The following is a 72089-nucleotide window of genomic DNA, read 5'->3' on the forward strand; positions in this document are numbered from 1 at the left end:
TTTGTACACCTCAATCATGTCCCCCCTCAGCCTCCTCTGCTCCAAGGAAAACAAACCCAATCTTCCCAGTCTCTCTTCATAGCTGAAGCGCTCCAGCCCTGGTAACATCCTGGTGAATCGCCTCTGCACCCTCTCCAAAGCGATCACATCTTTCCTGTAGTGCGGCGACCAGAACTGCACACAGTACTCCAGCTGTGGCCTAACCAGTGTTTTATACAGCTCCATCATAACCTCCTTGCTCTTATATTCTATGCCTCGGCTAATAAAGGCAAGTATCCCATATGCCTTCTTTACCACCTTATCTACCTGTTCCGCTGCCTTCAGGGATCTGTGAACTTGCACACCAAGATCCCTCTGACCCTTTGTCTTGAAATGTACCTCATTGAGGTACTTAAGGCACTTTACCTGTGACGGATGAAGGGATTAGAAAGATTTTTTAACTTACCTGGACAGCTTGCCCACCGCTTCTGATTCACGCCTGGTGAAACCAGGGATCAGGGAAAAAGAAACTAAATAAATTAAATAAAAAACCATGGAAGGAAGTCAAAACACAAAATGTACCTACCTTCGAAACCTGCTCCGTTGTCCGATGTCTCCCACTCTGGTCTCCCCCTCTTCACCCTCCCGATGTCCTCCTGATCTTCCCCTCTCCGCCCCCGATCTTCCCTTCTTCCCCCCGATCTTCCCCTCTCCCCCCTCCAGTCTTCCCTTCTTCCCCCAGATCTTCCCCTCTCCCCCCTCCAGTCTTCCCTTCTTCCCCCAGATCTTCCCCTCTCACCCCTCCAGTCTTTCCTTCTTCCCCCAGATCTTCCCCTCTCCCCCCTCCAGTCTTCCCTTCTTCCCCCAGATCTTCCCCTCTCCCCCCTCCAGTCTTCCCTTCTTCCCCCAGATCTTCCCCTCTCCCCCCTCCAGTCTTCCCTTCTTCCCCCAGATCTTCCCCTCTCCCCCCTCCAGTCTTCCCTTCTTCCCTCCGATTTTCCCCTCTCCCCCACGATCTTCCCCTCTCCACCCCCGATCTTCCCCTCTCCCCCACCCCCCCCGGTCTTCCCCTCTCCACCCCCGATCTTCCCCTCTCCCCCCCCCCCGGTCTTCCCCTCTTCACCCCCGATCTTCCCCTCTCCCCCCCACCCCGGTCTTCCCTGTTGCCTTCCACTGCCTTGGAAGCATATGTCTGGAGGACCTCTTGCCTCCCTGCCGATATAGGATGTCCCTCCTTCTGTCCACCTCTTGCACCAAGGCCTCTAGTGCATCATCAGAGAACCTTGGTGCATGCTCTCTCGCAGATCGGCTGATTAGTGGGGTCTGGCGGCAGATTGGGGGATGTGGGATGTAGTTCTGAGCAACCTTTATGCAGTGTTTCAAAATAAATCAACAGTTTTTAAATATAAGGATGGGACCTGCATCTGTGTTTTACGTGTGCGATTTCTGATCGTCATTCAGTCTCTGTTCAGACCCGTATCTTATATTTTGAAAATATAAGAGTCCCACAAACTTTGAGCAACCAAGTTGTTGCTCATTAAACATTCCAGAGATCCCGTCATCACCATATGTTGCAGCAAAGATTCATTTCATAATTGATTCACTTCACCACTTCCTGCAGCCACAGTGCACCTTCCCTTTAAGAGGTGCAGTCTGCCTTTACGTGGTGCTAGCCACACGCGATATCTGGGTCCCCTGCTGGTGCATGCAGCCACTCAACAGCGCAGGTAGCACTGGCTGCACGCAGCAATCACTGAAATTACCAGGCAGCACGAATGTCACGTGCTGCCTGCATCTCAATGACCAGACGCGGGTTAATCGCGCACCACGATCCCAGCGCCCGTTTTCAGGGGTTATCCAATTTAACCCCCAAGTTGTTGTAAAGACCCTCTTAAAAAGAGCATCTCTCATGAATGTGCTCGCTGCTGCTATAGGCTCCAAACTCCATGTGCAGTCATGGCTGGCTTCAATTCACTTGGAGAACCATGAGACCATGAGAAAGTGATGCTGTGACCAGATTGATGTCCATTTATCTATGATCACAGAGATTAATTGGTATCATAATAAGATACCCTCCAGTGGCATGTGTGGAGTATCACTAGGGCAACTGTTTGGGACTCATGTCAGTGGCTGGTCTGTGCCATTGCATTTCAAAGCACAAGTGATAATAACCATCACCTCTGAAAGCAAGGAGTCCACAGTGACTGCTAAAGGAGACCCCTAATACTGATGCAATCCATGGCTTAACAGTTAGCTATGCAGCCAATTTCAACTAGGTGATTATTTAATAGCTGGGTATATGGACAATACATAAGGGCAAACACAAGGTGAAAATACATTAAACACCACATCACAAGCAGCACAGAATTTAATTCACTTTTTAATTTGTTTTTTTCAGTCTGTGGTGTTTTAATTGTGCAGAAAGGTAAACGTCTGTTTTCTAAAAGGCGAAGAAATAAAATGGTTGACTTCTGAAATGTTTGCTATGGGTGCCTGAAACTTCCCTGTGACGTAAAAAATGATTTGCTATCCTTCACCTCTGCTGGTGGCACAACACAGATGGTTGAATGTCTACAGGTCATCATAGACCACGTGTGTACACCTCTGTCACAAACTCCCCAGTGATCCCAAGCTTCCTCATGGATTGCCCCTCCACCATGCCCCCAGGTAGCTGACTCTCTTTCAGTATGCCTGTTACCTACGATAGTCCCTGCTGTGCACCAGTTATGCCCCCTGTGTGCCTGATGTCATCTCCTCTTCCTCCTGCTCCACCACAATATAACTATCATAGGCCTCTACAACCAAGCTCTCTGACAAAAAACTCCTCTATGCTACTTACCACTGCAGTGGTGATCCTGTTTACTAAAACAAAAAACTTCTCTATACTTTTATTTGTAACAACTTTGGTGATAGTTTAAAATCTTCTCCTTTGATAAACTCACTAAATTCACCAAGAGACAAAAGTGGGAAAAGCATGCTATGGTCATTTGTGCAAGAATGAACTAACATCTCTCCGTTTGATATTAATGTAAAAGAAAAATGAAAGAAGGAAAACGACAGTCAAAATATATTACTCTGCAAATAGCTCCATATGACTGAACTGTGACTAACAAGGTATCAAAAGCACTTATTCCAATCCATTTTTTATGAAAATGTAGCATATAAATGTATTAAATGTAGTAATAGCATTAAACAACCTGAAATGCTTGTATTTTATTAAATATTTCTGTAATTTATGGATGTAATTCATCCTTAGGGCAGCCAATTCCTTATAATAAATGTATCTATCTGTATCTAACTATTATCTGTGTGATCTCATTTTTCCAGTAATATTTTACCACTATGATTCTGCACATTAGGTTTTTTTACATAAAAAGCATATTTATGTTTCAGAAGTAAAAAACAAATACAATCCTCTGACCCTTAAAGGCTTTTATGTTGAATGCAGTTTTTAATCTTGCTAAATGTCATTTATTAAAGTGTCCTTTTTTTAAGTCACTTGGCTCTTTTATTGCTGATTTGTTTATGTTTACTGCCACAGAAATGGACAATGTTGATTAAAGTGCTCTTCTGTGCTTCGATCGGTGAAATTCCCCAGCATTCCCTTCCCAGCCCACTGTTTCATCCGTTCTGATCTGTATTTAGGGTCCTGATGTTGTTAGCAACCTTTGGTTTGCAAGCCAGAAGTATCCATTTGCATAAATTAATGAATTTTTATTTTTTAACAGCAGATTCCCCCAATTAAAATTGAGCCTGCTCAAAATCAAAATATGCTGAATATAAAACAAACTAAAACAGATCCAATAAATCCTCAGTCAGCCTTAATATTATTAAGATGGCTGCTCTTTCAGGAGCATAACTAATGTAATCAATAATTTTTTAAAAACAGAACTTGTTGGCTCACAAGGCTGAAATTCCTGCTGACGTATGATCCTAGATTGCAAACAGCTGACAGTGCATTCATTACAATTGACAGGAGACTTGAGGCTTGTCCCGATAAAATGCTGGACAGTAGTTTCCATCAAGAGAAATTCAGGAACAGGTGAATAGGCTGTTTGGCAGGATCACACATTCAATCCGTGGTCACTATTGAATTAAAATATTTAAGGTGAGGTAACAATAGGGACACTAAAATTGGCCCCGGTATCATGGGGGTAAGGTTGGAAAAAATGCTTGGTGTTTACACCCCTGATTACTACCTGGTGAAAAGTGGTGTCAGGCAAGGACAGGTCAAGCTCAGCAGTTGGGCTGTAATTTCCCAACCATCACCATTTCCATGGTCAAACGGCCTTCTGACACTCAGGCCCTGAAATTCCTGAGGCCTGAGAGGATGGAAGGCCTGATCTCCACCCATACGGAGCCAGGAATTTGGAGCAGGACTTGGTTACACTAGAATTCTGCCCTGCTTAAGGTGGCCCTTTATATTCTAGTAATGGGAGCTCCGGGTGGATCTTCTGCACACCCCATCCCCGAGGCAAGAGGGTGTGTCTGGGGCACTTCCGAAGTTATCTTGAGAATTCCATGCTTTACACTCACCACGGGCCTCAGTAGAACTCAAGCTGTTGTAAGTCCTGCTGAGGGCCTTTACTAGGGAAAGGTAATCAATCCCAGAGCGTATCAATTACCATCCCCTATGAACCCACATGCTCCATTGGGATCACAAGATGTGAGGAGAAGGATTTTCTTCAGTGCCTTGCCAGATCTCGCTCTGCCTTTTGACTAGTATGGTGATGCTCCTGCATTCTGGCCAGTGGTTTGGGAGAGGTGTCAATGAAATGCCCTTACAGGCATGATGCATCCTACCTGGCTATGCAAATGATCCTGCCCCTGCAATTTGGGCTTTGGCTCAGGCCTAAAAAAGAAACTCTTAGAACCCTTTTCAGGCTCTTCCACCCCCTTTATGTCCTCAACTGTTTCTTCTGGGGCTACATCGATGCTGGGACTTTGTGCTCTGACAGCAGTGGGCTCTCCCTTGGCCATGGTGATCCCACCAGGTGCCTGTCCTCACATAAATAAACAGCCCGACCGAGGAAAATGGATCAGGGTCATGGAGGCGACAGGAAAGCAAGCAGAAATCACAACCCCACTGCAAAAGAGGAGAATCCAGCCCACAGTTTCTCGACAATTGTGTTGACTGGTCACATTATGTTAGAGATAACACAACATGAATCCACAGACTGATGTTTTCCCTGGGCCTGGCTGGGAGTGGCATAGGGGCAATGATTTGCAATTCAGTAGTGTTATATAACAGATTATACCAATGCCAGTGTGAATTTGCTACCCAAATTTGAAGTATATGTATCACATGGGCATAACTGTACTAACCATCACCAGCTTTTGCAATTGTTATTTTTCCTTCAACACTTTTTTTTAAACTCAGGTGTTTGTCTTATTTCGCTGCACGCTATAATTACTCCAGACAGAATATCACTGTTGCATTTCAATAATTTTACCCAAGGCAATGCAATAAGGTAATGGTGGGAAGATAAACCAGCTCAAGGAACAGTGATTTAAAACTATATATTGTGATCTAATGAAGAAACAAAACCACATTAATCAACAGCTGTCAAGGTGCAGGTGTTTCTCAAATTACACTAAAAATACGCCAAATCTTTTCCCAGGCCTAAGGGTCTTTTCTGTTTACGGCTTACGGACTGCCTTCAGTAAAGATTTGCTGATGGTAGATTTTTTAAAATTGTCATTAATTAAAATTCAGTTTTAAAAAATGTGTGTGTTGTAATTATTTGGGTACTAAAAAGAAGTGAGGGACTTCAGTTATGTGGAGAGACTAGAAAAGCTGGGCTTGCCCTCCTTAGAACAGAGAAGGTTAAGGGGAAATTTGATAGAAGTGTTCAAAATCGTGAACAGTTTTGACAGAATAAATAAGGAGAAACTATTTCCAGTGGCAGAAGGGTCGGTAACCAAAGGACACAGATTTAAGGTGATCGGCAAAAGAGCCAGAGACGACATGAGGAAATGCTTTTTTACACAGTGAGTTGTTATGATCTGGAATGCGCTGCCTGAAAGGGTGGTGGAAGCAGATTCAATAGTAACTTTCAAAAGGTTAAATACTTGAAGGGAAAAAAATTACAGGGAAAGAGCAGGGGAATGGGACTAATTGTACAGCTCTTTCAAAGAGCTGGCAGAGGCACGATGGGCCGAATAGCCTCCTCCTGTGCTGTACGTACAATGATTCTATGAAGTGAAGATTCAGGTCCGTCCAATTTCTCTCATAGTTTGAAGAGCCACAGACCCCTCATTTTTGTTTGATACCTTTACTGGTGCATTCTTTTGCACAAACTATAACTTTCACCTTGGTTTTATTTGGGGGCCGGTGGGGAGAGCGTCAGGCTTGCCCGGCTCAACGGATTAAAGCTCAGGCCAATTTTAACTCTCGGGGTTCATTTAAATCAGATTTAAAACACATCTAGCAGCTCAAAACTGGGCATCCATGAGGCGCTGTGGGCCATCAACAGCAGCAGAATTGTATTCCAGCACAATCTGTAACCTCATGGCCTGGCATATTCCTCACTCTATCATTACCAACAAGCCAGGGGATCAACCCTGTGTAGAAGAGCATGCCAAGAGCAGCACCAGGCGTACCGAAAAATGAGGTGTCAACCTGGTGAAGCTACAACACAGGACTAAACAGCGGAAGCAACATGCTATCGACAGAGCTAAGCGATTCCACAACCAACGGATCAGATTAAAGCTCTGCAGTCCTGCCACATCCAGTCGTGAATGGTGGTGGACAATTAAACAACTAACAGGAGGAGGAGGCTCTGTAAACATCCCCATCCTCAATGATGGCAGAGTCCAGCACATGAGCGCAAAAGACAAGGCTGTAGTGCTTGCAACCATCTTCAGCCAGAAATGCCGAGTGGATGATCCATCTTGGCCTCCTCCCGATATCCCCACCATCACAGAAGCCAGTCTTCAGCCAATTCAATTTACTCCATATGATATCAAGAAACGGTTGAGTGCATTGGATACAGCAAAGGAAAAGGAACCCGACAACATCCCGGCTGTAGTGCGGAAGACTTGTGCTTCAGAACTAGCCGCGCCTCCAGCCAAGCTGTTCCACTACAGCTACAACACTGGCATCTACCCGACAATGTGGAAAATTGCCCAGGTATATCCTGTCCACAAAAAGCAGGACAAATCCATTCTGGACAATTACCGCCCCATCTGTCTACACTCAATCAACAGCAAAGTGATGGAAGGTGTCGTCGGCAGTGCGACCAAACGGCACTTACTCACCAATAACCTGCTCACCAATGCTCAGTTTGGGTTCCGCCAGGACCACTCAGCTCCAGACCGCATTACAGCCTTGGTCCAAACATGGACAAAAGAGCTGATATCCAGAGGTGAGGCGAGAGTGACTGCCCTTGACATCAAGGCAGCGTTTGACCAAGTGTGGCACCAAGGAGCCCTAGTAAAATTGAAGTCAATGGGAATCAGGGGGAAAACTCTCCAGTGGCTGGAGTCATACCTAGCACAAAGGAAGATGATGGTGGTTGTTGGAGGTCAATCATCTCAGCCCCAGGACATTGCTGCAGGAGTTACTCAGGGCAGTGTCCGAGGCCCAACCATCTTCAGCTGCTTCATCAATGATCTTCCCTCAATCATAAAGACAGAAATGGGGATGTTCGCTGATGGGTACGGTAACATAGTGGTTATGTTAGGCCTGGACTAATAATCCAGAGTCATGAGTTCAAATCCCGCCACGGCAGCTGGGGAATTTAAATTCAATTAATTAAATAAAATCTGGAATTAAAATACTAGTCTTAGTAATGGTGGCTGTGAAACTACCGGATTGTCATAAAAACCCATCTGTTAAACTAATGTCCTTTAGGGAAGGAAACCTGCCGTCCTTACTCGGTCTGGCCTATATGTGACTCCAGACCCACAGCAATGTGGTTGATTCTGAATTGCCTTCTGAAATGGCCTAGCAAGCCACTCAGTTGTACAATCTCGCTAAAAAAAGTCACAATAAGAATAAAACCGGACGGACCACCCAGCATCAGACCACTAGGCACCGGACATGACAGATGCAAACCAAGCCCAGTCGACCCTGCAAGGTCCTCCTCACTAACATCTTGGGACTTGTGCCAAAATCGGGAGAGCTGTCCCACAGACTAGTCAAGCAACAACCTGAGATAGCGATACCCACAGAATCATACCTTTCAGCCAACGTCCCAGACTCTTCCATCACCATCCCTGGGTATGTCCTGTCCCACCGGCAGGACAGACTGACCAGAGGTGGCAGTACAGTGATATATGGTCAGGAGGGAGTGGCCCTGGGAGTCCTCAACATTGACTCTGGACCCCATGAAATCTGAAGGCATCAGGTCAAACATGGGCAAGGAAACCTTCTGCTGATTACCACCGACCGCCCTCCCTCAGCTGATGAATCAGTCCTCCACCATGTTGAACACCACTTGGAGGAAGCACTGAGGGAGCAAGGGCACAAAATGTACTCTGGGTGGGGGACTTCAAAGTCCATCACCTAGAGTGGCTCGGTAGCACCACTACTGACCGAGCTGGCCGAGTCCTGAAGGACATAGCTGCCAGACTGGGCCTTCGGTAGGTGGTGAGCGAACCAACACGATGGAAAAACTTACTTGACCTCGTCCTCACCAATCTACCTGTCGCAAATGCATCTGTCCATGACAGTATTGGTAGGAGTGACCACCGCACTATCCTCATGGAGACGAAGTCCCGTCTTCGCACTGAGGACACCATCCAACGTGTTATGTGGCACTATCACGTGCTAAATGGCAAAGATTCAGAGCAGATCAAGCAGCTCAAAACTGGGCATCCATGAGGCGCTGTGGGCCACCAGCAGCAGGAGAATTGTATTCCAGCACAATCTGTAACCTCGTGGCCTGGCATATTCCCCACTCTACCATTACCAACAAGCCAGGGGATCAACCCTGGTTCAATGAGAAGTGTAGAAGAGCATGCCAGGAGCAGCACCAGGCGTACCTAAAAATGAGGTGCCAACCTGGTGAAGCTACAACTCAGGACTACATGCATGCTAAACAGCGGAAGCAACATGCTATAGACAGAGCAAAGCGATTCCACAACCAACGGATCAGATCAAAGCTCTGCAGTCCTGCCACATCCAGTCGTGAATGGTGATGGACAATTAAACAACTAACAGAAGGACGAGGCTCTGTAAATATCCCGATTCTCAATGATGGCGGAGTCCAGCACGTGAGTGCAAAAGATAAGGCGGAAGCATTCGCAACCATCTTCAGCCAGAAGTGCCGAGTGGATAATCCATCTTGGCCTCCTCCCGATATCCCCACCATCACTGAAGCCAGTCTTCAGCCAATTCGATTCACTCCACGTGATATCAAGAAACGGCTGAGTGCACTGGATACAGCAAAGGCTATGGGCCCCGACAACATCCCAGCTGTAATGCTGAAGACTTCTGCTCCAGAAATAGCTGCGCCTCTTGCCAAGCTGTTCCACTACACCTACAACACTGGCATCTACCCGACAATGTGGAAAATTGCCCAGGTATGTCCTGTCCACAAAAAGCAGGACAAATCCAATCCGGCCAATTACCGCCCCATCAGTCTACTCTCAATCATCAGAAAAGTGATGGAAGGTGTCGTTGACAGTGCTATCAAGCGGCACTTACTCACCAATAATCTGCTCACCGATGCTCAGTTTGGGTTCCGCCAGGACCACTCGGCTCCAGACCTCAGTACAGCCTTGGTCCAAACATGGACAAAAGAGCTGAATTCCAGAGGTGATGTGAGAGTGACTGCCCTTGACATCAAGGCAGCATTTGACCGAGTGTGGCACCAAGGAGCCCTAGTAAAATTGAAGTCAATGGGAATCAGGGGGAAAACTCTCCAGTGGCTGGAGTCATACCTAGCACAAAGGAAGATGGTAGTGGTTGTTGGAGGCCAATCATCTCAGCCCCAGGACATTGCTGCAGGAGTTCCTCAGGGCAGTGTCTTGGCCCAACCATTTTCAGCTGCTTCATCAATGACCTTCCCTCCATCATAAGGTCAGAAATGGGGATGTTCGCTGATGATTGCACAGTGTTCAGTTCCATTCGCAACCCCTCAGATAATGAAGCAGTCCGGGCCCGCATGCAGCAAGACCTGGACAACATCCAGGCTTGGGCTGATAAGTGGCAAGTAACATTCGCGCCAGACAAGTGCCAGGCACTGACCATATCCAACAAGAGAAAGTCTAACCACCTCCCCTTGACATTCAATGGCATTACCATCGCCGAATCCCCCACCATCAACATCCTGGGAGTCACCATTGACCAGAAACTTAACTGGACCAGCCATATAAATACTGTGGCTACAAGAACAGGTCAGAAACTGGGTATTCTGCGGTGAGTGACTCACCTCCTGACTCCCCAAAGCTTTTCCACCATCTACAAGGCACAAGTTAGGAGTGTGATGGAATACTCTCCACTTGCCTGGATGAGTGCAGCTCCAACAACATTCAAGAAGCTCGACACCATCCAAGACAAAGCAGCCCGCTTGATTGCTACCCCATCCACCAAAACATTCACTCCCTTCACCACTGGCGCACCGTGGCTGCAGTGTGTACCATCTACAGGATGCACTGCAGCAACTCGCCAAGGCTTTTTCGACAGCACCTCCCAAACTCGCGACCTCTACCACCTAGAAGGATAAGGACAGAAGGCACATGGGAACAACACCATCTTCATGTTCCCCTCCAAGTCACACACCATCCCGATTTGGAAATATATCGTCGTTCCTTCATCGTCGCTGGGTCAAAATCTTGGAACTCCTTACCTAACAGCACCGTGGGAGAACCTTCACCACACGGACTGCAGCGGTTCAAGAAGGCAGCTCACCACCACCTTCTCAAGGGCACTTAGGGATGGGCAATAAATGCTGGCCTTGCCAGCAACGCCCACATCCCATGAACGAATATTTTAAAAAATGTAAACATAGCAAGCCTGACTCCTGCCCGAACCTGGTTGTGGGCAAGGAGTCACAGCACGAGACCGCGGTCGTGGAAATGTGGAAATGGTCCCTAGCAGTCAGTTAAGTGGTGGTGGGGGGTTGGCGATTGCATTCTAGGCAGGTAAGGTCAGGGCCCCAGATTTCCTAGTGGGCCCTAGAGGGGCACTCCTGCTCCTCCTGACACACGAGGAAGCCTTTTGGGCCTGATACTCCTTCGGGCCCAGTGCTCCTGGCAAGGCCAGTACTGGGCACCGAACACAGCTGTCCAGTGTTAAAATATAGTTGGGGTCTGAATGACATCATCAGAACCTGACTTTTAAATTTGAATGAGGCCCTCGACCGGCAAAACGCTTCTGTTAAAGTGGCTCTCAGCACGAGTCCAGTGAGGATCGGATGGTTAGCTAATTGCAAGGCTTTTAATCTCCCACACACCCCGTTTTTGTCAGTGCAGGTGGTTAAAATTGGGACTTTACAGTTCTTTATCAGAATAAACAAGAAACAAATAAAGGACTTGAATTTATAGAGCAGTTTATCACATCATATAAATGCACGTTGTTGTTGTTACTGTTGTTGTTGTGTTATCTCTTGGTTGATAGCACTCTTGCCTCTGAGTCAGAAGGCAGTGGATTCAAGCCTCCATTTAGGACTAGTATATAATCTGGGCTGACACTTCCTGCAGTACCGAGGAAGGGCGGCATTGCTGGGAAGCACTTCACCTCCAATTAATTGCTTTTAATGACTGTTGTTCCACAGGCAAATGCAGCAGCCATTTTGCACACTTTGATCTTTCAAATAGCAATGATTTGAATGACGGGCTAATTTATTGTTACTCGGTGATGCTGGTTGGAGGAGGAATGTTGGCCAGGACACGGGAGAACTATGATTCCATGAGGAGGATACAGGAAAAAGGGGATTCGAGTAGCTAAGATCAGTTGAAGAGCTAGCATTGGCGCTTGCTAGCTGGCCTCCTTCCATGCTGTAAGTTCCATGATCTGCCTACTCTTCTTCATAGCTTTTATATCCACCTGAATCAGCAGATAGGCCCTCAGTTTAACATCTCATCAGATAGATGGTACTCCCAACAATCCAGTACTCATTCAATACAGCATTGAAGTGTTAGTCTGAGATTATGTGCTCAAATCTTGAAGTGGGTGTTTGAACCCACAACCTCCTGAATTAGAGACAAGAGCACTATCAACAGAGTAAAACTGGCAATCAGTATTCAATAAATTTTAAATCAATACTGAATCATTTCTGACATAAGACTGCCACACACTGAGAAACATTTTTTCTTGTTAAAGTTGTAAACAATACTTACTTGTTTTGACTCACTCAGAGGTCTGCAGTCAGTAAAAAAGTTAGTCCAATTAAAATGAAGCTGCAGCCAGTGGCCATTTGCAGATCCCATAAACTGCAAGGCTGCACTGTGGTCTATTGTAAAGCTGCTAAAGTCAGCTATTAATCCATTCATTTTAAAGTCCTGTATGACAGCTAATTACAAGGTTCATAATCGCTGGTTTGCTGCTTGTACTGGGTGTGTTCATTACTTCTGTGCGCTGTAATTATCTTGTTACTGTGTTTGGCACTCTGCTTTGTTGAATAGCTATGGCTCGCAAAAATACTAGGGAGTTCATTAAAACGAAAGCTGCAAACCACATTTTCTTCCACCTTGCACAAGGAGATCATTTCAGGTAATACAAATCAATTAATTTACTGGATGGCTGAATGACTGCTGTTTGCAGCTAAAATCGCAAAAGGAAAAGTATTTTTATTGTTATTTTAACGTGATGTAAATGCTGCCATTCGTATCCTCGGCCAATCAGTTCCCAGAACTGGGTCAGTTAAAGCTCCAAAAACTTATCTCTGTGTTAGTGTGAGTTACTATTTCTGTTACATCCTAGCAGTGGAAATAAAATGAAATGACTCAAGAACAGTTTTCCTGTCACCAGCAGTTGGTCATGAGGCCTTAAAATAAAATGTATTTATATTCTTGACATATCGCACACTCCAATCTTCTTCCCATAAGCCCCACAATTAAAGCGAATCTGGGACCAATTGATGAGCAAGAGACTCTCAGAATCCCACCTCCTTCCTAACTCCCACAGGAACTTCACATCATCCAAACTCAGTGTCCAATAAATTGACTATCCCAACCTCCTCCTTTGACCTATACACTCTACCCTGCCAGAGAATAATCTCTGCCCTGTCAAGGATTAATATCACCCAAGAATACAAAACTGACCCTTCCCTAAACTCCTCCACCTCCCTCTCTTCCTTTCAGACTTTCCTTAAAATCCATCTCTGGAGCAGCATATAATTATGGACAATTGGGTGGTAAGATTGATATATAAAAAATATATTTCTTTCTCTACAGTACTTTGATTTTCTCCTATTCCCCTCTCTTGTCTTCCTTAGCCATGCACTAACCATGGTCAAGAAGTTGGGGTTAGGGAACCAACTCTCAGACCTTCGCAATGAGTGCCTGTGCAAAGTGTGAGAGACATAACTCTCAATCTGAAAACTTAAAAGTCAGAGACACAGCTTGTAAAAATGAGGGTCAAATAGACAGAATTAGAAATAGTTTATGGGTTGCACTATGAACATTCAAATAATTCAGTTATAAGATAACACAATGTAGATATGGATGAGGAAGGCCATATGGCCTATTTTTCTAATAAAAACACCCTACATTCTCAACCTTCCATCACAGCATCCAAGCATATCTCAAACGATTCCAGGTTTTTGCCTCCCCCACTCTACCCGGAAGCTTTTTTCCATGTGTTGATCGCTCATTTTGTAAAAACTTCCTGACAGTCTTAAATTTTCTGCTTTTATACTATGCAAAACCAAGAAATAACACCAACAGCTCCTGTCACGCAAGTCTTCTTACATAGCCAACTACAATCTGAAGGTAAACCCACCAGTGGGCATCTGATGCCAGTGGGTTTAATGAATTTTGGCCCATTTTTTCAGTCAAGCCTTCCTGTCGGCTGGCCTGAGTGGATCCAGTAGGTTAACCTGCAGGTTGCAGCTGTTGCACCAGACTTGTATATCGGGAATTGGTGGTGCTAGCATCTTGTATAGTAAAAATGAGATCATTCCTCAGTCACATCATTTGAAGACAGAGAAGCCCAACTTTCTCCCTTCTTTCCTAATAACTCAGTCCTCTAATGTTCGGGATATGTGTTGTGGCTCTTTTCTGGACAGCCACCAGGGCTTGACTGTCCTCCTTGTGTCTGGGATCAGAATTGCAGTGCTCAAGGTGTGGTTTGTGGTCTATACAGTTTAACCATGGCTTCTTCTACTTATTGTCCATTATTTTGGCTATATAATTCAGCATTCTATTTGCTTTGCTGACTGCTACTCTGCAATGAATGGACATGCTCAGTACCAACAATGCCATATCAACTAATACCCCTTTCAATCTCATCCTTTGCTATTTAAACACCACCCATGGAGTACTTACGTAGTCTATTTTTTTCTTCCTTTGTGCGGTACACTTCACTTGCCTGTGTTACATTTCCACCCACTCACATATTTTGTCTAATTTATTTTGTACTTTCTGGGCTGTTTCATCATATTCAACTGTCATTTCTAAATTGCTGTTATCTGCAAATTCGACCAGTTTGCATTGAACTCCTGAATCCAAGTCATGAATAAAAATTAGAAAGAGTAGCTGATCCAACACTGATCCTTCGAGCAATCCACTCTAAACTTCTCCCATCAAGCATTACTCCCCTGACAAGAGCCTACTGCTTCTTAACCTTTAGCTAATTTCGTATCCACTGCTGCATTTTACTTAAATCTCCTTTGCTTTAAGCTTAAGTAGCAACTCCTCACGTGGAATTTTATCAAGAGCATTTTGGAAATCTAGGTGAACTACATTGTAGAGCTTTCATTTGGGATGTTATTTTTTCAAGAAAGTCAAGGGGGTTGGTCAGGCAGGATCTTTTCTCTCTTATTCATGTTGGATGCTACTTATCATATTATTATAAGAGAGGGAATCTTCAAGTTTACTCCTGATCATCAATTTCATAATTTTACCCAATGCTGGTGTTAAGATGATGGGCCTACATTTTCAATCTATTTGAATTGTTTTTTATATGGATATTTGATAAGGTCTATAAAAGATGCTTCTATTCTGTGGCAATCAAATGTCACAGACATCTGAAAGAAAAGAAAGGTTGGATGGCTGGCTCCTTGGACATTCAGGCTGTACAGTATAAACATGGTTGATGACACCGCTGCTAAACTCCTGTACGCCAGCACTCATTAAGAAGACAATAAGGGTGATGAATCAATGGCCTTGATATTAACCTCCCCACTATGGATGGGAGGGGTGATTAGAAATTTCAAAAACAAGGAACGTTTCCCCAACCCAGCCACTGCGTTTTTACGGTGGCAGGTTTCGAGCCGTGTGTGTGTCCCCTCTTGGAGAGGCGGGACACTTCATTATAATATTTAAACCGGGCTCCCGCAGTGCCTGATATAAATTTACCAGCTGCCGGCCGGGCTTCTCAGGGCTCCGGGAAACCCAGCAGTGAAATGGAGGCGAGCAGCGGGTAAATGCTTTTTAGAGCACTCCTTGTAAGTGTTCCCCTGGTCTCTCAAGCAAATCTTGAGCATCGCTTCTGCCCATCGCGGCCTCCCCTCGCTGCTGCCGTTGCCCCCCGCCCCCCCCCACCACTCCATCCAACCCCCCATCTCTGGCCTGCCCTACTATCAGCCGATCCCCCCCTCCCCCTTCAACTCCTGATCTCTGGCCTGCCCTACTATCAGCCGAACCTCCCCAACCCCTCCAACCCCCGATCTCCGGCCTGCCCTACTATCAGCCGAACCCCCCCACCCCCTTCAACTCCTGATCTCCGGCCTGCCCTACTATCAGCCGAACCCCCCCACCCCCTTCAACTCCTGATCTCCGGCCTGCCCTACTATCAGCCGATCCCCCCCACCCCCTTCAACTCCTGATCTCTGGCCTGCCCTGCGATCGTCTGACCCCACTCCCCCCCCCCCCCCTCCCTCACTAAGCCCTGTTCTCCACTGATTGCTGGTTCCATCATCAACGTAGGTTGTGGCCTACTGCCACTGGCTTCCTGCCTGGCAATAGGCCAGCCTGTTAACCTGGCCGGCTGCTGGGCGGAAAACGGAAGAAAAAAATTATAATGAGGTCCTGCCGTTAAATTTGGCAGGACATCCATGACCCGGGGATTTACAGGTGTTCCCCTCGCAACCGCAATCCCCCCACCTCCCCGTAAATATTGGAGCCAATGCTTCACATGCTCGAATTGGTCAAGGAAATCTTATTGTATGCTCCTGAGGAGGTCTACAAAATTATAGCAATGTACTACACAATACAGAGGCCTTGAAATGAACTTGGATAAGAAATGACAATAAACCATAGAAGAAAAGTATTAAAGGATTAATATTAGAGATTCTTTGTGACGGCTCCATTTTATTCAGTAGCACTAACAGATTTGCATTGGTTGATGTGTCATGTAGTAAAATCGCACACATTCAACTTTATTATCTCAAAAAATAGGAATATAATACCATATTCACTTCTAGTTTACAGGAATTGGTCACAGATACCTTCTCCCTTAGCCCATCCAAGAATCCAAAGATCATGGATACAGATAGGTAGGCCAGAGTGACAGAAATAACATTTCCTGGAGCAAGGCATCTCATGGAGTGTTCTGTTCAACTTTTTTCTGCACCCTTCAACTCAAAATTCTTTTGCACATAACTTGCTGGCTGGGAGTGCAAGCTGGTAACAGCGTGGAGAGGGCAACAAGGCATCTGGGATCGCAGTGAACAGCGAGACCAACCGTGTATCTCTTTAACCAAAGAGATTTAAGGTTTGAGAAAGAAACAGAGGAACGACTGAGAAGGAGGGTGAATTAGAGTCAAATCAAGCACAGAAAGACATAAAGAGAGGGGGAGAAAGATAGGATTAAGAGAGAGAGAGAAAAAAAAAGGGACAGAAAGGAAAAGTAAGAAAAGAAATCTAAACATTTTAAATTTGACATTTTTAAAATCTCTAAGAACAATTTACCACCTGTAGAAATGAGACCCCGCAGTTTAAATTGTTCAATTTCTGAGCCAATGAGGTTGATTGGCACTGCATTAACAATTATCACATCGTTAAAAAGGTACTTACATTTTTAATTACCAGACTTAACTTTCTGTGGCGCGTTTAATGGGCAATTATTGTGTAAATCCACCACTTTGAGGAAGCACTGAGGGTAGCAAGGGCACAGAATGTACTCTGGGTGGGGGACTTCAATGTCCATCACCAAGAGTGGCTCGGTAGCACCACTACTGACCAAGCTGGCCGAGTCCTGAAGGACATAGCTGCCAGACTGGGCCAGCAGCAGGTGGTGAGCGAACCAACACGAGGGAAAAACTTACTTGACCTCGTCCTCACCAATCTACCTATCACAAATGCATCTGTCCATGACAGTATTGGAAGGAGTGACCACCGCACAGTCCTCGTGGAGACGAAGTCCCGTCTTCGCACTGAGGACATCATCCAATGTGTTGTGTGGCACTACCACCGTGCTAAATGGGATAGATCCAGAATGGATCTAGCAGCTCAAAACTGGGCATCCATGAGGCACTGTGGGCCAACAGCAGCAACAGAATTGTATTCCAGCACAATCTGTAACCTCATGGCCCGGCATATTTCTCTCTACATTACCAACAAGCCAAGGGATCAACTCTGGTTCAATGAGGAGTGTAGAAGAGCATGCCAGGAGCAGCACCAGGCATACCTAAAAATGAGGTGCCAACCTGGTGAAGCTATAACTCAGGACTACATGCATGCTAAACAGCGGAAGCAACATGCTATAGACAGAGCTAAGCGATTCCACAACCAACGGATTAGATCAAAGCTCTGCAGTCCTGCCACATCCAGTCGAGAATGGTGGTGGACAATTAAACAAATAATGGGAGGAGGAGGCTGTGCAAACATCCCCATCCTCAATGATGGCGGAGTCCAGCACGTGAGTGCAAAAGACAAGGCTGACGTGTTTGCAACCATCTTCAGCCAGAAGTGCTGAGTGGATGATCCATCTCGGCCTCCTCCCGATATCCCCACCATCACAGAAGCCAGTCTTCAGCCAATTCGATTCACTCCACATGATATCAAGAAACGGCAGAGTGCACTGGATACAGCAAAGGCTATGGGCCCTGACAACATCCCGGCTGTAGTGCTGAAGATTTCTGCCCCAGAAATAGCTGCGCCTCTTACCAAGCTGTTCCACTACAGCTACGACACTGGCATCTACCCGACAATGTGGAAAATTGCCCAGGTATGTCCTGTCCACAAAAAGCAGGACAAATCCAATCCGGCCAATTACCGCCCCATCAGTCTACTCTCAATCATCAGCAAAGTGATGGAAGGTGTCGTCGACAGTGCTATCAAGCGGCACTTACTCACCAATAACCTGCTCACTGATGCTCAGTTTGGGTTCCGCCAGGACCACTCGGCTCCAGACCTCATTACAGCCTTGGTCCAAACATGGACAAAAGAGCTGAATTCCAGAGGTGAGGTGAGAGTGACTGCCCTTGACATCAAGTCAGCATTTGACCGAGTGTGGCACCAAGGAGCCCCAGTAAAATTGAAGTCAATGGGAATCAGAGGGAAAACTCTCCAGTGGCTGGAGTCATACCTAGCACAAAGGAAGATGGTAGTGGTTGCTGGAGGCCAATCATCTCAGCACCAGGGCATTGCTGCAGGAGTTCCTCAGGGCAGTGTCCTAGGCCAAACCATCTTCAGCTGCTTCATCAATGACCTTCCCTCCATCATAAGGTCAGAAATGGGGATGTTCGCTGATGATTGCACAGTGTTCAGTTCTATTTGCAACCCCTCAAATAATAAAGCAGTCCGAGCCTGCATGCAGAAAGACCTGGACAACATCCATGCTTGGGCTTATAAGTGGCAAGCAACATTCACGCCAGACAAGTGCCAGGCAATGACCATCTCCAACAAGAGAGAGTCTAACCATCTCCCCTTGACATTCAACGGCATTGCCATTGCCGAACCCCCCACCATCAACATCCTGGGGGTCACCATTGACCAGAAACTTAACTGGACCAGCCATATAAATACTGTGGCTACAAGAGCAGGTCAGAGGCTGGGTATTCTGCGGCGAGTGACTCACCTCCTGACTCCCCAAAGCATTTCCACCATCTACAAGGCACAATTCAGGTGTGTGATGGAATACTCTCCACTTGTCTGGATAAGTGCAGCTCCAACAACACTCAGAAGCTCGACACCATCCAAGATAAAGCAGCCCGCTTGATTGGCACCCCATCCACCACCCTAAACATTCACTCCCTTCACCACCGGCGCACTGTGGCTGCAGTGTGTACCATCCACAGGATGCACTGCAGCAACCTCTACCACCTAGATGGACAAGAGCAGCAGGCACATGGGAACAACACCACCTGCACGTTCCTCTCCAAGTCACACACCATCCCGACTTGGAAATATATCGCTGTTCCTTCATCGTCGCTGGGTCAAAATTCTAGAACTCCCTTCCTAACTACTGTGGGAGAACCGTCACTACACGGTTCAAGAAGGCGGCTCACCACCACCTTCTCAAGGGCAATTAGGGATGAGCATTAAATGCTGGCCTTGCCAGCGATGCCCACATCCCAGGAATGAAAAAATAATAAATTTTAAAAAGTTCTTACAAATAATGGGAGGCTAAGGACAAAATGCCATTTGTGTGAAGCAAATTGCAGAGCGGCTTGAATCAACCAGCAACTTCTGGAGATTCATATCTCACTGCATATCTCTTAATCCTCTGAACTTGCTGGTCAATTTGCACATTAATAATGGTGTGAGTTTTTAACACGCCGTTTCTTTTACAGCAAGATCCCGCCCAATATATACAATACCACAAAGCACCAACCTCTATTACGAGCCATTCAGTCACTACCCGTTATGATGACATTAAATTTGATGGCAGGAAAATAAGTTTAGTGGCATTTTGTCTGTTTGTAAAAGGATCCACAATGGTTCAACTTGGCCTATAATTCAGATTTATGAGATGAGCCCAAGATAGCTCAGTTCAGGCTCTTTCAGGTCTCCACTCTCTTCCATCCTTAATAAATAGAAGAAGTTAATGCTACATTTGTATGAAGATTAGGAGCAAATAAGGTACCAACTGAGCACAAGTGCAACAGTTGTCTTCTGGCTATGGTGTAGTTTGATATTGTCTGTGCACAAACACTTTTAAAACTCATTTTTAAAAGAATCACACAGTTTTTTTGTAATAAATCCTCGTTAAATGGAAGGTAAATGCCATTTGCCAATTCATCTCCTCTCTGTGGGAGTGTATTGATGCATTGCATTTTCATTAATATACATTAGACTTCTGGCTTGCACATTTGTAGCATGGGGTGGGAGGCAGAAAGGGCTGACTTTTCTCTTATGTGGATAGAATCATTTGCAATTGTATTCAGTAACTAAAGTGGACCGACACCCTCTCTCCCCTATGGTAAATGAGACAATCCAGTGCACAAAGACATCATGGCCCTGATATTAACTTGGGAAGAGAGAGGGGAGGGGGGGTTTTGCAGACAGGAAACCCAGAAGTAAGGGTTTCCTGCAGGTCCTACTGAATTTGATGGTAGGACCTGCTTTAAAATTTTTCAAACAGTTTCCCACCCAATAGCCAGCTTGATTGACATGCAGAAATGAGTCGGGGAGTGGATGGAAGGTAAGTCGGAGTTTGGATGGGGGGGATCGGGGAGAGATTGGGATCTTGGGGATTGGATGGGGGGGTGATCGCGGGGGGGCGGTAAGGGAAGTTGGGGATCATTAAGGAGGTGAGCAGTCGGACATCGGAGGGGTTTCAGACATCGGGGAGATTCAGCTGATCGCGGGGGTCCAATCTCGGTAGGTGAGCTTGTTGGGCCTGGATGAAGCACTCCTGCTCCTCCAGGCTCACAGTCAGTGCAATAAAGGCTCTCGCCTCATGATCCAGCCCTTCTCACCTCCTTTTTACTGGCGAGATTCATGAGCCCCGGAAGACCCGCACTGGAGGCGCACTGGTGAAATTTAAAGGTTGGTGAAATTCAATTTAGAAAGACCTAATTAACGTCTCATAATGATGTTAATTGCTGTGATAACTTCCCGCCCACCTGAACTAATTAAGGTCCCGACTGCAGCGAGTCGGTTACTCACATGCATCCAAACATGCCTCCGCTATACTTGGAAATGGGCGTGTTGGAGCCGGGTTGCAGCTGCGCTCGAAAAATCTATCATTTTAACTACCCATCCGACCCCAACTTACCGATTCTTGGGGTTTAAATTTCACTCCCCCATCACTGAACAGAAGTATCTCAGATTCCCTAAGTACACAAATGGATTTGAAATCATTTAATTTAAAAAATACCCTAAACATGAGAACAAAATGTGCATTGTGTTTTGAAGGCTGATGGGCGCACACAACCAAATGCTTGGTGCACTGGAAAGCCTGGCCCATCAAAGTCATCATCTGTCTTCTCTGCAGCAGAACTAGTGAGCGATCTCGCCCTCTTGCGAGCTGGCACCTGCGGTATCCGTTCCCCCCACCCCGGCTCCTGTGCACTTGTGCCCGGTGTCCCACCACGTGCCGATCCCTCCTCTATCCTAGCCTTTAAAGTACGCGCAGAGTCAGTATCTGAGCTGGTGGCTGTGAGTGTAAGATCAAGTGACGATGTGTCTGCATCATCACTGTCATTTTCCTCTGCCTCCTCTGACTGTGCCGGTTTCAGTTCTTGGGTATATGAAATGACAAAGGAACGCAGGTTGAGTTGTGGTGCGGGGAGAGGAGAAAGTAAGATGTACGTGCTTACACCGTCTGCAGCACGTGAGTCAGGAAAGATTGTGGGCTGAGGGAGAAGTGGGAAGCGAGAAGGAGGATTAGGCATCCAGAAACCCTCATCATCGATACCTCCAGCACCCCCAATGGCCATGGCCGCAGCGACCCAAGCCCGTCCAATGATGGACAGCACCGTCTCCTCCATGGGGGTGAGGACGTGTAGGCGTGCCTGTCCTCCCCCAGGTCTTTCCTGCTGCCCAGTGTTGTGCACCATCTTCTCCTGCAAGAATGAGGGAAGTGTGTCAGTGAGTGTCCTGCAAGGTGTTTGGGCGATGTGGCTGTAATGGTTGAATAGCTGCCAGTGTGCATGACCTGTGAGATGTGGGTGTGCGGCTTGCAAGAGTGGTAATGTGTGAGGGTGAGATGCAGCATCTGATTCGCAGGGTTGAGTACTGATTGAAAGAATTTGTTGGTAGGTGGGTGACGGGGGTGTAGTGTATGGAGTAGTGGATGAAGCTAGTGGTGCAGTTGGTAGGATCTGCCACATGACCATTGAACTCACTTGCCTTGACCGCTCTTGTCAAATTATTGAACTCCTTCCTGGTCTGCATCCATGTCCATGGTGCGATGCTCCTGGCATTTACCTCATCCGCCACAGCCTCTCACTGCTTCTTCAGCATATGTCTGGAGGGCCTCCTGCCCCCTGCGGATATAAGATGGCCCTCCGTCTGTCCACCTCGTCCACCAATGCCTCTACTGAACCGTCTGAGTACCTTGGTCCACACTCTCGCCCAGGTGCAGCCATTTTTCAATATCTTCCAGCACTCCCCAAAGGATTTCCTGGAGCCACAGTGCACCTCTCCTTTAAGTGGTGCAGACTGCCTTTAAGTGGTGCAGACTGCCTTTAAGTGGTGCAGACTGCCTTTAAGTAGTGCTAGCCACTCCCGCTATCGGGGCCCCCTGCTGGTGCGTGCAGCCAATCAACAGCGCAGGTAATGCACCCAGCAATCATTGAAATCATCAGGCAGCATGAATATTACGTCCTGCCTGCATTGCTACAACTGGACGTGGGTTAATCGTGCATCGCAATCCCAGCACCCATTTTCAGGGGTTATCCAATATAATCCCCATGCACTTTTCAACAGGGTTGAGTGGACAGTAATCAGGACCAGAAATACTAGCTGATTTTTTTTTTCCGCAAAAGTACTGAGGCAATTGCAGCAGCCCATCTGCTGCTCCAGGCCAGCTGAGATCAACTAACTCAGCACAAACCAGGAATTGAATCTGGGACCTACTAGTCTGTGTAATTTAGTCCTGCATCAGGCAATGCCTTTACTGCCTAGATCATTAGGGGAGCCCATGAGGAGAGAAAAATTAATGTCTGCAGGTTCAAAAAGTAATCTTCTGAGGTAACATTGTCAAAATGGCCTAAACTCTACTTTTTTAAGGAAGTAATAGATGCCTCCTGGGGCGCTAAACCTAAATCAACTTTATTATACATCATACCTTGGAAAGGCAGCACTTTTTCTGTCACATTTACACAAAAGCAAAATCCTTTCTGTGTTTTTCTACTGGTTCTCACAGAAAAAAAAGACATGAGGTTAAAAGGGCAGTGAGAGTAACTATTTCAGCAAAATCCTCTAGCTGTCATCAGCCTACACAGTGCTACTGTGTTTCTTTTTTCATCCTAAGCAGCTATTACCCTAATGTGTAAGAACAAAAGATCAATTATTGCAATGCTGTCCGCTGAAAAGCACCCCGCTGTAAACTCGTCCGTCCATCCATGTAAGGTTGAGGCTGCTGTTCTGATGATCTGACCACAGTCTAACAATTTCTGCTGAGTCTCATTGGATCACTGACTGATGAGAGAGTGGAATCTCCTTCCCTGAAAAGTGCGGACAGTAATTTGCAAGTAATGAAGTTAATGTTTTGTAGGATTTACAACTTAATATTAATGGTGTTTCTCTTTTTCTTTCCCTCCATCATTTTTCCCCTCAGCTTTTCACTAACGGATAGACAAAAGGACCAGGAACAATATTTAATGGACCATTAAATCTACTTTGTTTTGATTTCTTCACCCCCTCCCATTTTTTTTCTCTTGTTTGCTCTCACTGAGAGGTTGAAAGAGAACTGAGGTGTTAGTGTTTTTCCATAATAAATCCTGGTTCATGTGAGGGTGAAAGTAGCAGCCTCTACACACAGACGACAAACTACAAAATAGATCCTTTTCAATTTCCGTGCAGCCTGTTAAATGCCCAAGCGGTTTTATTGCACCTCATGATTACCAATTACACAGCTGAGAACAATACAAATGCCACTTAAATGACTGCACCGAAAAATTTGCTTGCAATTGCCAATGTGTTACATAGCAACACTTTAAAGAGGTGAGGGGGAACCTAATTACAAGGATGAAGATGGATCAGCTTTGAAAAATGCCCTCAGCTCCAGAACAATATGCTAACCTAACTACACCCCCTGTACTCCTACTGCATTATTCTGACCCTGGGCTGCCCTCCTAATACTCTGACTGACCTTGTATTGCTGAAAGGAAGTTGGAAAATGTTCCCACTATCTCCAGTGTCACTGCAGACTTCAGCATGATGTCAGTTAAAGGGTTTGACGGAGGGGGCAATCCAAGACAAATAAACTGTATGACACTGACTGAACAAATTGAGAACCTGCAGAAAAATCCAAATGTGTTTCCTTCTGCTCTTCGCATCCAGTTAGATTGTGGCCGGCTAATTTTTCTCTACTTTTTCATGACGCAGGGCGACGAGTGTTATTGTTTCAATCCAAAGATGTGGAATCAATAGAAATGGCAAGCAGCTTGTAAAATCATTCAAAAGTCTGTTTTAAGCACAATGAAATTGAATCTTTGATCTAGGTTAAAATTTATTCATAATTGCTGTTTTAAAAAGACACACAGTATTTTAACCCCAAAAAAGTTTTGAATGAAAATTGTTCCAGTTACCTCCTCATCTCCTCCAGTAAAGCTCTAGTGGTAAGTACTGTAAAAAATGTGAATAAAATATCACAACACGGAGAACATTAATTTCTCCTAACAGCATTCATTAACTAATCTGCGAGATGACAATTTGTCATGTTAATTTCCTGAAATGTTACTTTGGGAAACATAATTTCATTAAATTGTCCTTAACAGGGAATAAGATGTATATCTCGCAGTGTCTTCTATTACGTGCTGCGGAGTCCTGCCAAATGAAGTGCAGTGGAAAAGAAGTTCCAATGCAATTATGGGAAATGGCTGCAGTTGCTCAGGGAGTATCTGAGACACCTATTACTAATCACTTAAAGTCTAAGTAACTGCTTTGGGACATTCACTGCATGATTGTAAGTAATTTCCCATTTGAAAATGGAGAATTATGACTGTATTCTTAGTGCTTTCAAATACTTTCAAAATACTCATCTCTTATTTTTTCCTGCTTAACATCTACAAAACTGGTTCATGCGCGTCTAAATTTTCTCCTAAAGTGCTGTGAGAGAATTGCAAAGAATATTAAAGTGCAATATTTAATGGTTGGGAAGTGCCACTCTGGGAGGAAGTACTTCAACAATATTGCCTGGCTGTGATTTTTCATGTGTGAGCGTAGACAGTTAAGCCTGGATTTCCCTCTTCTTACTGAATGATTTTAGGTGGCATTAAGGCAGGCAGGGGAAGGAAATGGGGTGGGGATGCTTTACGCTGGACCATCACCGACTTTGGCGCCACTCAGTTTTCTGCTGTCATTTCTGGCGGAGAAGAGCTCACCCTAAATTGGGCTGGCATGTGTAAGTGAAGCAGTGAGTCATGGGTTGGCATCATATGTCCCATTTTCTGTCTTGACTGCCTCACATATGCTCAGCAGTAATCAAGCCTGTATACAGTGGATCAGCACTCGGGAAAAGGCAAAAGTAAATACAGAGCCCAAAATAGAAATTTTAAAGCTTCTGAAGATCTTTATTTCTCCATCTCCAGTTCTCAGGATGTGGGTATCACTGGCAAGGCCAATGTTTGATGGGTCAGTGCGGAGGGAGCTTTATTCTGTATTTAACCCGTACAATTATGCGGCCTGCTAGGCCACTTCAGAGAGCAATTATGAGTCAACCAGGTAAGGATAGCGGGTTTCCTTCCCAAAGGACATTAATGAACCAGTTGGGTTCTTGCAGCAATCCAATAATTTTGTGGCCACTTTTTTACCGATGCCAGCTTTTGTATTTCCAATTTTTTTAAAAACTGAATTCAAATTCTCAAATTGCTGTGATGGGATTTGGAACTTACATTCTTTGGATTATTAGTCCAGGCCTCTGGGTTACTAATTAAGTAACGTAACAACTACACTACTGTACCCTGCTACTTATTGCCTCTTGATGCCGACATGTGATAGATGATTTTGTATGCCTAGCCTTGTGCTTCTCATAAATGTTACCTAAGTGGCAAGAGTGCTTGAAGTGGCTCGTGTTGTGTTTGTATATTAGGATTGTACTGACCCTTGTCTCGCAGCCGCAAAGTCCTGAGATGGACCTGTTGCAAACTGCACCTCTTGTGTGCACCTCAATGGGCAGCCTAGCCCTGTACCCTTTTAACCACATGTGCAGGCATTGGAGAAGGCTGGCAAGAAGGCCCACATATGCTCTGATCCTGAAAGTGAGCAGCATCGTGCATTTTCATCAAAAGCAAAATACTGCGGATGATGGAAATCTGAAATAAAAACAGAAAATGCTGGACAAGCTCAGCAAGTCAGGCAGCATCAGATGAAAGCTGAAATGATAACTCTTGTTTCTTTCTCCACAGATGCTGCCTGACTTGATGAGCTTCTCCAGCATTTTCTGTTTTTATTTCGTGCATTCTCATTCCTGTTGTGCCATTAGTATTGGACATGGCCTTCTTATGGCTACTAATCTGTTGGAAAACAGTCCTTGATGGTGAAGAATAGTTACAGTGGGCTACTGAGAAGCTATTTGAATATAAATCAGTGTCAGTCCAGTGGGAGGTATTCAAGGAGGAGATAGTGAGTGTGCAGAGCAAATATATCCCCACAAAGAAAAAAGGGTGGGACTCCCAAATCTAGAGCCCCCTGGATGTCAAGGAGCATACAGGGTGGGGTAAGGCAAAAAAGGAAAGCTTATACCAGATACCGAGAACTCAATACTGCAGAAAGCTTAGAGGAGTATAGAAAGTGCAGGGGTGAAATTAAAAGGGAAATTAGGAAAACAAAGAGAGGGTATAAAAAAATATTGCCAAGTAAAATCAAGGAAAATGCAAAGGTGTTTTATAAATACATAAAGAGCAAGAGGATAACTAAGGAAAGAGTAGGGCCTACTAGAGACCAAAAAGGTAACCTATGTGTGGAGGCGGAAGATGTAGGTATGGTTCTTAATGAATACTTTCCGTCTGTCTTCACAAAAGAGGGGAACGATGCAGAGATTATAGTTAAGAAGGAGGAGTGTAAAATATTGGGTGGGATAAACATAGTGAGAGAGAAAATATTAAGGGTATTAGCATCCTTGAAAGTAGATAAATCGGCAGGTCCAGAGCAATTGTGTCCCAGGCTGTTAAGAGAAGCAAAGGATGAAATAGCAGGCGCTCTGACCATAATTTTCCAATCCTCGCTGGCTACAGGTGTGGCGCCGGAGGACTGGAGGATTGCTAACATTGTACCGTTGTTTAAAAAGGGACAAAGGCATAGACCGAGTAATTAAAGGCCAGTCAGCCTAACCTCGGTGGTGGGCAAATTATTGAAATCAATTCTGAGGGACAGTATTAATCGTCATTTAGAAAGGTACGGATTAATCAGGGACAGTCAGGGTGGATTTGTTAAGGTCGTGTCTGACTAAGCTGATCGAATTTTTTGAGGCGGTAACACGGAGGGTCAATAAGGGTAGCACGTTTGATGTAGTCTACGTGGATTTTAGCAAGGCTTTTGACAAGGTCCCACATGGCAGACTGGTCAGAAAAGTAAAAACCCATGGGATCCAAGGGAAAGTGGCAAGTTAGATTCAGAATTGGCTTAGTGGCAGGCAGCGAAGGGTAATGGTTGATGGGTGTTCTTGTAACTGGCAGGCTGTTACCAGTGGGGTTCTGCAGGGCTCAATGTTAGGTTCCTTGCTTTTTGTGGTATATGTCAATGATTTAGACTTAAATGTAGGGGGCATGATTAAGAAGTTTGCAGATAATACAAAAGTTGGCCGTGTGGTTGATAGTGAGGAGGAAAGCTGTACACTGATGGAAAATATCAATGGACTGGTCAAGTGGGCAGAAAAGTGGCAAATGGAATTCAATCTGAAGAAGTGTGAGGTAATGCATTTGGGGAGGGCAAACAAGGCATGGGAATTTACAATAAATGGTAGGATATTGAGAAGTGTAGAGGAACAGAGGGACCTTGGAGTACATGTCCACAGATCCCTGAAGGTAGCAGAACAGGTAGATAAGGTGGTTAGGAAAGCATTTGGGATACTTTCCTTTAATAGCCGAGGCATAGAATATAAATACAGGGAGAATATGCTAGAATTGTATAAGACACTAATTAGGCTGCAGCTAGAGTACTGCGTACAGTTCTGGTCACCACATTACCGGAAAAATGTGATTGCACTAGAGAGGGTACAGAGGAGATTTACGAGGTTGTTGCCAGCACTGGAGAATTTTAGGTATGAGGAAAGATTGGATAGGCTGGAGTTGTTTTCTTTGGAACAGAGGACGCTGAGGGGAGATTTAATTGAGTTGTATAAAATTATGAGGGGCCTCGATAGAGTGGATAAGAAGGACCTATTTCCCTTAGCACAGAGGTCAATAACCAGGAGGCATAGATTTAAAGTAATTGGCAGAAGGATTAAAGGGGAGTTGCAGAGAATTTTTTTCACCCAGAGGGTGGTGGGGGTCTGGAACTCATTGCCGGAAAGGGTGATACAGGCAGAAACCCTTGTTGCATTAAAAAAGTACTTGGATATGCACTTGAAGTGCCACAACCTACAAGGCTACGGACCAAGAGCTGGAAAGTGGGGTAAGGCTGGATAGCTCTTTTTCGGCCAGCGCAGACATGATGGGCCGAATGGCCTCCTTCTATGCTGTAAATTTCTATGATTCTATGAGGAGAAAAGTTTACATGTTACTTCCAGTAGAATTGGCATGTAGGTGTAGTTTGCAAACAGGTAACATGAGGTACAGTAGCATGGGATGCAAAATATCATGACAAAGCTACAACTGGCAAGACATCCTCCTATTTCCACATCTTTGACACCCTCTATCACCTTCCTCCCTAGGATTGAAAGAGTTTGCTGAGAGAATGGAGGTTGGGGATTTGATCACCAATAGGACTTGTCACACTCTTTTCATGCACCATTTCTTGAAAAATAATGCTAAATGTGAGAATTACCTTTGGGTACCATGAGAGGCTGTGAAACCCAGGTGCCAGCAAGCAGCTTGTAATGACTATGATGACATCTACATGCATCATGCAAATAGAATCCATGTGAGGCTTTTAGTGGGGTTTTGCATGTAAGGCAGTGAGGGAAAGAATACTTCCAGCTGAAGGCTAGGTTATAAATGACACTCTGTTGGCTCTTGGACATTAATTGGAAGCAAGCCACTCACTTTAACATAAAGTGAGGGAAGGTCATTAAGTGGCTGTCATGCTTTGTGCATTCTACCAAGGTGCGGCTGACTCTGCTAACCTTGCCTTCCCTGGTAAGGTCAGTAAACTTTTTCCAGCACAGAATTGGCATATGAGGTGTGGTTTTATTTGTGTTCTTTGTTCTGGCCACCAACTACTTTACAGGGGCCTGCATCTCTCCAATCCAAACAGTATGGGTCTCCTCTGCCTGGTTTCATGGAGAAGAACTTCCATTGCTTCCTCACTGAACCAGGAAGCTCTCTGTCCTTCTGCGGAAATTACTAACATTCTCCAGTGTCAACAGTTCGACTAAACTGCCACAAGAATTTTTGCTGTAAGTCACTCCAGATCTTTAAATCCTGCAGCAGCACTCAAATTTTCACCCCCTAATTGGCAAGCTCCAAATCAGAGGTGGTACTACTATCAGAAGCTCACTAGGATTAATAAAATTAGACTAACCCCAGAAACTGCACCAGGGTCAGTCCACTTCACTTCACTTTACTTCACTTCACTTCATGCAGATGTGAATGGTGCCTCACCCTTATTCTATTCAGGATTTTATCAGAGTGGAAAATCTAGGCAAACATGTTGACCAAAGGGAACCAAAGAGCCCAATCCAGTTCTCAGCTGACATCCACAAAGATCCACTTTCAAGCAGGGGTGACCGGATAATTACCTGGAGTGGAAATCCTGACTCCCCACTCCGTTCCCCTCACATCCCCGGGATGCTGGAATCAGCTAACTCCTCCTAGACCAGATTGCCAGCTAGAGCTTTAAGCTCTGTCTGGCTCAGTACTACACTGGCCAGTCCCTTTACCCACTAGACCATTGGAGACCATTGGTTAAAAAAAACTTACAATTTAGAAGCTTTGCACTATCATGGAGATGAAATTACTCATGGAACGTTTGCTCAAAGAATAGCAAACCAAGCATAGACTCACAAAGTGACATGCAACTGTTTGACTTCTGTTAGGAACCAACTGTTTGTTAAGAGGCCTGACTTCAAATGCAAATCCAATTAAATATATAGCTGCAAATACACAGGATATGAATATTAGTGATTATTTGTGAAGGTAATAGGCCCCAGATTTTCATTCTAATTGCACTTACACCTCATGATTATAAACTCATGGGCACCAACAAATTAGTTCTTTGCAGGGGCTTCAGCCTGCAACGATTGAAGGTTCATGCTGCTCCACTGATCTTAGTGGAGTTTCTGTTGAGACCAAGGGAAACTTTGGTTTTAATAAGGGGTTTTTAATAACAGAGTTTGAAATTGTTATGTTGCAATACCAGTAATTTAAATGTTTCAACATCGTTTAACTGAAGGTTTGATGACATTTGGATACTTTCCACCTCTTGTACAAAGGAACATTATACTGATGGAATCACGTGCACAATGTGCACCTATGCAAAGTTTTGTTGAGCTATGTTCACATAGGCCCACCTGAATAGGCCCTATGGCATCTGCCGTATGATTTTCTCTTAGTTTGCAATAATATTCAGTAAAGCAATAGGAAATGTAAGTATATCTTTAAAAAGTAAGATTTGCTGCTTTTTTTCCCGCTCTCAAATCTTTTTTACATCTAGAACTTGTTTGTTTTCTTTCCTCTGTGATCCGTACTTAAATACCGTGGGGTAGAATTTCCACGGGGGTTCTCCTGATCTTCCGCCATAACTCAGTCGGAAGATCGGTGGAAACCCTGGAAAAAGAGTGTGAGTGCTCGTTCTCTGTGGCTTCCGTCAAAATTATAGGGGGAGATTGGGAAAACCTCTGTGAAAATTCTACCCCCATCTGTATAATTAAGAGTCTTGTGTCAAGCACATGTCCACTGTGTCATGCCTTTCAGTGGAGTCACTCCTGAAAGTATCACACCTCAGGGCGCCACACTTCCATAGGGCAAAAATAGCACATTAATGCACCCACTCATCATGCTCTGAGCCTTTTTTACTCAAATGTCTCTGTAAAGCGCCAGCATATATATGAATCCTTGCCCAGTTAAACCCCACCCCCCATTCACCCCATGCCTTAGGGCCAAACATTGAACCATACTGTTGGTTTTTAGCCTGGCAGTTTCAGTGCTTTGAAAATGGGATTCAGTTCTCCAAGCTTTGTATGTGTTGGGTGGAGGTGGGGGGAGAGAAAAAAAGGGAAAAAACAGGTTGTGTCAAACTGAATTCAAAATCCAGACTATTGGGCGAATTCATGGATCTCGAAGGATTAGTTCGGATCTTGAATACTGTTGCCAGAAAATGCACCTGTGTATCGGCTAAAGCCTCACACAGGAGTAGTCTGAAACCTGTTTTTTTGTATCATATTTTCTAATTAAACTAATGTATAGTGCTTCCGTTTGTGTTCCATGGTTCAAAGCTACCTTCACACTCTGTATTAATTAGTTGTTTTAATTTATTGCAAGTTTGCCAACTAAAGTGATGAGACGGATGTAAACTGAAATGAGAGTGAAGTGTAGTTACACAGTAATCATATATTGCCTCTTGTTTTCAAACTGTAAGCTATTATTTCAATCTTTTAAGCTTTTGAATATTAGACTGAGGATGGAATAATACAAAAGTATATTTGTAAACGATTTTGATCCGGACATGTATTATATTTGTAGGATAAATGGAGATGATCATGTGACCTCCACTTGATGTCCAGGTTGAAAACTCCTTTATTTTCTAACCTGGGGAAGGCCATTGAAACAAATAGTATAAATGACTTACAGAGGTCATCGAGAAGAGAGTGAGAGATTATGGTAAGAACCTCTGGGATTGATCTATCTGAAACCAAAGAGCTTGTTGGGCATAATGGTCTTTTCAGTTTTTAAAACTTCTTGCATTCTAAGCCCAAATCATGTATCGTTTGAATCAGCACAACCTCCTTTATAATTGTATACCTTGTTAAGTTTATTTAAGGTTCCATGAAGAAAGATGGGTCATTTAAATTTACCTTCAACCATATGTCGAAATTTTGTGTGTTGCAGAAGGACGATCAGCTGAATAGAATAATTTCTAAAACTCAGAGTCCAAAGGGTGATAAATAGTGTGAGCTACTGCCCATTCATCATCAGAATCCAGTGATCGTCCATAAACAATGCCAGTGGACACCAGGCAGATGCCCAGTGATGCCTCAAAGCGCAGACTGTTATTCCAAAGCAGATAGAAAGAGTTCATTTTTAGCATTTTAACATGGGTCATTATTTCATTTAGAGCAAAAATGAACAAGTGGTGAAATTGAGAACATCTTAATTTGTGGGGATCCCCGCCCTTGATTTTCAGTGAGGAGTCAGATGTGCAGAATATGTATTTGTTCACTGTCTGCTCTCTCTCTCTCTCTCGCATTGCCCTCTACCCCGTTTTCAACAGTCGCTAATTCAGCTGTCTCTGTCAATTTCATATTTTCTTTCATAATCAATTTGCCATCGTCCCATTTTTACTTTCTGCTGGCTATCTGGGGCCTGATAATTTGGTCCGACACAGTGGCATCCAAACCACTGCTCCTCATGTGCTGCATGTGCTGATGGTGCACTCTGCATATCTCACTCGGTCACATGGGGGGTGAAATTTAACTTTGGTGGGGGTGCAAAATGGGTGATAACAAATCTGTCACCCGATATACACCTCGCCCATTATACACCTCGCCCATTATACACCTCACCCATTATACACCTCGCCCGATTTTCATTTCCATTGACTTCAATTCAAAGAAAAATCCGACAGGGTGAATAATGGACGACCGATCCGCTACCACCCGCTTTGCACCACTGCCAAAGTTAAATTTTGCCCCCGCCCATGTAGGAAGCCCTTCAAAGACGGGTGGTCCTTCCTGGAGCTGAGAGCCACCCTTCAGTGAAGAGTACTGCCAGGGCCGTGTGGATAGAATTGGCAGAAAGGATCAGTGCAGTGTCAGCTGCCCAGAGAATCTGGGAGCAGAGCAGAAAGAAATTTGCTGGCTTCAGGAAGGTGACAAGATAAGTAGTGCCCATATTTTGCTTGTTTTCAAAATATTGCCTTACATAGAAAATAGAAACATAGAAAATAGGAACAAGAGTAGGCCATTCAGCCCTTCGGGCCTGCTCCGCCATTCAAAATGATCATGGCTGATCGTCTAACTCAGTACCCTGTTCCTGCTTTTTCCCCATATCCCTTGGAATATTACATAGGAACATAGGAACAGGTGTAGGCCATTCAACCCCTCGAGCCTGTTCTACCATTCAATTAGATCATGGCTGATCTGTACCTCAACTCCATTTACCCACCTTAGCTCAGTATTCCATGTTACCCTTACCTAACAAAAAGCTATCGACCTCAGTCCTGAGAGCTCCAATTGACCCAGAATCCACAGCCTTTGGGAGAGAGAATTACAGATTTCTACTATCCTTTGTGTGAAAAAGTGCTTCCTGATTTCCTTCTTAAATAGCCTCCCTCTAATTCTAAGATTATGTCCCCTTGTTCTTAATTCCCCTACCAGAGGATATAGTTGCACTGTAAATACCCTACTGAATCCTTTTAACATTATAAACACCTCAATCAGATCACCCCTCAGTGTTCTATGCACCTCCTTCTGTATTTTCAATAGGACGAGGAGGTTTGCCCTTTGCCACATATTAAACATGACAAACACCAGCCACACTGCTCAAACTACATTCCTGCATGTTGCATGTTGACACACCCACACGTGATGGCTGCTTGCTCTGGAAACTTGGGTCACGTACATTATTGTAGGTTCCTGATTTCAATAATGGCACAGGGTCCTATAAGTGCTGCAAGTACTTCGAGGTTGCATTGTCAGGTACAATGAACATTGGCCACTGAGTTGACCTCAGCATCCTTGTAATTGGCCACTGTGGTCAAAGCACATCAGCGGTACCTCCTCTAAGGCTAGTTTTACCCAATTGTACAATATTTTAATGAGCACCATCTCCCCTATGAATCATATGCCTTTTCTATCTTTACTTCTACTACAATTTCTTCGTCTGTTCATTAACCCATTAGTCGTGTGGGTAAAAGAATGAAGTGTACAACGGACACGTTAAAAGAAAAAAGTTCACTTGAAAGCTACATAAAGAATAACAGCAAAATCATCTATAAAAACAATGACAATGTCAAAAAAAAAACTTGAGAGCATGCCACAGAATCCGTAGTATAAGTGCAGTTTTAGTCAAAGAATCAGAACACAAATCATTTTCTGGCTGATGATGTTAAACCACCTCCAGGAGGTAGTCTCACTTCACTTCAGTTTTTACAGAATTCATCTAAAACTTCTAAATTAAAGTTTATGGAGCTGTCAGACCACCTTCAAATGGTAACGTTTGTAAAGAGCCAAAGGCACGGTGCACTTTACTAACATTAAGACTCAGAAACAGGTCGCCGTCGCTGCTCGTACCTAAAGAAGGCTGGTGGCAGGACAACGGCAAATTGGTCCGCCAGCATCATTTGTACCAGCGAGCTGCAGGCGCCAGTTGTGGCCCCAGAGGCAGCTTGTCAGTCGCTGGGGGGAGGGGGGAGGGAAGAGTGGAGAGTGAGATCACGCCGGCCTAGAGCAGCAAGTACGTCCGGGGGTCAAAATGCCAATAGCCATCTGCTCTGCTGTCTACCAACCGTGCAGGAGATATGCAAGAGTGGACCATGGGATAACTTGCACTCCAATCTTCCTTCCCTGTTAGTTGGTGTTCTGATCTGGCCCAGCTCCTCACCCCACAGTGAAGATTATATTCAGTAGACTGTAGACTATGGAACTCAAACACACTTTGCTGGAGCCTCCTTTTTACACCATTCTAGTCCAGAGGATCCCATTTTTGGGTGCTGAGGGGTGGGGAGGGGCATAATAATGGTGAAGCCCAAGGCCCTCCAGATATTAGGCCTTGGGCCTCATTTCAATGTTGCCAGCAAAGTGTCAAGAGCCCACTGATGAAGATGACCTCGGATAAGTGTTGTCGGAGATTGGGGCCTGGGTCAGGGATTGGGATGCAAGCCTGGGTTGGATGTCGAGGGTCCGGGGCCTGGATTGGGGATCATGGGGGTCGGTCAGGGATCGCGGGTGGGTCGGATCATTGGGGTCGTTGTCGGTTATTGTGGGAGTCAGGTTGGGAGCAGAAGGGAGATCGGGGCCGGAGTTTGGGCGTCGGGTCAGGAGCAGAGGGGAGATTGGGGTCCGGGGGTCGGGTAAGGAGCAGAAGGGAGATCGGGGCCGGAGTTTGGGTGTCAGGTCAGGAGCAGAGAGGAGATCGGGGCCGGGGGTCGGGTAAGGAGCAGAGGGGAGATCGGGGTAGGGGTTTGGGGTTGGTCAGGTTGGGAGTAGAGCGGAGTTTGGGGCCGGGGTCTGGGGGTCAGGTCAGGAGCAGAGAGGAGATTGGGGTCGGGGTCTGGGGGTCAGATCAGGAGCAGAGGGGAGATCGGGGTCGGGGTCCGGGGGTCAGGTCAGGAGCAGAGGGGAGATCAGGGTCGGGGTCTGGGGTTGGTCAGGTTGGGAGCAGAGGGGAGATCGGGGTCGGGGTCCGGGGGTCAGGTCAGGAGCAGAGGGGAGATCAGGGTCGGGGTCTGGGGTTGGTCAGGAGCAGAGGGGAGATCAGGGTCGGGGTCTGGGGTTGGTCAGGTTGGGAGCAGAGGGGAGATCGGGGTCGGGGTCTGGGGGTCAGGTCAGGAGCAGAGGGGAGATCAGGGTCGGGGTCTGGGGTTGGTCAGGTTGGGAGTAGAGGGGAGACTGGGGTCAGAGTCTGGGGGTCAGGTCAGGAGCAGAGCGGAGATCGGGCTTGGAGTCTGTGGTTGGTCAGGTTGAGAGTAGAGGGGAGATCGGGGTCAGGGTCCAGGGGTCGGGTCAGGAGAAGAGAGGAGATCGGGGTCAGAGTCCGGGGGTCGGATCAGGAGAAGAGAGGAGATCGGGGTCAGAGTCCGGGGGTCGGGTCAGGAGAAGAGAGGAGATCGGGGTCGGGTTCTGGGAGTTGGTCAGGTTGGGAGTAGAACGGAGATCGGGGTCTGGGTCCGGTGGTCAGATCAGGAGCAGAGGCGAGATCGGGGTCGGGGTCCGGGGGTCAGGTCAGGAGCAGAGGGGAGATCGGGGTCTGGATCCGGGGGTCAGGTCAGGAGCAGAGGGGAGATCGGGGTCGGGGTCAGGGGTTGGTCAGGTTGGGAGTAGAGGGGAGATCGGGGTCGGGGGGTCGGGTCAGGAGCAGAGGGGAGATCGGGGCCGGGGTCCAGGGGTCGGGTCAGGAGCAGAGGGGAGATCGGGGTCAGGGTCCGGGGGATCGGGTCAGGAGCAGAGGGGAGATCGGGGCCCGGGTCTGGGGGTCGGATCGGGAGCAGAGGGGAGATCGGGGCCGAGGACTGGGGGTCAGGTCAGGAGCAGAGGGGAGATCGGGGTCAGGTTCCGGGGGTCGGGTCAGGAGCAGAGGGGAGATCGGGGCCCGGGTCTGGGGGTCGGATCGAGACCAGAGGGGAGATCGGGGCTGGAGTCCGGGGGTTGGGTCAAGTTGGGAGTAGAGGGGAGATCGGGGCTGCTCCTCCCAGCTCCACATTCAGGTAAATTACTTACCTTCTTTGTTGCAGGTGATCCATAGGACTGGTTACTCTGAGTGCAGCTGCCACTGGAGCGGCCTGCTTCAGAGCAAACCAATCTTGCAGTAGGGGGCCTTAAACCGGCGTTATGCCCTTTATTTGCATATACAAAGGGCCTAACGCCTGCTTCAGGCATGGGTAAAGGACATTTCTTGTTTGTTTGTACACAGTATAGCAGGCAGTGCACATCTGGCCCTGAAATGTTTTAGTAGTCTCAGTAGTACCCAAAAAATGGGCGCTGAACGGATCAACTTCTAGGGCCTAATCTTAAATCCCAACTGAAAATGTCATTAAAACTCAATTGAATTCATTCGATGGGATTTGCCAGTTTTCAGTTATGAACCCACATGAGGAGCAAGGCATGGCAGCACAATGCTCCATCTTGGGAGGCAGTAGGAAGGAAAATAAAAACTGCATGGAAGTATAACTCCTGTCAGCTAATTATGGAGTGGTACAGACAAACGTGCTTTTTACAAACAGAGAAAATGGAAAATAACCGCAATTAAAATTTCTGACACAAATTATCGTTTCCTTTTGAAATGTTGTACATACTTCCAATGTTGCTTGAAAGGTTGGTCTGAATTGTTAATTACTATGTTATGCAGACGATTAGGGTTTGCAAACAGATAATTTGTGTTATTATTTTATTCCTTCAGGCCCTATTAACATTCACCGGATTAACTCAACACTTACTGTTAAAAGGATTTGTAGCCTAACTGCTAAATGCTCATCATCTGTGACATCATGTATCATCAGGGGGAAAAAAATCACAGACAGACACAAAGGAACATGAAAATTAATAACTTATTAAAGGAAAATATTAACATATTTTCAGGCAGTCCTCTTACTCACTATCTCAACCATTTCACTTCAACTTTGTCCATTGCATTCTGATATTAAACGCTTTTTAAACTCTTGTGCATCTGTAAATTGTGGCGTTGTGCAGAATTAGAGAAATGTTTTAGTCTTGTTTACATAATCTCATTTTATAAATCAAAAATCTTATTAAGTTGTTTTTACAATTTTCTATTTTGTGAGGGTGGTCATGAGGATACAGCTCCTCTTTCTTCTACTTTATTCCAACCCTGGCACTTCTTTACAGCCGATTATGGGCCGCCTTTTCCTTTGGAAAGAGAATATAGATTGAGAAAAGATGCCTCATTGACATAATATTGAAAATCACCCAGGTGTTTGCAGACATTCCGTGGTGAGAAGGCTTTCCAGTCCAGGCTATCAGGCAAGTTTTCACCCTTGGTCTCAGAAACTGGGATAAGGCACTGTGAAATGGTGGGATTAGGGTGTACGTATTTGTGCATGTGCACATGCGTGTACTTGCGCCTATGTGTGTGGCACCTTGTGAATATTCATACCCACCATGCCCTCACAGTGTGTCATTCAGGATGTGCATGGGTACTCGGGATTTCACTTGCCTTGGCCAATCTTGTGAGATCGTTGAAATGTTTCCAGTACAGTGTTTCCACCCACGGCATGGCTGAGGTGGCACTGACTAGCTGCAGGAACTCTCTCCATTCTATCTGCACCACCAGCCCCGGGTGTTGAAGAGACACCCTCTTCTTACCCCTGCCCCGCCACCCCGCGCCCCCCCGCCCCCAGAATATTAGTACACCAAAGCATCTGAAAAACTGGGTCTTGACACAGCAGATGCCTTCAATGCTGTTCCTCCTTCTGCCATTTCAAGCTGCTTCTTTTTTCTCACTGGTATGTTTAATTTTGTTTTTCCCTTTCTCTCTCTCACACACACAGACACAAGGAGCTGCAGTCTTTTAAATGCTACACTGAAACCACAGTTCCCTCCCTGCCAGCAATGGTAAACTAGTCAGAAGCAGATATGCTGCTGGAAACCCACCCTGTATATGAAATGAGAGCCGCCCCATGAGTTGGTGCGGGTTCGACTTGATGGCACGTGGGCAGGCAGAAGCCAGTCTTGCCACATTTCCCGCAGGTCGAGGAAACTCCAACCCTGTATTTGTACTTTCTACACCGATAAAACCTCAACCTGGCAGGATGTGCAACATTTTCACTGATAAAATCACTTCGAAAACATATGTGAGTAAAATTGAATTGCATTGTGCCCGTGCAGGCATTGGTCTCACTATTAAATTCGTGGGGACCCTCTCTTTAGGCAGTTGCCAAAAACAGGCATAAGGCCCCTTAAATATGTAAATTAGTCACTGATGAGGTGTTGGGCCTGTTCCATTCAAGATTTTTCGACAGCCCTCACATCCGCCAACTCCAGTTAAGATAAAGAAAATGTAAATATTCCTGTGGAGCCAGGAAGAGTATGCGTCCTCCTTCAACTCCACAGGAGTCGCGAGCACGATAGCCTGATCTAATCCCCTCTCCTGGGACTTACCTGAGGGCCGCTACCAACAAGGCAGGCAGTCCAACATTGATGTCTTCACTCGGGTTAGCTGCTTGTGGAGGCGGGACTAGTGCAGGTAGTTCACTCCAAGTATGCTGATGAGGCCTGAGGACCAATTTCCATTGATCCTTAGGCCTCTCAGTTCTGGCGCACGCTTGTCATGCAGCGGCAAAAAGGGGCCCAGACCAAAATCTACCCCAAAAGCAGCAAATTTTTGCGCCCTACCATTTTAACACATTTGTTATGGTCGTTTAAGAACATCATTTGCTCATTATACCCAGTAACGTCACTGAAACTAATTATTGAGACTTGTCAATCCTGGGTATGAATGACCCATCCTGGCAGCATGACTAATATATTCAGCACTATACAGCTGATGAAATTTGAGCTTAGCTTTGCTTTGTACATTGTCTAAAGGCTAGCCGTCGATATGGGTGAACATGTCCATGAAACCTCAGATGCCTTTTCTTATGAGCAAGGAATGGTGACATCTCTGGAAGCTCCTACAGCATCACAATAAACACAAAATGGATAATAACCATATCAACCTTTTAACAACTTGGTGGATCTCCATTTTCTTGTTTGGCCACTATGTTTTACTTAGAGGGGATCTTCAATAAACTAAAGCTCATGGAGTTGAAGACAAATTATTGACATGGTTAGAAGATTGGTTAGGCAGTAGGAGACAGAGAGTAGGGATAATGGGTATGTACTAGAATCGGAAGGAAGTGACTAATGGTGTCCTACAAGGATCTGTGCTGGGGCCTCAACTATTCACTATATTTATTAATGACTTAGGTAACACAGTAGAGAGCCATATATCCAAGTTTTCTGATGATACAAAGATTGGTGGCATAGTAAGTAGTGTAGATGGGAGCATAAAATTACAAAGATACATTGATAGATTAAGTGAGTGGGCAAAACTGTGGCAGATGGATTTTAACGCAGGTAAGTGTGTGGTCATCTATTCTGGACCAAAAAAGGATAGCCTTTATAACTAGAGGGCTAGAATATAAATGGGAGGAAGTTTTGCTACAGCTATACAAAGCCCTGGTTAGACCACATCTGGAGTACTGTGTACAGTTCTGGGCACCGCACCTTAGAAAGGATATATTGGTCTTGGAAGGAGTGCAAGCCAGGTTCATCAGAATGTCACCAGGGCTCCAAGGGTTAGATTATGATGAAAGATTACATAAACTAGGCTTGTATTCCCTGGAATATAGAAGGTTAAGGGGTGATTTGATTGAGGTTTTTGGGATTTTGAAAGGAATTGACAGGGTAGATAGAGAGAAACATTTTCCGCTGGTGGGGGAGTCTAGGACAAGGGGACATAACCTTAAAATCAGTGCCAGGCCATTCAGGAGAGAAGTTAGGAAACACTTCTTCACACAAATGATGGTGGGAGTGTGGACCTCTCTTACAAAAAGCAGTAGATGCTAGCTCAATTAATAATTTTAAATCTGAGATCGATAGATTTTTGCTGGCCAAGGGTATTAAGGGATATGGAGCCAAGGCAGGTGGAAGGCGTTAAGATACAGATCAGCTCTGATCTCATTGAATAGTGGAACAGGCTTGAGGGACTGAATGGCCTACTCCTGTTCCTAAGTTCCTATGCTCCTAATGTGTAACTGTGCCTTTGACCATCATTCGGGGCACCGCACTGCCTTTCCCAGTCATTAATTATTTCAATACCGGGATATAAATGAAAAATTTTGCCATAAATATAGTAGCTTCATTTTAACGAGTAGAGCACTTAATTGCTAATCACTATGCATCTGGGTGCACAGCTGGAGGCTCGGAAATGGTGCATCTCATTCAGACTTAAAACAATTGTTAATAGTTAAGTCAAAACACAGTGTGCTGATGTTAGAGCATTCCACACAGTCAGGACAATGGGTGTGGTTAATATGTCTGTCACCAGCAACTATTGACAACAATTGGCCAGAATTTCCTCCATGCATTATATTTATCCCATGAGTAAAATCATGTACCCATAATGACTTTGGAAGAATGCTTAAAGGAAATTTTAGCCAAATAAGTCTCGACCACTAACTCCATAGATACAAATCTGATATCAAAAAATCTCTTGTACATTCCTGCTGTAATTTATAAAAGATTAACTGGCCAATTATCTCACTTGCTATTTGTGGGACCTTGCTGTGCAGAAATTGACTGCTGCATTTGCCTACAAAACAAAAGTAACTGCACTTCAAAAGTAATTAATTAACTCTGAAGTGCTGAAGCTGTGATTAGGCTCTAAATAAATGCAAGTTCTTTCTTTACCAAATCCATATTTATTTGAGACTTGTCTGCCATAACCTTGTTCTTTTTAGCATATTTTTCATGTTGTCACTTTTTCGTTGTCTCTCTATTATCCCAAGCCCAGATTTTCCAACACACCCTATTGCATGTGCAGCTGGGTGGGATTTCCACTCACCCAATCACATAGCATTGACCCCATTGAAGCTTCCAAGGTCAACTTAATTTAAGTCTGTTGTATAATATTCCTTTTATTAATAAGTGATCCATGAACAAACGGTAAGATAGTGGTACATCAGAGCGGTAACAGGGGGATATTGCACTGAAATATGATCATGACAATCTGAAGTAACCAATTAGATGTAGATTGTTGATGTAGAAAAATTAGAATTTACCAACGTTGCAAAATCAATATGGAAAAGAATAGAACTGAGCAAAAATAAACTATGAGCTAACAGCCTTACAAGTCTTTGTAAACATATGTTTCCGCCCAAAGGGCATTGGGAGATAGCTGAGAACCTGTGTTTAAAGGGGCAGGGAGATGAGGTTAACTGTCTATACCAATTGCTATTGTACAATTATAGTGATTAAGACACAGCACTGAACTTTCTGAATTATGTCTGCTTAGAGAAATCAGGGTAGCAAAATGCCTTAGGATATAATACGCAATCTCTAGACTTTACAAATATGTTTAATTGTTGACTGACATTTCTTTGTTTGCTGAAAAGCTCTCAGTACTTCGCCAGGTTTTGTCTGAGGTGTAGCGTTCTTTGAAGATTTCGTCTTTGTATGTCACTAATGCACTGACTGAACTTTTCAAATAGTTATGGCAACATATTTATTAGACTGACTCCCTTTTATGTGCTTTTTATTCATTGAAAGTGCAATCAATAAAACTTCACATTTGTTTGGGAAAGAAGGAAAATAGCAGTGCAGTTAATTATAGGTTAATGCTGTGCTAGAGGCACTTTTTTCCAGACATAATGCGTATATGATTTTGTTCAGACATATTTCCTAACTCTATCTCTGTCTGGAGTTCTGTTAAATGCAACATATTTAGCTGGACAAATAGGTATTTATGTAACAGAAGTTATATTATAGAATAACAGACCATACTTAGGAACAAAATGAGCCAAGGATTAAAAAAAAATCACCTTGCATTAGCTATGCATAACACATTTGACCACATACCATATAAATCTGAATAAGATGTCTTCATGTAAATGTGTATGCTTATATTTCCTTCAGTTAAAATTACTAAGATGCCAAATGTCATTAGTGTGCACCAATGTACATTGGCATTTGGTTGTGAAAATTAGACTTGTATAGTCACGTGATCATACAGCTATGTTCTAAGGTTATGTTCTGGGAATTTATTCCAGTTCAATTAGGATCGGGTTTAAGAGCATGATATCAGGATTTCGTCCATCTCTAGCCAGTTTACCAGAGTGAATCAGGTGCGTTTGTTGTGTATGCTTAGAATGGGCTACAGGAGCTGGATTTGATATCTAATTCTTATCTGTCCTGCCCTTCTGGTTAGTTCTCCTTGTACTTTATTATGTTAGTCATACTGTGAGTTAGCCAGATCCAAAAATGCATCATGCCTACAACTGAGCTGAACATGTACTGTAGATCAAATTCCCGTATATGTGTCATCTTTCTATTTAGAGCTCTATTTGGGAGAAAGTGATAAGGACTATTTCTTCACATTCTGCTTTTCCCTAGACCTCACTTGCTCTGTCTTTTAAGGAACAGGCCCTGCCTGAGCACAGATGTCTGAGATTAAATTGTATCACAGTCCTTACAGCACTCAGCACTAGACGAACTGCCAAAAAGCCCGTAGGCAAGAACTAAATTGCTTTGGTTTCAGTACACAGTGAAGTTGGCTCAGACAACCCAAATCAGTACATTAAATGTGAATCCCTCGCAGATTTGAAAGCAGCCTTTAGCACAGTTATTGACTGTGAGTGATGATTTTGTCTAATTGGAGGAGACTTTTGCTACCTGTAGCTCAGCTGGAGTCTTCAGGACCCACAGCGAGACGCAGCATCTTAATTCAATGTTCCAGCTAAAGAAGTGATTGCCCCTAAATCCTGAAGTGTGTACATGACCAATAAACTTTAATAAACTGAGATGCTCAGTAGTGAGGCTTAGCAAATATGACTCAATTTTTTTTATCCAGGAAATGAGACTAGCCAACAAGTGTATTAGGCACTGATAATGTGTAAATTCATCCAATGCGGAAATGGAGCTACACTCGAATTAGAAAAGAAATACTGCTGCAAATCACATGAATGTCAACTCCTGGCCCTTGTCGTTAGTGGAACAAGGTACTGCATGCTGATACGATCAGTGTATCATCCGCCGATCGCTGTGCTTCATCAGAAAAGCCTGTATTAAATACTCTATGGGACCAGGGCACTGATTAAAAAAAAAGAAATCTCATGTAGCAGGACAAAAAAAAATAGGGCGATATTAAAAAAGCAATAATTCATTTTCAGGAGATGAGGAGCTGATGGAAGGTGATGGTTTGCTTACTGTGCCAGGGAAACAGATAGCCTCAAGTTGTGCAGCTTTTATTTCTTGCATTTTACAGAGCAAATGAACTTGACAGATGGCTGTGTCACCCAAACCCCTACCAACCTGATTATGCAGAAAACAATACAATAGAAAAGAAATCATTACCAAAGGAACCCTGTTATTCCGCTGAGGACTGAATGATGCAGAGGAGCAAAATTACAGTTGTGAAATTGAACAGCTAGAATGCGTTTAACATAAAGTGGGCTACGGCAAAGCAATCAGTCATGGCTTAAGCTATTGTCTGGACTTGCTTGCATGGTATATGAAGTAATCTGTCATCCCTCACTGTACCAATGCTCAGTTTATAGTAGCAAACTATGAAAGTTTTGCAAGAGCATGCTTTTAACACAATAAGCCTGTCTTTTGTTCGAGCCATCTCAAATTAATTAGACGGACTCAGCCTGAATTAGAATAAGAGGCGCAATGTGTATTAAATAGAACTTGCAAAAAGAAATAGCCTGTGCTGAACCAGTGTGGCTCAGAACATCAGCTAATTTTAAACAGTAATTCATTTTTTTTTATATCAGGATACTAAGGCCGTCAAAAAGTAAAATAATACATTACACAAAACTTTTCAAACGTAGCTGTCAGCTGACAGGTTCTAAATGTTTGCAGTGCTGTGGATGATAACATCCGTGATTGGCACCTGCCATCTTTTTTTTCCTTGCACTGTAACGATAAGGATGAACAGAATGTTTGGGTTAGACATGCCACCTTCAGGAGCATTCATCTTGATGGGTCCCAATTCATGAAGCTGTTAAGGATCCATCAGAATGTGTAATGCAAATTTTGAGTCATTTTCTTGTAAAACTGCAGATCTGTAGAAACTGGGTGTGGATTTTTTTTTTGTCGCTGAATAACATTTTTAAACATTCCAGTGGAGGCATGCTCCCCTAGATTAGTATTACTGTGTGATTCACTAAACTGTGCTGAGTTATAATTTTCACTTTGTGAAGAATTGAATTTTCGGGGGTTTCAAGCTGTAGTCATTTACCAGCAGGCAGATAAAGTAACAATTTACATTATTACTGATCACAAAGTAGGAAACTGTATCAAATTGTCCTACCCCCTTCCCCTAAGAGAGATGTTCCATCTTAAGCAACTTTCCAGAACAGTGGGAAACCCCTTCGTCATCAGGAAGTATAGGCCAAATAATCAGACCGCACTGGACCTCTGGTGTGAGTAGCAATCTCGCTGCCTCCGTTTAAATTCAGGGAAGCTGGCAATATCCATGTACATGTATGTCAGGAGACATAAACTCTTGACATGTGATCATTAGCGTAAGTAATTTGGAGCAATGCTACATCCAGAAACAAATTCTGAAAATTTCTTGCACTTAGCCCATGTAGTGCAATTTGCTGCCTGAATACCATGATTTTACACAAAAGAAAGTCCCACAGGCAGTGAGAAACTGTTTTATGAGTGGGTAGCAAATCATTTGCTGCAACAATTCATTCGCCCTAGTGATCATCTCCAGACATTTAGTTTCCTGGGTCAACACAACAACAAGAGCAGGTCAAATGAAGCTTTTAACAAATAAAATAGTCTTTCCACGGCTCCTGGATTCATTGAATTGAACACAGTCTGACTGTCTCACAATGAGAATATATTCAGAATATCAGGGTTGATTTTATAAATTCGCACTCTTGGTATGAATTCGGTAGGGCCTGTTGATTTTCATACATGAATTCTCGTGACACTCCATGTTAGGAGCACAAACTGGTAAAATCAGTACTATGCTCCAACATGTAGGAGGTTTGGGATGCCATGTATAAAACCAGTTTCAGTGATCCACATTTATTTGGTCCTTCGTGACCTCTCTGCAGCCTTTGACTTGGTTGACCACATTGTCCTCCTCCAATGCCTTTGCTCTATTGTCCAGCTCAGTGAGATTGCCCTCACTTGGTTCCACTCTTACCTATCCAATCGCAGCTAGAACATTTCCAGCAATGGCTTCCCTTCTTGCCCTGACACTGTAATCTCCAGAGTCCCTCAAGGATCTATCCTTGGTCCCCTCCTTTTCCTTATCCACATGCTGTCCCTTAGTGACATCATCTGCAGACTTGGGGTCAGCTTCCATATTTACGCTCAGAACACCCATCTCTATCTCTCCAACACAATTTACATAAACGATTTGGACTCGGGGATCGGTGTACAATTTCAAAATTTGTTAATGACACTAAGTTGGGGGGTGTAGTTAATACAAAGGAGGAAAGCATCAAATGCAAGAAGACATTAGTAAACTTGTCAAATGGGTATAGAATAGACAAATGAATTTCAATATAGATAAGTGTGAGGTGGTGCATTTTGGTAGGAAGATTAAGAAAGCCACATGCTGCTTGGATAATAAGAGCCTAGATGGGGTAGAGGAACAAACGGATCGCAGGATACAGATACACAAATCATCAGAAGTAGCGACGTAGGTAAATAAGGCCGTAAAAAATGCAAACCAAGCACTGGAGTTCATTTCTAGTGAGATAGAATTGAAAAACAGAGAAGTTATGTTAAACTTGTATAGGACCTTGGTTAGACCACACTTGGAGTACTGTGCACAGTTCTAATCTTCATATTATGGAAAGGATATAGAGACATTGGAGAAGTTGCAAAAAAGATTCACAATGATGATACCAGAACTGAGTGGATATCCTCATCAGGAAAGGCTGAACAGGGTGGGCCTGCTGAGGGGTGACCTGAGAGAGGTCTTTAAGATAATGAAAGTGTTTGATAGGGTAGATGTAGAAAAAATGTTTTCACTTGTGGGGGAGTCCAAAATTATAGGTCATAAATATAAAATAGCTGCTAATAAATCCAATAGGGAATTCAGGAGAAACTTCTTTACCCAAAGAATGGTAAGAATGTGGAACGCGTTATCACAAAGAGCAGTTGAGACAAATAGCACAGATGCATTTAAAGTGAAGATAGATAGGCACACGAGGGAGAAAGGAATAGAAGGTTTTGCTGACAGGGTTAGGTGAAGTATGGAGGGAGGAGACTCATGTGGAGTATAAATGCCAGTGTAGACCAGTTGGGCCAAATGGCCTCTTTCTCTGCTGTAGACTCGATGTAACTCGATGTAACACCTTTCTCTACTGCCTTTGTGTTGTCAGACTGCTTGTCTGATATCTAGTCGTGGATGAGTTGCAATTTCCTCCAGTTAAACATTGGGCAGATGGAACCATTGTCTCCAGCCCCCACAACAAATTCTGTACCCTCGCCACTGATTCTACTCTGCTCCCCGGCCATTGTCTCCCACTGAGCCAGACATTTTGCAATCTTGGCATTCCATTTGTCTCTGAGCTGAGCTTCTGATCCCATATGCTCTCCATCACAAAGACCACCTATGTCCACCTCCGCAACACCGCCCGTCTCCGCCTCTGCATCAGCCCATCTTCCACTGAAACCCACATCCATGCCTTTGTCTCCTGGCCGGCTTCCCATCCTCCACCCTCTACAAACTTCAGTTCATCCACAACTCTACTATCTGTACCCTATCCCGCATCATGTCCTGCTTACCTTTCACCTTTGCCTTTGCTTACCTACATTGACTCCTGTACCCCCAGTGCCTCCATTTAAAAATTGTCATCATTGTGTTTAAATCCCTTCATGGCCTTGCCCCTCCCTATCTCTGTAACCTCCTCCAGCCATAAAACCGAATCACCAAACTCTCTGTTTCTCTGATGCTGGCCTTGTGTGCATCCTAAAATCCCTTAGTCCAGTATTGGAGGCTGTGCTTTCAGCCACCTAGGTCCTATGCTGTGGTATTCCTTCCACAAACCCCTCCACCTCTCCACCTACCCCTTCTTCTTTAAGACCCTCCATAAAACCCACCACTTTGAGCTTTTGGTCTCCCCTCTTTTTCTGCTCTACATCCATTTATGTCTGATCACGCCTCTGTAAAGCACCTTAGAACGTTTTACTATGTTAAAGGTGCAATATAAATGCAATTTGTTGTCGTTGTTGCTGGTGCTGATTTTCCACCAAATTTGGTTATGTCTTCTCTTACATTATCTGAAGCGATCATATCCCTCAGCTGTGGCTCATTTGGTAGCATTCATACTTTTGAGTCAGAAGGTTGTGGGTTCAAGTCCCACTTCAAGGGCTTGAGCACAAAATTGAAGCTGATACTCCAGTGCAGTACTGAGGGTGTTTTAGGTGCTGTCTTTTGGATGAGATGTTAAACCAAGGCTCTGTCTACCTTTGATTTGGACATAAAAGATCCCATGCGCTATGTGGAAGAAGAGCAGGGGAGTTCTCTGGCCTCCCCTACTGGCCAATATTTATTGCTCAACCAACACCTACAAATATTTGGTCACATAACATTGTTTTTTTTGGGATCTTGCTGTGCGCGAATTGGCTGCCACGTTTCCTACATTACAATAATGACTACACTTCAAAAGTACTTCATTGGCTGTAAAGCGCTTTGGGACATCCTGAGGTTGTGAAAGGCGCTATATAAATGCAAGTCTTTCTTTTTTCTTGCCAAAGCTGCTCCTTAAAGAATATAAAAAAGTATGGAATGTGAAAAGGCTATGTAGTATTCTAGTGCAATTTCTTCCACGGACCATGAAGAATTTGTGTTGTTGGGGTCTCTGCCTAACCCGTTTAATTTCCTGTGGGAGGCAAGAAGATACAACTCTGTGAAATGTCTTTCTGACTCACAAGGTTAATCAAGCAAGAACATTTATCTTTATTACTAGCAACCATAAAAATGAAAATATTCGGTCTTGATACTTCTCTCAGTAGGTGGTACCAAGTCATTCTCTGTGGTAGGTTTGCCTACTTACTATTGAGCATTTTGCAGAACTGGTGGTACCTGGCAGATTAAAATATTCAGACATTCTTCGAGTGGTGTTCTGGCAGTGTAGTGACTATTTTTAACACAGTGCAGTGTTCAGAACTTTCTGCAAAGCAAACCACCTTTGTAGAAAATTGGCTGAAAGCCTCTAAATATTAAATGAATAGTTCCAGTGTCTGTATTGTTTCTTTAGCTCCTGTTACCCTCACATGAGCGTCACTTTATTTTTTTACGTGGAAGGATAAATGTTTGTTTTGTAAATCCCAGGGCGGAACTGGTAAGGTACCAACACTATATATATATATATATATATATAAAAAAGGTTTGTTTTAAATAAAGAGAGAAAATTGTTTCACAAGATCAAGCTCCACTTATATTTTATAGTTTTCGTGTTACCATCAGTAGTAATTTTAAAATATCTGGAGACTTTTTTAAAAATTCAAAACAATATAAACATACTAGAATACTTCAGAAGTTAAATTCTTTGATGTTTTATTTTCAGTTTTATATTTTATTTAGCAATTCATGTTATTTTTTCTTTTTTTAACAACTCCACATGCTCTAATCCAGTTTATTCTTGTAAGTAGTTTGTTTTCTTTTTCGAATGTCTGATTTTAGCAAGAAAGCTTTTCTCTTTGACTATTGTATGTTTCACAAATATCTGAGTTGCAAGGAAAATTGAAAAGCTCCATATGGGAGACAATAATTAAAATATTTGGTTAGAAACAAAGTTTTGCCCCATTATCTGATAAAATGGAGCATATTTGAGAACTAGTGCATAAGAGGGTGCACTAGAGGGGCCGTTGCCGGTTATATTGGAGGTTGTATTGGAGAATTTATTGGAGGTTGTATTGGAAGGTGCTTTAGAGGGTATATTAGAAAGTCACTTGGTGTAGCAGTGTAAAAGCCTATGATAAAGCAAAAGGATGGATGCTGTTATAGTGATTCCAGAACTAACTGCGCTGTTATAGTGATTCCAGAACTATGGGTCCTTCTCATGAAATGTCTCACTATGAAGTGCCAACAGGTCCTGGTTACCTCAGTAATGTTTGATGAGTAACCCAGATTTTTTTATGTTGTTAAGTTGTTGCCTATTGTTATTTACAGAATATGCTGTGCTTTGTATACCAGGACCTGTTGGCATTTCATAGTGATCTTTCAAAGGAAGTTTGGGATGATTCCCTTAAAAGAATTTACCAACCCTGGCTTACTGTGAGTTTCCTCCTTCCTATGCTGTACCATCAATGACCGAGCTTTCAGCCACCTTGCCTCCACAATCTGGAACTTTCTCCCGAAATCCTCACCTTAAAAAGCCGCCTTAAAATCTACCTCTTTGATTGCGCATTTAGTCTTAATTCCCCTGCTACTCCTACTCAGGTTTGACCTTGAACAGTGAAGCACCCTTGTACATTTTTGCTCTGTTAAAGGCGCTATATAGCTGCAAGTTGTTGCTGTTGTTAACTTGCTTAGAAGGGATGAGTATAGCTTCAGCAAATGCATTCATTTAGTCATCTACTGAAACTGACAGCAAAATCTGTTCTGGAAAATGATGTTATGCACAGGTACAGAACATGCGATAAGTAACCCAGATTTTTTTTGTCATTAAGTTTATGCCTATTATTTACCGAATCTGTTGTGCTTTGTACACCAGCACCTGTTGGCATTTCATGTATTTTAGATTTATTCAGAGTGGTGACAGTTGTAGGAGATTTACAGGGTTGGACTATATTGTGAAAATTTTCTTATGAGTACAAAGTGAAACAATTAAGTGAACGCGTATGTAAGTTGAAAACCTGAGCGAGCCAAGGTTGGATTCTGTATTCAAACACTTCTGCCAAGAGAATGGGCAATTTGTTAATTGTGTTATTTTTGTTAGATTATAAAGTTTTACACCGATGCAAAAAAGCAGTGGCTGTCAAGAAATTGTTTAAAAAAACCTCTGCTGCAAAATGGTGCAAAATTAACTCAATTGCAATGACAGAATTATTTTAATGGTACATAGGGAGTGGCCAAATTCTATTACCATTTTCCTGGGGTTTTGCGCCTGCGCCAATGGAAAATGCAACTGTTACTCATCACATTAGTGGCAATAGCATGTAGTAAATTAAAAGATGGAAAAATTAATTAGATGGGACATTGGTGCATTAGAGGAGCATCAGATACTGCATGGTGCATTAGATGACGCTTGGTGTATTAAACTAGAAGTTTAATGATACATTACAAGGCATATGATATATTATAGAATATATTATTGTATGGTGCATAAGAGGGTGCACGAGAGGGGCCACTGCAGGTTATATTGGAGGTTGTATTGGAGAATTTATTGGAGGTTGTATTGGAAGGTGCTTTAGAGGGTATATTAGAAAGTCACTTGGTGTAGCAGTGTAAAAGCCTATGATAAAGCAAAAGGATGGATGCTGTTATAGTGATTCCAGAACTAACTGCGCCTCTAGCCAAGCTGTTCCAGTACAGCTACAACACTGGCATCTACCCGACAATGTGGAAAATTGCCCAGGTGTGTGCTGTCCACAAAAAGCAGGACAAATCCAATCCGGCCAATTACCGTCCCATCAGTCTTCTCTCAATCATCAGCAAAGTGATGGAAGGTGTCGTTGACAGTGCTATCAAGCGGCACTTACTCACCAATAACCTGCTCACCGATGCTCAGTTTGGGTTCCGCCAGGACCACTCGGCTCCAGACCTCATTACAGCCTTGGTCCAAACATGGACAAAAGAGCTGAATTCCAGAGGTGAGGTGAGAGCGACTGCCCTTGACATCAAGGCAGCATTTGACCGAGTGTGGCACCAAGGACCCCAGTAAAATTGAAGTCAATGGGAATCAGGGGGAAAACTCTCCAGTGGCTGGAGTCATACCTAGCACAAAGGAAGATGGTAGTGGTTGTTGGAGGCCAATCATCTCAGCCCCAGGACATTGCTGCAGGAGTTCCTCAGGGCAGTGTCTTGGCCCAACCATCTTCAGCTGCTTCATCAATGACCTTCCCTCCATCATAAGGTCAGAAATGGGGATGTTCGCTGATGATTGCACAGTGTTCAGTTCCATTCGCAACCCCTCAGATAATGAAGCAGTCCGAGCCCGCACGCAGCAAGACCTGGACAACATCCAGGCTTGGGCTCATAAGTGGCAAGTAACATTCGTGCCAGACAAGTGCCAGGCAATGAGCATCTCCAACAAGAGAGAGTCTAATTACCTTCCCTTGACATTCAACGGCATTACCATTGCCAAATCCCCCACCATCAACATCCTGGGGGTCACCATTGACCAGAAACCTAACTGGACCTGCCATATAAGTACTGTGGCTACAAGAGCAGGTCAGAGGCTGGGTATTCTGCAGTGAGTGACTCACCTCCTGACTCCCCAAAGCCTTTCCACCATCTACAAGGCACAAGTCAGGAGGGTGATGGAATACTCTCCACTTGCCTGGATGAGTGCAGCTCCAACAACACTCAAGAAGCTCGACACCATCCAGGGCAAAGCAGCCCGCTTGATTGGCACCCTAAACATTCACTCCCTTCACCACCGGCGCACGGTGGCTGCAGTGTGTACCATCCACAGGATGCACTGCAGCAACTCGCCAAGGCTTCTTCGACAGCATCTCCCAAACCCACGACCTCTATCACCTAGAAGGACAAGAGCAGCAGGTACATGGGAACAACACCACCTGCACGTTCTCCTCCAAGTCACACACCATCCCGACTTGGAAATATATCACCGTTCCTTCATCGTCACTGGGTCAAAATCCTGGAACTCCCTTCCTAACAGCACTGTGGGAGAACCTTCACCACACGGACTGCAGCGGTTCACGAAGGTGGCTCACCACCACCTTCTCAAGGGCAATTAGGGATGGGCAATAAATGCTGGCCTTGCCAGCGACGCCCACATCCCATGAACGAATAAAAAAAACTGATGAAGGTATACCATCACCATCTTATGATAGACTACATTGGACACTTATTTTATAGTGTGTAACTGTGCTAATGTTATAAAGAGTTAAAACTACTCAAAAAGGCCATTTGAATTAAAGAGGTTAGAACGTGTCCAATTTTTACAGCTAATATGACAAATTGAAAAGATATACTTTATTTCATTTTTGCTCCTCGGTGTTAGCATAGTATTTAACTAACACTTGTACTGGGCATGCTGTTTATTCAATAATTTAAGTTATATTATTGAATATTTCAAACTTTTATGGCTTTCACGACAATGAATCAGCACAGTATAAACAGGCATGCTGGCCTGTGGCAAGATTGCTCCTTCATTTGTGGACAGATGCTCATGAATTACCTTCCATGAATTAAACAATATACCTCACTTCTCAGTGTTTATCCTGATTGTGTGTCTACTAATATTTATGGACTTTACTGTTGATTACAGTCTGCCTTCACTGGATTCATTGTATTAAATCCATGTATATAATTTTAAGACAACTTTTATCTTAGGTTGTATCACTGGTTAAACATTTTTTTAAAAGAACGTAACTTATCAAATTGTGCAATCTACAGAGCAAATATTTTCATTTATACATGCATTGGCTGATTAAACCATATCTGATTAATGACTGACTTATTTGAAGACCCCTTCCTGGTTGGATGATTCCTGGTACTTCTAAAGCCACTACATTAGTACATAAAGAGGTGACTTCAGTACAATTAGTTTTGTTTGAATGGAAAACTTCTGTCGTGTCCATTATAACAGCTTCTTGGCAGTTTTACTTATAACCCTGTTGTGTTGCTGGTTACCTATTAGTTTTATTCTGATGACTTGTTTGGGTGGATAGTATTTGGGTTGTGGGTCTTGCCAACCCTTAATGGTCCTAATGGAAACTGCTTTCCTCCAGTCAAAGCAACTGCTAAAAAGTGCTATATATCTGCACTTTGGACCATCCAACTTAAGCTAATTGTATTTCAGCACAAAGTCTTTCATTCAGTTTCCATATCTTGTTCTCAGTTTTTAGACTTCGATATAGATTTGTTTTCTTTGCAAATTACGGTATCATTTTCCGATCCTTTTCCTCCCTGGAATTTTGTTGTATCATTTACTTTCTCCAACTGAGAGGATTGTCCAAAAATTTACTTCCATGCCTTTGCCAATGCCACTTTATCAAAGGCCACTTGTGTGAAAGAAGAAACTGACCCATTGAAAGATTTTCCCTTCCTTTGGAATCGTATCTGGACTCCACAGCACCTCATCAGTGATAACTCAACATGTAGATTTATTGGCATGAACTATGGCTAGTGCTCCATGGTACCTCCTTTATAAAAACTAAAATTAATTAATTTATTTTACATTTGTTGTGGCAGAATGGATCAGTGGCATGATAACATTATTGCATCACCACTGCTTCTATGTGTATACAGGGCAAAGTTGCATAGTGACACTGCCCCTTTAAGTCTGCATTTATACTGCGAGTTGAGCAATTTCCACTTCACACCAATGCTAAACTTGTGCAGGGCCAAGCTGATTCCATAGCAACGCAAAGTAAGATTCCCCTCCCCCCTATTTACATAGAATTATATAGATTTACATAGAATCTACAGCACAGAACCAGGTCATTCAGCTCAACTGGTTTATGCTAGTGTTTATACTCCATACGAGTCTCCTCCCACTCTAATTTACACAATAGAAGTGCACTTATACTTCAGGTTACATTTTTTTACATGCAGCCAGGGCAGGACATGCTGTCAATGATTTTCAGATATGCACTTTTGCATGCAAAGCCCCCCAGAATCTACTCCTATAAGTTTAGTATGAGTGCAAAGCATTTTGTGCTTAATCTCATCATCATACTGATCGTATCTGCCATAAAAAGTGGATTTCTTTTATCTTAGATTATAATAAAAAGCTTCCCCTTTGCACCAAGGCTAAACCTGTGTAGTACAAATCTAAACCCTGAGGAAGTTATGTTAAACTTGTATAAAACCTTGGTTAGACCACACTTGGAATACTGTGTACAGATCTGGTTTTCATATTGCAAAAAGGATATATAGGCATTGGAGAAGGTGCAAAAAAGACTGACAAGGATGATACTAGAACTGAGAGGTTACACTTAACAGGAAAGACTGAACAGGATGGGGCTCTTTACTCTAGGCTGAGGGGTAAATCTAAGCTCTGAGATTTCAAAATGCTACTCCCAGCACATAGCTCGCTCGACAGGATCGCAAATTGAACAACTAGGTGCAGAGATCAGCAACCCCAATTTGTGGTGCTCCCAACTTTCTGGCCATTAATTGTAAACTTTACCCCCAGCTTTGAAAATTATGGTACTTCTACCTAACAATGACTGAGATCATCTGCTTTGGCTTTCTCAAGGTTAGCAGAGCTTTGCCATTGTAGCAAGGACACCTACATCCAACTAGTAACATAGGAACAACACTGTCATTGATTGGCAAAGTCATCATTGCCTTCACCAGTTATATCTGTGACTCATTCCTGGCTGGCACTGCAGTAACACCAAATATGCAGTTCACACATGTATCAAACAGGTGACCAATGTACCGATCTGCATTATCAGAACTTTAATCTCCTTTCCCATTGACTAGCATGACATTGCTGCCCAATGTTACTATACTGCTGTATTCCCTTAAGTATAAGGGATCATATGCCTCCCAATAAGGAAGGAGGCATTGCTGGACTTGGTTCTGGGAATGAGGTGGGCCAAGTGGAGCAAGTGTCAGTGGGGGAGCATTTAGGGAACAGTGATCATATTATCATAAGGTTTAGAATAGCTATGGAAAAGGACATGGTCCACTCTAAAGTAAAAATATTCAAATGGAGGAGGGCCAATTTCAGTGGTGTGAGAACTGACCTGGCCTGGGTAAATTGGAATCAAAGATTAGCAAGCAAAATTGTAATTGAACAATGGGCGGCCTTCAAGGAGGAGATGGTTCAGGTACAGTCTAAGCACATTCCCACAAGGGAGAAAGCTAGGGAAATTAAAGCCAGAGCTCCCTGGATGACAAATGAGATAGAGAGTAAGATGAAGCAGAAAAAAGGGGCGTATGACAGATGTCAGGTTGATAACACAAGTGAGAACCAGGCTGAATATAGAAAGTTCAGAGAGGAAGTGAAAGAAGAAATAAGAGGGGTAAAGAGAGAGTATGAGTATAGACTGGTGGCTAACATAAAAGGGAATCCAACAATCTTCTATAGGCATGTAAACAGAAAACAGGTAGTAAGAGGAGGGGTGAGGCCAATCAGGGACCAAAAAATAGATCGACTCATGGAGGCAGAGGGCATGGTCAACGTACTAAATGAGTAATTTGCATCTGTCTTTACCAAGGAAGAAGATCCTGCCAGAGTTTCAGTAAAGGAAGATGTAGTTGAAATGTTGGATGGACTAATAATTGATAGAGGAGGTACTAGAAAAGCTGGCTGTACTAAAAGTAGATAAGTCACCCAGTCCGGATTGGATACATCCTCGGTTGCTGAGGGAAATTGCAGCGGTACTGGCCATAATCTTCTAAATATCCTGAGATACGGGGGCAGTGCCAAAGGACTGGAGAATTGGAAATTCTTGTTCAAAAAAGGGTGTAAGGATAAACCCAGCAATTATAGGCCAGTCAGTTTAACCTCGGTGGCGGGGAAACTTTTAGAAACAATAATCCCGGACAGAATTAGCAGTCACTTGGACAAGTGTGGATTGATTAGGGAAAGCCAGCACGGATTTGTTAATTGCAAATCATGTTTAACTAACTTGATAGAGTTTTTTGATGGGTTAACAGAGAGGATTGATGAAGGCAATGCAGTTGATGTAGTGTATATGGACTTTCAAAAGGCTTTTGATAAAGTGCCGCATAATAGGCTTGTCTTCAAGATTGAAGCCCGTGGAATAAAGGGGGCAGTAGCAGGATGGATACAAAATTGGCTAAGTAACAGGAAGCAGAGAATAGTGGTGAACGGTTGTTTTTTGGATTGGAAGGAGGTGTACAGTGATGTTTCCCCGGGGTCGGTACTAGGACCACTGCTTTTCTTGATATATATTAATGACTTGGACTTGGGTGTACAGGGCACAATTTCAAAGTTTGCAGATGACACAAAGTTTGGAAGGGTAGTGACCAGTGAGGAGGATAGTGATAGACTTCAAAATATTGACAGGCTGGAGGCATGAGCGGACACATGGCAGATGAAATTTAACACAGTGATACATTTTTGTCGGAAGAACAAGGAGAGGCAATATAAACTAGAGGGCACAGTTCTAAAAGGGATACAGGAACAGAGAGATCTGGGGGAGTACGTGCACAAATCGTTGAAAGTGGCAGGGCAGGTTGAGAAAGGGGTTAAAAAAGCATATGGGATCTTGGGCTTTATAAATAGAGGGATAGAGCAAAAAAGCAAGGAAGTCATAATGAACCTTTATAAAACACTGGTTCGACCACAACTGGAGTATTGTGTCCAGTTCTGGGCACTGCCCTTTGGAAAGATGTGAAGGCCTTGGAGGGTGCAGAAAAGATTTACTAGAATGATTCCAGGGATGAGGGACTTTATCCCTGGAATCCCTGGATAGACTGGAGAAGCTGGGGTTGTTCTCCTTGGAACAGAGAAGGTTGAGAGGAGATTTGATAGAGGTTTTTAAAATCATGAAGGGTCTAGGCAGAATAGATAGAGAGAAACTGTTCCCATTGGTGGAAGGGACAAGAACCAGAGGACATAGATTTAAGGTGATTGGCAAAAGAACCAAAGGTGACATGAGGAAAAGCTTTTTTACACAGCGAGTGGTTATGATCTGGAATGCACTGCCCAAGAGGGTGGTGGAGGCAGATTCAATCATGGCTTTAAAAAAGGAAACTGGGTAAGTACTTGAAAGGAAAAAAAATTGCAGGGCTACGGGGATAGGGCAGGGGAGTGGGACTAGCTGGATTGCTCCTGCATAGAGCCGGCATGGACTCAATGGATCAAATGGCCTCCTTCTGTGCTGTAACATTTCCATGATTCAATGTTCTATGACATGCCCAACCTGAGGTCCATCCTGAGTCTTAGTAAAAGACCATGATTGTATTATGATGATTTGATATGTGAAGTCTTTGGAAGATATGGATGTGAGAGGACTTTCAACTGTGAGTTGCCACTTGAGTATGTGCCTTGGCTGAAGTATGGATCTGCATAAAATGAATGAAAGAGCTGGAAGGTTGTTCTAGGCATGGGCAAGCACGAAATGTGCGACAGGTTGGCTTACAACATTTTATGGCATGCAATCTTGGACTTTCTGCCAATTATATGATATTCTTCGGTAATCTTTTCTTGCCGGGTTTCTGCAAATGTGCCATCTTATTCCACATTCATTCTCAGGACAGGTAGAAAATGTACACAGTAGATACTGCACTGGCTGTCACCTCCTGCTAGGCATGTACTGCTCTCTTGTGGAGAGGGTGCCCTCAGTACCAGACAGGATATCCCTCCTCACACCTCGTGGAACAGCAGATCCATTTTACTAGCTCATGGGGGCTGCACCAATCCATAGTGGGTGAATTTCTTCAACGTTTTCAGTGCATTAGCAGTAATGGAATGGCGCAGTACCCTTTATTAGTTAAGAAATTTAGGGGAAGTTGTCTCCGCCACTTGTGCATCTTTAAAATGCTTTGAGCCTCTAAGTCCCTGCCTGCCAAGTCCCTGCTGACTTTACTTGCATATGCCCACCTGCCAGCCAGTGGGACTTTGTAAAAAGAAAGAAAGACTTGTATTTATATGGTGCCTTTCACTACCTCAGGACATCCCAAAGCGCTAATTAAGAGCCAATTAATTACAGCCAATTAAGTACTTTTGAAGTGCAGTCACTGTTGTAATGTAGGAAGTAGTTGTGAGTTTCCTGGTTTTACCCCGCTATTGCACTTGGTAAGTTAGAGTGTTATATAAGAGGCACAGCAGCATCCTGTATCACCTGATCAAGGCACAAGTGAGGAGTTCATCAGCTTTGAAGGGTCTGGAAAGCATGGTTAATCATTTCTGCTGTTTGAACACATTTTTTCTACCTGTGTTTGTTTTGATTTGTTGATACTGAGACCTGCACGTGATTTTGATTGCCTACTGCTGGATCAGATCACACAAAGATTTTCAAACACCCCTCCAGCCTGCAATCAGAGCAACTCAAGAGCAGGTATCGCTTTTCCCTTGGGCATGCCACTTTTTGCCATTATTATTATAGAGGAGGAAGAGCAGCACAGGTCAGAGGGAAGGAGAGTCAGGCACCATGACAGAAGAATGCAGCCATCCAGATGTTACTCCCCCCTTCCCCCACAAAGAATTTACAGGCAGCACAGCTCTAATCAGGACCTTCCTGAAGAGCTCTACATCAGAAGAGATCATTTCTCAAGAGCTGCAATAGGGCATCTCTGTGACCTGCTACATGACAATCTCAATCCACATTCATCTGCCCACACTGCCCCTTCAGTGGTTATGAAGGTGACTGCTGCCCTCAACTTTTACAGCTCAAGCCTGTTTCAGACACCTGCAAGAGATCTGTGCAACATAAGCCAGGGAGCATTACGGGCATGTATATGCCAGGTCACTAATGCCCACTTCATAAGCTTTGGCATCACAGCAAGGCAACAGAGAATAATAGTCATACAGTTCTTGGAGGTTGTGGTCTTCTCCAAGGTGCAGGGTGCCATCAATGGAACCTATTTTGCAGTGAAGACACCCACAGAACACTCCCTTCACCTATGTGAACAGGAAGCGATTCCATTCCATAAATGTACAGATATTTTGTGACACCACTCAGAGGATTTTTCATGCCAATGCCCAAAATGCAGGAAATTTTCATGATGCCTTCATCCTCTGGCATTCGGCCCTCCCTGACCTGTTCAAGGAAGAAATCCATATCAACAGATGGCTTTTGGATGGCACGGCATATCCCCTGCTGCCGTGGTTGATGACCCCAATCCAACTACCCCAAACAGGAGCAGAGGAGTCGTACAATAAAGCCCTCCTTCTCCCTACCAACAAAGACAAATCTCCCCTAACCCTGTCTTCGTCCGAGTGATGAACCCCTGTGTCTCTCTAGTTTCTCTCCATCTCCCCTTGCCCTCTCCAAACTAATCTCATCTTTGAAACTGACCTCCTACTCCCTGAAACCCATTCCCACTAAACTCTTGATCACCCTTCCTGGTCCCCATTTTAGCCAATATTATAAATGGCTCCCACTTCACAAATTCTGTTCCCCTACCTTTTAATAGCACAATCATCACCCCCTCTTCAATAAAGCCACCCTTGACCCCTCTGTCCTTGCTGACTACCCTCCCATCTCCAAGCTCCCTTTCCTCTCCAAGGTCCTTGGGCATAGTGTTGCCTTCCAGATCCGTGTCGACCTCTCCCGCAACTCTCTATTAGAATCCTTCCAATTGAACTTCCACCCATCCCACAGCACCAAAATAGCCCTAACCAAAGCTATAAACTACATTCTCAGTGACTGTCATCCTCCTTGACCTCTGCAGCCTTTGACGCAGCCCATTACACAATCCTCCTCCAAAGCTTCTCCTCCATTGTCCAGATCCATTGTACCGACTTTTGCTCGGATCCATTCTTACCTATTCAATTATAGCCAAAGCATCTTTGGCAATGCTTTCTCTTCCCAACCCCAACCTATCACCTTATGAATTCCTCAAGGATCCATCCTTGGCTCCCTCCTCCTTCTCGTTTACATGTTGCCTCTTGGCAACATATTGTGAAGCCATGAGGTCAACTTCCACAGGTGTGCCAATGGCACCCAGTTCTATCTCTCTACCCTCCACTGATTCTACAATATCAGATTGATTGCCTAACATCCAGTCTTTCAATGCTCCATAACTTCCTACAGCTAAACATTGGCGAGACTAAAACCATCATCTTCGGCCCCCACCACAACTCCGTACCCTTGTCACCAACTCCATCCCCCTCCCCAGCCACTGACTCAGGTTGAACCAGACTGTTCACAACCGCTGCATCCTACTCAATCCCAAACTGAGCTACCAACCTCATATCCTCTCCATCATAAACTGCCTACTTCCACCTCTGTAACATTGCCCATCTCTGTCTCTACTACAGCTCATTTATCACTATGTCTTTGTCACCTCCAGATTTGACTATTCCAATGCTCTCCTGCCATCTTCCATTCTCAACCCTCTGTAAATTTTGGCTCATCCAAAAGTCTGCTGCCCGTATTCTATCCCACATCAAGTCTCGTTTGCCAATCATCCCCTTCCTTGCTGACCTACTTTGGCTTGCGTTCCCCCATTGCCTCACTTTTAAAATTTCCATTCTTGTGTTTAAATCCCTCATGTCTCATCCCTTCTTATCTCTATATCTTCCTCCAGTCCTACAACTACCCCTGAACTCTCCATTCCTCTGACTCATGCACCATCCTCCCACTTTGCTCCACCATTGGCAACCATGCCATCGGCAACTATGCCGTCAGCCAGCTAGGTACCTACTCTCTGGAATTCCCTTTCAAAACGCCACCACCTCTCCATTTCAGTTTCCTCTTTTAAGACTCTCCCTAAAACTTATCTATTTGATCAATTTTTTGGTCACTCCTTATAATTTCTCCTTCTATGGCTTAGCGTCTGTTTTTCTTCACACCTCTATGAAGTCTCTTGGGACTTTTTTCTACATTATAGGTGGTATGTAAATGTTGTTATTATTTCATGCTAGGCGAATGTGTGCTTGGAATCTACTTTGTGAACTCAGGCACGGTTAAGTCAGAGCACTGGTGACATGCACAGTGCACAAGGAGCAGCCATCCCACTGCCATTGCTAAAATTCCATTGTAAATGTACTGTAAGCGAAGAGAATCAAAATATTTGGGCTGTTTTTTCTCCTTTTGAAAATAAAAGGGTTAATAACTCTGCACATAATACATTTTGCAGGATGATAACGATTTAAATGCATTAAATCTGTTCTAATAAGAGGGAAGTTTGGAACGGGGAAGCAAATATAACTGAAATGAAACAGAGGTCATTAAAGGGGTCATACAGACGTGTTCACTGGGTGAAACTAAAAGCACTTGGCCACCATCCATCCCTATACGGTTAAAGCAGATAGGGACAACAAAACGCATACAGAACAATACCTAAATAGAAATGGAATTCCCAGGAAATCTAATGCTAAAAGAGTCAAAGTACGCTCTGATAACTAATAAGACTATGCAATTTCCTATGTACAGACTACAACAAAGGAACTCGCAGATAAGCTGAAATGAGATGCACCTTTTGACGAGGCTGACTGTCTTGCATATGAATAAGGTTTAATATGAAGCCTAGATGCTTAGGTTCTATAGTAGAACCAGTCAAATGACTTGTCAAAATGTATGCTACAAAATAATATCAATATTAGGGTCAAAGGAATAGGCATTAGTTGGCTCAAAGAAGAACAAGACAGTTTTACCAATTGTAAACAAGGCATGTGCTTAAGATCTAAACAGGACCAAAATATAGGATGCTTTAGAAAATTAAGTATGAGGGTAAATATGATGTTTAGAAACATACAAGAATTATATGATAAAACCCTGATATCATCACCTCTATTTTATTCAAACTAAAGTTGAACTTAACAGACAGTGATCTTATCTAAGATAAATTAATTCAAAATGTGACATTTCAAAGATCTGAACTCAATTTGCATTTGATCTTATTACATTTGTCCTCAAGTGTGTGCCAATGTACCTGAAATGTAAGATACTTCATACTCAGTCATAAATTATGATTTTTTGATTTTATTGAAAGAAAGAAAGACTTGGATTTGTATAGCACCTTTCATGATCTCAGAAAGTCCCAAAGTGCTTTACAGCCAGTGAAGTACTTTTGAAGTGTAGTCACTGTTATAATGTAGGAAACACGGCAGCCAAATTTGAACACAACAAGGTCCTACAAACAGCAATGTGATAATGACCAGATAATCTGTTTTTAGTAATGTTGATTGAGGGATAAATATCGGTCAGGCCACCACAGAGGGGAATCTGTAACTGGAGAATAACACATATGGTAACATTATACATGGTTGCAATGACTGATTCTGAGGAACCTAGGTCCTCTAGTTATAAAAACTAGGCTGCTTTTAATTTCCTTGTTAGTTTATTTTTTTAACTTTGTGAGAAAAGGGCATATTTAATGTGGAGTGATATTTTTGTGATTTCTATGGAGCAGTCAGGATTGTACCCATTATAGAAATCACCTTAAGTGGAAAAATAAAATCAAGATCAGACAGAGAAACTGAACTGTGTCAGACCTGGCTATCTGCAAGAGACTGAACTGACCTGAAGGGAAGTCACTGCCACTGTAACAGCTCTAGAAGAGTTTAGTTTAAGAGAAATAGAAAAAGTTGGTAATTAACGGAAATTTAAGAGAAAGAGAGACCAACCTATAGTGATTTTGGAATGGGGGTGTCATAGGCCATATGAAACAGAACAGGGACAATATGTGCCGTCTTCATGTCCCCAATCAAACAATTTATGTATGGGCCCATTGTAGAAGTGCCACTTGTAGATCAATGGGGCACCCAAGTCTCAACCAAGTGTGACTATCAGTACAAACATCATTGTTTCCTACTTTTCATCATGGGTTTAATTTTTAAGATCTAAAATGATGTGGCTTTACCTGAGAGAGAGGGGCGATATGGTCCTTGCATGTCACATTTGAGCCTTTCGGTGGAGCAGTGTTTCCAGCAGGTCAGACTTTCCAGGAAGATATTGTCTGAGTCAGATGTAATGCTGCAAACAAATTTACAGAGAAGATCATGACCATCAAAGTAGTCAGTCTACCTGGAGTTGGATAACTCCATGGCTCCCACGCTGGTCTGAAGTTGTAATTGCCTTTAAGGTGAATGGAACTGCTCCAGGATATTACTTCACCAGAGCAACATGCAAGGAATGGGTCCTGAAGTGGCAGGGTCAGAAATTTAACAATTTTTAAAAAATGATAGTGATTATTTTTATAGCATAAATCTCAGTGAAAACTTTTGTTTTAATTTTTTCTCAACAATCTTCTCCACTCTTGTCCTGTTGTGTTGACCTTGTACTGTTCAAAGTTTTTATGGGGCCCCAGGTAACCTCTGGTACCTTGGTCAAGTGGCCGTTATTCATGTATGAAATTTGATAGTGAGCGTCGCAGGCTATTCCCCCACTGGGGACATTACGGACAAATAAGATCCTGTCCACACCAGGCATCTATACGTATATATATATTCTAGCAGGAGAAGCTCAAATAATTGAAATAAAACATTGAGAAGGAGGGACTAGCAGAAATAACAAATGATAATCAAAGAGGATGGTGAGAGGCATTTAACAGAAATATATGAAGTACAGTGTGAATGGCTTTTAAGACTGTTTGAGCCACATCACATATATAAATATCAACTCATCAGGAAGAAATTTTGTATTTAAGCAAAGAAAGGACAATATTCAAGTCAGAATTCAGGTTTGTTAGCATGACAACATGGAGAAATAATTTTCTTCTGTAAATGAATTATGGAGCTAGTTAATGGCAGGATCAACGAGGGGATTTCAGTGCAGGATCTTGATTCCATAATTATCTTCATTTAAATACCAAACTTTAGAGTTAGGTTAGATGAAATTACAAATCCAGCCCGAAAGCCGATTGGACCGCCCGATATTATCTGCCCACAGCCTGCTGACCGGACGCCAATGAGGCTCATCCCTCAAAATGAAGCAGGACTCTCCCTGGGACTATTAGGTGGCCAGTGGGTGCGCCCTGTTGGCTCGTCGCCAAAAGTCCACCTCGGGGGGACATCTACCCCATATCCTTCTCCATGCAGTATCTACCTCAGGGATACTGCTGTCCTATTTGAACAGCCAGTCGTAAAGTGGTGCTATTAATTTGTGTTGGGTTTGGGCAGAAGTTCAGGAAAACGCAATGAAAATGATAGCCACACCAACCTGACCCGATTTAAATATGGCGAGGCGGGCTTTAAAGGGTCTGGCAAGTTTTTAGTATAAATTTCTGGTGCAAATTTTTGGGGCAGATTTTAGGCAGTCGGCTTTCCTGCCCCATTTTCCTCAGTTTAGTGTCTCAATCCTGTCCAAAACCTTATGGCAATTCTAAGGAAAATCCAGCCCATCCTGCCCTCAGTGACATTATATCATCACTCAATAAAAACACACCATGGTGACAGTCTTGCTGAGATTTTTCTCTTTGGGTGGAGTCAGATTACCGCCCATGCGGTGAAGACGAAAATTTACCCTAAGTGACACGTGGTTTGTAAATTATTTTTATAGCCAATGAAATCGTAACATTGGATATTATTACCATATTGAATGCATGGTTTGCACCAATTTAAAAATGTAGAAATGAACCAGTGCACAAATAATTTTTAATAAACCTGGTAGCCAATGCTTATTTGGTGTTGTTAGCTTTTTTTTTGAATGATTGCATTGGTTAAAAGCAACTTGTCATCGGTCCTCTTCTTTAATTAACTGGTGAGCACTAAGTGACATGATTCAGGATCCTATATCTGTGACAGTGAGCATGGCTATATTGTTGAGCAACATGACCTCACCAGTAATTACCTGGTAAGGTAGGCAGATGACTTTCCACATCCGCCATCCTGTTTGTCAGCAGCACTTGATTTGAAAAGGAATGAGGCAATGTCTCAACTCCTTGGCAAACCATGTAGCAAACTGTTACAGTGCACTGTATTTTGAAGTGTAAGACCCTAAGGCCTAGAAATTGGTTTGCACCAATTTGCTGGCGCGAACTGGGCATAGGGAACGATCCCTGCACCGGAAAGGGTAGGCCTGTAGCACACCTGATATTAGACCTGGGGCCTCATTTAAATGAGGCAGCTCGCTGGTGAATCCACATTGGATTTCGGGCCGCTGTACCATCGGAAGCGGCACCTCAGGTAGATCCTAAGAGGGTGCAGGTGATCAGAAGGGAGCTGAGCAGGAGCCAGCAATGGTCTTCTGCACTGCAGTGAAGTCATTTCTGCTCCTCTGAGCTCCACATTCTGGTTAGTATTTTTTCAGAAATGTATCTTTTTGGTGGTGGCTTCAGCGGGTCCTTTGATGACCACTGGGTAGGCCGCATGAAGACCACATTTCCTGAATGCATTCGCCCCATCGCTGGCTGTGTTCAGGGCAAATCAATTTTGCAAAGAGGTCTACAAACAGTCGTTAGGCTCCTATCTGCATATGCAAAGGAGCTAACGCTTGTTTCAGGCGCAGGCCCAAAACGCCTCATTTTCTGCCTTTACCAATGTGGCGGGTGGCACAATGCAGACATAGAATGTGCACCTACATGTGGCCTGCTATTTGGATGCCTTGGCCTGCAAAACAGGTGTGGGGTCAACCAATTTTCAGGTTTATGTGTTTGAACAAATCACTACAAAAGAAATTTTCAATATTGTGCCATTCAGTTTGGGATAGGAATTGGAAATACTATCAATGTGGTCATGATGTTCTGCCACAGAAGTTTCTTGATTGGAATAAGATAAGATTTTCTCACCTATTTTCTGAAATATTTTAGGCTAAGCTTAGTTTCTCTGATCATCTTGTATTCATAAGGAGCTGATGTTAGGAATGTAATGAAATGTTTGTTGAAATGTGTACCAGTTTGTGGTAAACATTCTCGTCTAAATGAAGCGTATTTAATGTCCTCCTGTAAGCACAAGTCTGTCACTGCAATTCCAGTTTTCAAGGCAAACTCACACAGTCCAAAATAGGTTTAGGCCAACTGTGTTATTTACATTGGGAGATGCAAATCAAAGGGTATGAGGGACCTGATACACTGATACAGTTCTAAGAAAATAAACACTAGAAAAGCAGGAAATTTCACAGGACAATGTTAGAAGCAAACAAAGGTCCCAACTTCAGAGCAGTAACCAGTGATGATGGAAACATTGCGCGTAGGTGACTTCTTTTGCCAATGTGATGAATCATGGAGCTGCAAATCCTTTTAGTTAATTGCTACTAGCTTGTGAGGCTTTCCCTCCATGTTCAATATCAATTATCAGGCCTGGAAAAGATAGCAGTAATCCCCTGAGTCAGTTGGCGACTCTGATAAAAAAAACTGCACCAGTGGCATTTAGCACTTTAAATAAAATCAGCTTATTTACAGCAGCCATCAGTAATGAAGGAGAAAAATTAACAACTGAAAGAAATGAACCCAACACGCTGATGCCATCAGCTCCTTGACCTTCCTGGGAAAGTGATCTCAACCATGCTGAACAGCCAACAACAAGTATCTAGAAGAAAATTAGACTTTGCTTCTTCCTAACATCTTGACTGTCAATTTGAGCTCAGCACGATACAAACCAAGTGCTTCTCTGTAGCGGATTGATCAATATGGCAATCGAACAAGCTGCAGTTATTCATTTACACTTTAAGGACTATCTGTCCACAATTGTTCTGCTCTACACAGTCTTAGCTGTTCAGATATAGTTCCACTTAACAGCTGTGAATGTTTTCACCTATTAACATTATTTCACCAGAAATGCTGATTGGTAGAGGCTATTGGAGCATCATTTATATCCCACGTGTGTCTTCCTCACCAGTGTGTCACATTTAAACATTAATTATTCTTTTTATAATATATCCCCAAACCCTGTAATCCCCCATCCCTCATCTTATTTTATATAGGGCTTGAAATTGCATTTGGGATATTACCATACAAAAGAATAATTGCATTCATCTGAAATCCCTTTCTCCACTATTTTAGTAACAACTCATTTAAAATTAATGGGTAAACGCCTCCACTAAAATAATGAAGCAAGGAATTTTAGCTGAATGCATTCAGAATTTGTACTCTATTATCCTACAATGTCATTTCAAGCTGCTGAAGTTGACCTGGTGTTTTTAATGGACTAGTTTGAATAGAGCTGATAAAATAAGATGAATTGTTAATTTACCTAAAATTTTGTTGACTAAGTTTTTTTGGCAACAAAGGTTTTAATCAAAAAATCCAGAAATATCAACTAATTCTAGAATTTTCCCAAAGCTAACATGTGATTCAATGCAGAAAACACAACAATTAACGTCTAATGCAGAAAAAAATATGATCATGTTTAGCAACTAATTTCCATGAAGTCTTGACAGTATTTATAGAGAGGCAACCATTTTCTGTTGACAAATATGCAGAAATAGTTTGACCAGTTTTCACAATTGGTTGACAAATTCCCGATCTTACTGACTAAAAAGCAAGTAAACTACCATCTGCCATCACGTTGGATAGTTCAATGAGCTGGTCATTAAAACACAAGGAGAGTTGACAAACTAGTCAACAGCAGATCTGTCACCACACAACAAATGTATGCAAATGGAGGTCAGAGAGTTCCCAATCTCAATTAGGCCATCATGAGGAGAAGTCAAACAGAAGGCCAATGGTTCTTCAAAGGGAGGGAGAAAAAAATCTCAGCATGAATCAAATTATTCCACTCTTGCACACCCAGTAGATCGAGTGCAACTTAGGCAAGAGCCCAAGAGATAGGCAATCTGTCTGTACTCTTGGTATTGGAAGGCACGTCACCAGGAGAGAGGGCATATGAGAGGCGTTCAACAAAAATAGCAACAACATCCATTTGTATAGTGCCTTTAACATAGGAAACATAGAAAACATCCCAAGGCACTTCACCTACAAATAACTTGTATTTACATAATATCTTTCACAACCTTAGAATGTTCAGAGCATTTTACAGCCACTGAAGTAATTTTGAAATGTAGTCACTGTTTTAATGCAGGCAAATGCGGCAGCCTATTCACACTCAGCAAGATCCCACAAATAGTAATAAGATAAATAGGAGAGAACAGACACCACTCAGCAGTGGGAGAGTTAGGAGAAGTGACCAAAGACTTGATAAAATAGATAGGTTATAAAAAAGGTTTCAAAGATGAGTATTGAGGAGGAGGGGTTTAGAGATGGCATTCCAGAGAATAGAGTCGACATGACTGAAGGTTCTGCCACCAAAGGTGAAATGGAGGGAAAAAGGGATGCAGAGGAGGCTAGAGTCAGACAAGGGCACAGGATGGGAAGTAACATCAACATTGACCAGAAACATAACTGGACCAGCCACATAAATACTGTGACTACAAGAGCAGGTCAGAGGCTGGGTATTCTGCAGCGAGTGACTCACCTCCTGACTCCCCAAAGCCTTTCCACCATCTACAAGGCACAAGTCAGGAGTGTGATGGAATACTCTCCACTTGCCTGGATGAGTGCAGCTCCAACAACACTCAAGGACCTCGACACCATCCAGGACAAAGCAGCCCGCTTGATTGGCACCCCATCCACCACCCTAAACATTCACTCCCTTCACCACCGGCGCACCGTGGCTGCAGTGTGTACCATCTAGAGGATGCCCTGCAGCAACTCGCCAAGGCTTTTTGACAGCACCTCCCAAACCCACGACCTCTACCACCTAGTAGGACAAGGGCAGCAGGCACATGGAAACAACACCACCTGCACGTTCTCCTCCAAGTCACACACCATCCCGACTTGGAAATATATCGCCGTTCCTTCATTATCACTGGGTCAAAATTCTGGAACTCCCTTCCTAACAGCACTTTGGGAGAACCTTCACCAGACAGACTGCAGCGGTTCAAGAAGGCGGCTCATCACCACATTCTCAAGGACAATAAGGGATGGGCAATAAATGCTGGCCTCGCCATCGATGCTCACATCCCATGAAAGAATTTTAAAAATGTAAGGCTTAAGTTGCAAAGAAAGAATGGGGTGGACCAGAATTTTGAGTTTGATACACCGGGTGACAAGAAGCCAATGGGGGTCAATGATGACCAGGTGGGTGAGCAAAGTTTAGTGAGGAACAGGATTCAAGAAGCAGAGTATTGAACAAGTTGGAGTGCATGAAGGGTAGGGCTTGGGAGGCCAGCAAGTAAAGCATTGGAGATGTTGAGTCCAGAGGGAATAAAAAACATTGATAAGGGCTTTAGTGGCAGTGAAGGTGAGGTATGAGTGGAGCCAGGTGATGGAGGAGGCAAGCGATTCGGGTGACAGATAGAATGAGGGATTTGAAGCTTATCTCTGTGTTAATCACGATACCAAGGTTATTCATCATCTGCTTTAACTTAAGCAAACAGCTGGGCAAGGAGATGAAGTCCAGCGTATGCGGTTTTTGGTGGGAGACGAATAAGATGGCTTCAGTCTTTCTAATGTTCAAATGCCATTTGATGCGTAGGAAGCTTGTTGATAAACTTTAGGCGCACGATTTTTAGAGCAATATAGCAAGAAAGAATAAAAGATAGAACTTGCATTTATATAGTGCCTTTCATGACCTCAGGATGTCCCAAAGCACTTTACAGCCAATTAAGTATTTTTTTGAGGTGTAGTCTCTGTTTGTAATGTAGGAAACGTGGCAGCCAATTTGTACACAGCAAGGTCCCACAAATAGCAATGTGATAATGACCAGATAATCTGTTTTAATGATATTGGTTAAAGGATAAATATTGGTCAGAACAATAGGGAGAACCTCCCTGCTCTTCTTTGAAATAGTGCCATGCGATCTTTTACGTCCACTTGAGAGGGCAGACGGGGCCTCAGTTTAATGACTCATTCGAAAGACAGCAGTTCCGACAGTGCAACATTCCCTGAGTACTGCATCGAAGTGTCAACCTGGTTTGTGCACTCAAGTCTCTGGAGTGGATTTGAATCCACAACCTTCTGACTCAGAGGTAAGCGTGCTACCACTGAGTCACAGCATGAATAGGAAGATGATTAAAGGACAGAAAACAGAGAATAGTGATTAATGGCTGCTTATTGGACTGGGAGGATATAAACAGTGGTAGCCCCAGGATAATTGGTTTGGACCATTGTTCTTCTCAAAATATCATTACGGTATAGACAGCACAATATCAAAAATTGGAAATGACACAAAAATAAGGAGAATAGTTAACTCTGAAGAGGACTTTAAGTGAGTTCAGGAAGTTAGTAGATTGGGCATATGGATGGCAGATGAAATTTAATGCGAAGACATGTGAGATGATATATTTGGGAGAATGATTAGGGAGAGAAAATATACATTAAATTATAAAACTTTAAAAGGAATAGAGGAGCAGATAGAGTTAAGAGTTAACTATGCACAATTCTGGTCTCCATATTATAAAATGGATATAGAGGCACTGGAGGAGGTGCAAGAAAGATTTACAAGGATGGGGGGGTATAGTTAATACAAAGGAGGAATGCATCAAAATGCAAGAGGACATTAATAAACTTGCAGAATGGGCGTGAAATTGGCAAATGAATTTTAATATAGCTAAGTGTGAGGTAATGCATTTTGGTAGGAAGAATAAGGAGGACACACACTGCTTGAATAATAAGAGTCTGAATGGAATAGAGGAGCAAAGGGATCTAGGGGTACAGGTACACAAATCACTAAAAGTAGCTATGCAGGTTAATGCAGGTTAATGAGGCCATAAAAAAAGCAAAATCAAGCTCTAGGGTTCATTTCTAGAGGGATAGAATTGAATAGCAGAGAAATGATGTTAAACTTGTATAGAACCTTGGTTGGACCACACTTGCAATACTGTGCACAGTTCTGGTCTCCATATTATAAAAATGATATGGCGAGGGTGTAAAAAAGATTCACAAGGTTGATATCAGAACTGAGAGGATATATTTATCAGGAAAGGCTGAATAGGCTGGGGCTCTTTTCTCTAGAAAAGAGAAGGCTGAGGGGTGACCTGAGAGAGGTCTTTAAGATAATGAAAGGGATTGATAGGGTAGATGCAGAGAAAATGTTTCCACTTGTGAGGAGGTCCAAATCTAGAGGTCATAAATATAAAATAAAAACAGAAAATGCTGGAGAAGCTCAGCAAGTGAGGCAGCATCTGTGGAGAAAGAAACAGAGTTAACATTTCAGGTAGAAGAGGAACAGCACCTCATCTTTCATTTAGGCACTTTACAACCTTCCGGATTCAACATTGATTTCAATAACTTCAGATCATAACCACTGCTCCCATTTTCTCGGTCAGCTTGTGCTGGTAATGGTTCTGCTGTTGCCATTTACAGCTACACCTGATCAATCTTTTGTTTCTGAACCTGTCCCATTACCACCCTCCTTGCCTTGCACCATTATCCCTTTTGCCATTTAATCACTCGTATCCTCTACCCTACCATAGACCTTCCATTTTGTTCTTTCCTCCCCTCCCTCCTCCCTTTCCCTGGCTCTGTACTTGCTTAAAAACTTTAACTCTTTAATAT

The 72089-nt window shown here is 43.6% G+C and overlaps 1 pseudogene; it reads left to right on the forward strand.

Annotated features, from left to right (window-relative positions):
- The first annotated feature begins 18130 nt into the window (after positions 1 to 18130).
- Positions 18131 to 59932, forward strand: LOC137332069 (putative nuclease HARBI1; annotated as a pseudogene).
- The last annotated feature ends 12157 nt before the right edge of the window (positions 59933 to 72089 follow it).

The sequence above is a fragment of the Heptranchias perlo genome, chromosome 2 (assembly GCF_035084215.1).
Source record: "Heptranchias perlo isolate sHepPer1 chromosome 2, sHepPer1.hap1, whole genome shotgun sequence".
NCBI classification, from domain to species: domain Eukaryota; kingdom Metazoa; phylum Chordata; class Chondrichthyes; order Hexanchiformes; family Hexanchidae; genus Heptranchias; species Heptranchias perlo.